We start from the raw sequence: 71,898 nt of genomic DNA on the forward strand, positions 1-71,898 counted from the left end.
GTGTGCTCATGAACACACACACACACACACACACAAATAAAAACAATAAGAATGTCTTGTGTTGGTGACGAAATCATTGACTGACTATGGAGCTGTTCAGCACTTCCCACCATCGTTCTACAACTTCAGGAACGTCTAGCACATGCATGCATGTCCAGTGCGATTTTCAAAAAGGCAAAGCACCCAGGTCAGCTCAAAGCAGGGACATCCCACAGGAGGTGGGCCATAAACGTAGAGTTGGATCATAGCATCTGAAGAAACGATGAGACAGGCACGCAAGATGGGCTTAGCACGGTGCTTGTTAACAAACTTGACAACCTGAATGCAATCCCAGTCTACATGGTTGAAGGAGAGAACTGAATCTTGAAAATTGTCCTCTGAACTTCATATGCATGCTATAGCCTGCACATGTGCATGGGGGGGAGGACCCAATAGATACATTAATTTACATATTTATATATTTATAAGGAAAGGAGAAAGAAATCAGAGACTCCAAGGCAAGTAAGGTTCGGCAGAAATCCTCATGGGGATGGAAGAGAGCAACTTGTCATGTATGTATCCAGTGGTTATGTATCAATTTCAACATGGTGATCCAGCTGCCAAGTGCTATCATTTTCTGTCTGCCTTTTTAGACCATGAGCATAAGAATTAAGAATGTTTCCCTATTGACCGGTGCCACAATGATTGAATCTTAGGAACTAGAGGTTTTTTTAAAAACATTTTTTAAAATTATGTGTGTGTGTTTGCACACATATGCTGGTATCCCCAGAGGCCTAAAGGTGCCTTTGGTTCCCCTGGAGCTGGAGTTATAGTCGGGTGTAAGTCACCCAACGTGAGTTCCAGAGTGGAAGCCAAGCCTTCTGTAAGAGCAACAAGTGTTCTTAGCTCTCGAGCTATCTCTCCATTCCTAAGAGCAAAGTTTCTAAAGAAGGGCTATGAGATTGAAACTACCTTTCCTGGTAATGAGAACATCTGTCAAAAGTGATGCTTCAAAGAGGACGTTAGAGCAGAGCACAGAGATGAACTTGGCAGGCAGAGTTTCCTTCTGGAGGTCCACAAACCACACCACTTAGCAGACGGTCTCTCTCACTGGTGTTGAGACCCCGTCAGAGTGAAGAGTGAATGACCTTGCCAATGCAAGGGGAAGCTTGTCCTAAAGACATGAAAAAGCTGCCCACACAGCCACATAACCACCCACTCAATCTTGCAACCATATTGCCCTTTGGTTGGAAAACGCAAAGCCGGATAAAGCCATGAACTCCAAGCACTCCATGTGTTTACTATGGTTGTCATTCAGTGTTTATTTTATGCTTAACCCTGAATTTCTAAGGTGACAGTGAAGGTCATTTTGGAGGCCCTCAATGTAGGTCAGGCATCTTGGTTTATGTTCGTGGAAGGAGCACTCTACCAACCCCGACTTCCTTCCCCTGAGGTTACCGTAAGAAGTTGCCTATTTCAGGCAGATCTTGAGAGGCCAACTTTGGGTCCCAGAATGCTCTTCATCGTCTCCCACACAGAGCAAGCAGCACTCAAACTGAAACAGCATCCTTACTGTTTTCTTTCAGAACCCACCACATGGGTGAGTCAGAGACATTTCCCAGCCTGCTGCTATCAATGTTACTCAACTGAACTGACCACTGGATAAGGGAAATCACCTGAGAGAAACTACGTGAGTTGAATGCCTGCCTGAACACATGACCCCAAGTTGGTGTTCTGCACAAGGAACCAAGCAGAGAGGTTACAAATAGATGAATAATGATTATTATTTCCAGAAGGATGGTCTTCCAGCCTGGAAACTGGGTGTTTAAGATGATCATAAATTCAAATTGAGGAAGAATTACTCCAGTAAGAAAAATTTTCAGGGAAGATGGCTGGAGATATGGCTCAGTTAGGGGAGTGTCTCCCTTTCATGCACAAAACCCTGGAATGCACTCTCTGACACCTCAGAAGCCCAAAGTGGTGTTGACCACCTGAGATCCCAGCACTTAGGAGGTAGACACAGAAGATCAGAAGTTCAAGGTCATTTTTATTACACAGCAAGTTCTAGAGTACCAGGAAGAGGTAACAGTGGCACTTGGGTACACATAGAACTATATTGGCTTCTTATCAGTGCTGTTACAAATTCCACAGCATTCATTCATTCCCCAATAGTTCACTGGACCAAAATCCTCAGCAGTGGCGCCACACTTCCTCTAGTCTTCGAGGAACAGTCCTTTGTGTTAGCATCTGAAGCTGGAGTCAAGCTAGGGACTTCCTTAAGAGTTGCAAGGCCCTGAGTTCAATCCCCAGCACTGAAAAACAAATAAAAACAATAATAAAATAAAATTAATTACAGAGTGTCAGCCCTCTGGTTCCTTGCTTGTGGGGACTTCCTCCATCTTCAAAGCCACACTGTGCTGCATCCTGTGTTGTTCTCCAATTCACTTCTCTCTGTCAGTCATCCTGCCTCTCTCAAGGACATTGATGGTCATATTTAGGAGCCACACAGATAACTCGAGATAATCTCTCAATATCAGAATCCCTCACTTGACCATCTCTGCAAGTTCCTTTTTTCATACATAGTAATATTCTCAGGTACACATTTTACGATGTAGCTATCTTTGGGGATGAATGAGTGGTAACCCATCATGCACAGTCCCTCATGCACAAATACTTTTCAAGAAAGAAACTCGTGCATACAGTGCTCTAACAAACTGAACAGAGTAGTCAAATTCCCACCATGCTCTAGGGGCACTGCAATGCTGGCTAACAGAGTGCTAGTACGTGAAGCCCGAGGCTTGGTTGCGTTGACTTCAGAATTTCTGAAAGGAAAGCGTTTTCTGCCTCACATAAAAGTATCCTGAAACCTTTTTTCCGTAATAAGAAATACACATATTTGATTTTTTTATTCATGCAAATGCAAAATAGAGCAGCTTGGGTGGCAGGGGTCTCTGGGAATTCAACTGCTTTTTGCCTTGGGTGTTCCCCAAGGTCATTTATGCTGTGGGCAGAACTGCATCCTGGCGAATCGTGCATTGTGTGAGGATACCTTTTCACCTGTCAGTCTTTTGTTCTGTTGTACATTGTTACTTCTCACAGGACCACGTGTGCTTCTAACTGTGTCTGTAGTGACCAAAACCACAAAGATGTAACTGCACTGTGATCAATTCCTGGTGGCTGATAAAAGGCACAATATCCCTGGAGGGCTGGGGTTATAGCTCAGTGGTACAGAATCTGCTCAGAATGTCTAAGGCTCCACATTTGATCCCCAGAAACACACATACAGACCACACACACACACACACACACACAAATGGACCAGTTTCAATCTAATTCATATTCATCTAAACTCACAACTTTTAGGCTGAATGAACATTTAGAAAATAACAGGTAAGAATGGTGGACTAGAGGCTGGAAAGTTGGATCAGTGATTAAGGGCGCCTACTGCTCTTGCAGAGCACAAGAACTTAGTTGCCAGCACCCATTTCAGGGGAATCACGACCGCCTGGAACTCTAGCTCCAGAAGATCCAATGTCCCTGGCCTCCACAGGCACCTGCACTCATGTGCACATACCCATAATCAAAACGCAGACACGTGATTAGCAATAATAAAAATAAATCTTTTTTAAAAAGTACTGGGATGTGACACTCTAAAATTAGTCTTCTATTAGTGTGATTGATATCATCGTATGTTGAGCTAACTAGAAACTTTCTGATGCAAAAATCACTGTCACTTTTTGATGTCAAAAATCAGAAAATGCTCATGGGACGGTTGCTCTTGGGATCCCGTGAACTGGATGGTTCTGTGATCACAAGCTCACACTATTGCTAACCACTCAAAAAAGAGGAACAGGGAGATCCTGTATTATACTAAGAACCTCTGTGGTCTCCCTGACCAACAGCTCATAGAGAGAGATACCATATCTGCCACTGCGATTTTGTTTAATAACTCATGGCTGTTAGGTGCAGCATTGATTCAGCCATAAAGCCCCCACCTTCCTGAATCTTTGTAAGTTGACTTACAAAGTAGGAGGTCTCCATATGGCTTTTTCATGCTCCCTTCATTTTGACTAACCCTCCCCCCCATAACTTCCTGTCCCTCTGTTCGCATCCCTGCTTAAACTCTCCACCCTAGGGTTTCCCATCTCTGTATTCATATCATATGGTGTGCTGCTCCCCCTCCCTTGGGTCATCCCCCATCCCAAACCACTCTGTTCTAGTTTCCATCTTCCATAGGTATTCCTAGTTAAACATACAAATCTAAAGATTAGAAGCTAAGACCGAGCATTCAGTGTTCGTCTTTCTGAGTCTGAGTTACCTTGCTCAGTATAATTTTTCCAAATTCATTCATTTGCCTGTAAATTTAAGAATTTTGTTTGTTTTTACAGGCGAATAAAACTCCATTGTGAGTGTGTGCCATGTTTTCATTATCCATTCGTCAATTGATAAACATATAGACTGAGTGACTTCCCTGGCTGTTGTGGATAAAGCAGCATTGACTACTATCAAGCAAAATCTCTGTAGTTTGATCCAGAGTCCTGAGGGCGTATGCCCTGGAGAGCTACCTGTAGCAGCTCTATTTCTAGTTGGTTTATTGTTGTTGTTGTTAATGATGATGATGAACTCCTCCCTCCCCCCGTTATGATTTCTGCAGTGGCTACTACACCAATTTATATTCTCACAAACAGGGGGCTGCTTTCCCCACATCCTCTCCAACATTTGTTGCCACTTGATATTTTTATGATAGCCATCCTGACTGGGATGAGATAGAGTTTCAAAGGAGTTTGAATGATATTTTCCCAATGGCCAAGGATATTGAACACATTTGAAAATGTTTATTAGCCATCTGTATGAATGCCACTGAGAATTCTCTGTTCAGACCCACGGCCCATTTTCTTTTCAAGTTGAGTTGTTTGTTTTCTTAATGTTTAATTTGGTTTATGCTATTGTTGGTTTGGTTTTGGGTTTTTGTTTTATTTTTAGGGATCTATTTTGCTGGTTTGTTTGTTTCTTAGTTCTTTCTGTATTCCACATATTAATCTTCCATCAGAGATATAACTGGCAAAGATTTTTTTGCCCATATGGTGTCTCTACACTTGGTTGACAGTTTCAATTTCTCTTTATTGTCCACTACTGTTGATCTTATTCCTGAAGACGCCGTACTAAAACTGAAAGGGCGGCTTTCTCCCTACTAACCAGCTTTCATAGTACTGGACAATGTAATGCAGGCTGCCAGGCAATAAAAAACATAAGCTGCCTGACCTAACTGAGAACACAACTACAATACCAATATTCCAATATTCCAGACAAGATGTGCCCACTGGTCCAACAGTGGCAAAACCACTATGTGTGCAACCAAGCACCCTCTAGTTTTAAGATCCACTCCACAAGAAAGAATGCATGCCTGATACTATCAACTTGGTTAACATAAGGAGAGTTTAAAGATTATTTCTACTGTGAAAACCAAGCAAGTGTCAGTTTACATTACAAAGCATTCTGCGACTTCTGAAAACAAATGGCAACCCAACAGCACAGTGGGAATGATTGCATCATTGTTCCACTCAATAAAATTCATTCCCGTTTGATAATTGCAGCTCGCTGGTAATTCAACCCAGCCCTTGAACACAAATAATAGCACTGAACAGATGTTAATAAGATAAACAACAGGGACCCAAAAGAAAGGATTGGTTTTCTTTTATACTTAATTCTATTGGGGGTTTATTTTCACCATATGATCCTGAAGGCCAGCGTCTCTGTGCAGACATATTCAGCAACAAGAGGCAGAAGCGAGCATTGGTTTCCTTAAGAGTTTCTCACTTGGGGTTTCAGGTGACCACAGAAGGCAATCAGGCGTTTGACAAGTGGTCTGCGTGACATCTGGGGTTTGTGTCTTCTTAGTTGGTGAGAAACCAAGAGTGTGGCGTCAGCAGAACCTAGACTCTAGGAGAACTCTTGAACTTAAAGACGCTAAGCATTTTGTGCGAGCACGGAACCCCCTCCTAGGGGACAGCCACACTGAGGATGAACTCTAGCCTTCAGCATACACAAGTGTCCAGGGAAGCCCTCCCTCAGGGCTGCTTTCTCCATAGCACTGAAAGCAGCGAGTGCAGTAACCCACTGAGCCATCTCACCAACCGCACAGCCATGAGAATGCGGTTGTGAGGCACGGTTATGGGACTTCTGGTGTTGCCACCACTACAAACAAGGTCTGGTCCTCACCCTCGGGACATACAAAGGGCTGTGGTATGTCAACTACAAACAGCCCAGAGGGAAACCACAGAAGTAAGCCAGCACACTCACAAGCCTATGGATTTTCGATAACTCATAAACACCCCTTTCTTTCATGCATTGATTCACTTATACTTGGAAATAAGAATTACGATCCACACATCTTGCTGCACTAGAAACAGCCTGTTGTAGCTGGGACCTACTCTGAATGTTTTACGTTTAATTCTTCTTTCAATGGGTCTCCCAAACTTTGGAGGGAGAGATTGTTCTCACTCATTTTATAGTTAAGAAAACTGAGACAAAAAAAAATTTGTTCAAGGTAAGCTATTGATGTGGAAACACGTGTACCCAGAATTTTAACATGGAAGAAGATAGATAGATAGATAGATAGATAGATAGATAGATAGATAGATAGATGATAGATAGATAGATAGATAGATAGATAGATAGATAGATAGATAGATAGATAGGGAGAGAGAGAGGGAGAGAGAGAGGAGTCTTTTCTGTCTATATTATATAGTTCATAAATGTTACACAGAATTTTAACATGCATGATAGTAAGAGAGGAGAGAGAGCAACTTGTCTATATTACATAGTTCATAATTTGTGTTTAAGTAACTACAATAGTTACAAGCATTATATAATTTTTTGAGAATTTCATGCATAGGTATTATAGTTACATCATTTCCACCCCCTCTCTAAACCTACTGAGGGGGGGGGGCAGGGCTGGGGAGCAGCTCTTGCTGCTCTTGCACAAAACTGAGTTCAATCCCTAGCACCCACATGGGTGCAGCTCACAGCTACCCATAACTCAAGTACCAGGGGATCTGGCACCTACTTCTGGAACTCATGGACACTGCATTGATATGCACAAACCCACACACATACATTATTTTAAAACCTCAAATAGAATCTTTTTAGACCTTCTGTGAAAATCACCTTAGCGCACAATCACAGTCACTCCCTGTCTTAGTCTTAGTTTTAGTTTTTTAAAATATAGTTTTAGTTTTTTAAAATAGAGTTTTAGTTTTTTAGTCTTAGTCTTAGTCTTAGTTTTGAAATATAGTCTTCTTCACGACTAGGCAACATACAAAACTGGTCCGCACTAATGAGTAAGCAAATTGTAACTTGTAAAATGTACATCTATCCAATGGATCACATATCACTCCTGAAATGTATCGCTTTTTTTCCAAATTACACTCATGGAGCAGATTACAATGGACTTCAGTGCTGGGTATAAGGGTTACATTTGCTTTGGTTATTTATTGTTTTTAGGACAGGGGCATGGTTGGGGGAAGAAAGCATGTCATTTTTCCTCTCAGCTGAGACCTTCATACTGAACTAAAAGTAAGTAACTATATGTGGAGTAGGGGTACAGCTCAGTTGCTGCCTAGCAGGTTGGAAGCCCTATAAAACTGGGCATGGTGGCATATACCTGTAATCCCAGCACTCGGGGGCTAGACGCAGGAGGATCAGAAGGTCAAGCCCTAGGACAGCTTGGTCTATGTGAGACATTGGAGAGGGCATGCAATCAAGCAAAGCTTGAGGGAAGGGAAAAATAGAAACGGAAAGAAACAGCTATGTGCTGTTTCTGCGTGGAAATCTCTCCACACACTGTGATGGAAAGTCTCTATGCAAAAAACTAATCCTTTCAATTTAGTCTGTGTCTTCAGGCAGAATGGGGGACTTCCGCACCTCAGACTGCTTGGCAAAGCTGATGACCATAGCACGTTCATTCTGCTCCATGGTGTCTCAGTCACCTGAGCAGACAGATGCACCCACAAAGCAGCCATTCCTGTTTCGTCTAGCTTTGCTAAAGAACCCAAGAACACATGGAAGCAGTGTGCCACCTCGTGAGTAGAGGAAGGTGTGCAGTTTCAGCTTTAACCACAAGCCAAGGAGGCAAGCTTGCTCAGCCTCTGGGACTCAGTGAGCAACATGTTTGGAGATGTAGGATGTGATACTTTTATATCCTCTCCCACGGCCAGTGCAAGTCCATATGAGGAAATGACTGGCATGGATCTTTATCAGACACACTCTGGCCGTGCTGGAAAAGCAAAATGCAAAGGATTTGAACTTGGAGGCTGTGAACCTATTCCTGCTGGTAACTGTTTGAGTGACCTGAAACAAGTCAACTAATTTCTGAAGGCTACATTCATAAATGAGGGAAGTAAGCCAGGGGCTTTTATGGTCTATTTGACCTTTACAGTGTGAGACCACCATCAAGAGGAATATCTCTCTAATCTTAACTGACCCTCAGAATTCAGAGCTTTTTTTTTTACATCACCCTAACCATGCCCTTATCTTAAAAACATTAAATAAAAAAAGCAAATGTAGCCCTTGTACCCAACATCAAAGTTCACTATAATCTACTCCATGTGTGTAATTTGGAAAAGAAGAAATGCATTTCAGGAGTAATATGTGATCCACGGGATCAATGTACGTTTTATGATCTGTGATACATTGCATCGCGAGAGTTATCTTGGGAAATGTCGCCAGGCTTCTGTCGTTCCTCCAATCCGGCACACAGAACCAGCCACAGGTGGCTCACTAGGCAAGGAACCCTACTGTTGTCTGCAGCAGGGTTCATTACTGAATACTTGAAGAGAGCATGCCGGACCATCCTTCCTGTTGTTAGATCATGTCTATTTTAGAAATGGAAGCACCAAATTCCTACAGTCTGTCCGACCCCAAACCAAATCCCAGCTAAGGAGAACAGCCGTACAATCCACTCCCTCTCTGGAACCTGGGACGCAGCAGCAATGTGGATGCTCTTAAGGCAGGTGGCACGGTAGCTGTGAAAGAGAGATGTGGTGTGCTGTATCCAGAAAGGGGAGACACAAGCTCCCCAGAGACTGAGTCTTGCATTCTGTGTGTCCCCAAGTTACACAGGAGTCTGACAAAAGACTCCTGGTGACCCCATATGATTGAGAAGTCATTGGGAGAAAGAGGCAAAGGAACCACATGATGACGCTAATGACAGGGGTTGGGGATGGCTGCTATCAATACGGGGGCCCTACTATGCACATCTTCCTGCACTCTGTACTGCTAGTGGCAAACACAATGGTCAGTAAATGTTTCGTAACATAGTGTGGCAGGAAAAGCAGAGAAGTAACATGTTGACCCCACACTTGCATTCTGTTTGCATCATCTCCCTTAACGCTCCATGCAAGTGTAACCGAACCTCAACTGATTAATAACAATAACTCTAATACCAGTGGTCAGAGGAGGAAACATGATAAACAAATGACATTCATAGAGAATTTCAAAATCTTTAGGCCTATAAAGTCTTGGGAGTGTGAGCTGGAAGTAGAAACAATTACTTTGCCTTAATTCCTTTCTGTGTTGCCACGCTAATCACCATGAGCAAAAGAAACTTGGAGGGGAATGGATTTGTTTGGCTTATAATGTATAGACCATAATGGATGGAAGTCATGGCAGGAACTCAGGGTAGGAACTGGAGCCAAGATGATGAAGGAATGTTGCCCACTGGGTTACTCTCCAAGGCCTGCCCAGCTAGTTTTTTTATACAACTCAGGACTACCTGCTTAGAGGTAGCACTACCCAAAATGGGCTGGATTCTCCCACAACAATCATTAATCAAGAAAATACCCGCCAGACATGCCCAGACACTAATCTGATAGGGGCCATTTCTCAACTGAGGGTCCCTCTTGCCAGGTGGTTCAAGTTTGTATCAAGTTGACAAAAATTAAGCAGCACATACTTCAAATATTTTTAATTAATAATATTTTATTTCATAATTAATGAATATATTAATTTTCTACTAAACTTTATATAATCAATAGGTCATAAATATATGTGTAGTTTGTCAAATATAAATACATAATAGTTTATGGCACCCTAATTTATATTTAGCAAATTTTTCTATGGACACACATACCAGATGCTTGCCCCATCCTTGCTAACCCAGCCCACACTACACAGCTCCCTCCATACATTCTGAATGGGTTTTCTTCATTTCCCTCAGAAATACAAGCATTTCCTCTTCAAGAATGATATTGCATCAAAGTGACAGTATTGACAAAATATATGTGTATGTATATATGTGTGTGTACATATATATGTGTATATATATATATATATTCATCATGTAATATAAAGAGGCTGGGCCAAGGGTGCCTTAGTTCTCCTTCATTTTCAGAAGTTCAAGGCATTGGAACGCATCAGGACTGGTAGCAATTCTAAAACATGGCAGAAAGTTAACACTATATCTAAGAGCTAACACTATATTTAACAGTTAACACTATATCTAATAATAAAGTTAACACTATACCTAACAGAGCTTCAAGAATGCCATGCACATCTTACTAAGGGTCCTAGGAAGCAGAGAGACTTGAATATAAGGCTTTATGCAGAGCGCTGGATAAAGACAGGCATTTCCTCAGCTTCTTCAGCCGAGTTTAACGCGAAGCTTTGTCAGGCTGCGCGGCGGACGATGGGCGTGACGCAGGTGCAGCCCACCTTCACCCGCATCTTCTCCAGCCGGAAGGAATTAGGACAGCCCTGGGGTTCCCTCCGGAGGACCAGGATCTCTTGCTGGATGGCGACGGAGTTCATGGAGCTGTCTTCCTGCCCCTGCGCATTGATGCAGCCTGAATATCTGCACTGGGCCTCAGCAATCTCCGAGGGGAACCGGTGGGGGTCTCGGGTGATGCTGAAGAAGACAAAATAAAGGCAAAACAGGATGTTGAGGCCAGGAGAGGAAGAGAGAAGGTCTCGGTAGCACTGGGTGTTCCCCGCCAGGGGAGGTTCTGAGTTACACAAGCGAGCCGCATAGGCTCTAGATTCTTGGACCAAGATCTAGCTATTAAGTAACTTCCTATGCCCCAGATGCCTCCACCATAAACAGGGCTTATCGCCACTTTATCTTCTCAATCTCAGGGAAGTGTTGAGGGTTCTGCATAGTATGAATGCGTGTAAAGCAACCCCATAAATAACGTTAGGGTTTAGTTCATCTTAGACCTACATTTTGTTTGTATTGTTATTATCACAATTATTACGTGTCCTTTAAAGAGAAATTGAACATCACTAGTAGGGTCTTCTGATGTACAATCCATAAAACTCGCTGCTTGGAAAGGACGATCTCTGTCTCCAAAGACTCCCTCAGTTTCTCTCTTGATTCGCACCTCTGTCTGGAGCAGGCAGCCCAGCCGGCTCGCTGCAGTGCACAAACCCCTCATGAAGGAAGGGAGCTATGCAGCAGCCCCAAAGCACTGCTTTGTGCCTGGGGATTCGGTTTTTATGATGTCTTTGAAGAGTATAAGGGTGTGCTAAGTGTTCCCAGGACCTATATCTCAAGACAAAGTCACAAGATTCTACCCCACAAGGCTGCCATCTATGTTCCAAGCTGAGTTTTCTTCCACACACATACATCCCTTACCCTGACTACTCAAAGAGTGACATCTACTCGGAGCAAATTCTTAAGCTGACCTCTGGTTTCCACTTAGCCTCGCACAGTGGTAATATCGCAGGCTGAAAACTACTAAGACTTTCAACCACACAAGTGAACTGGGGCAAGAAATCAAGAAAAAGCTGAGTTACCAGAAAAGTGGAATTTCTATTGGAAAGGATAAATGTGAGGCCAGGCATAGTGTCACATGCCTGGAATCCCAGAACTCAGAAGGCTGAGACAGAAGGATAACCATAGATCTGAAGTTAGCCTGAGCTACCTAGGAAGTTCTAGGGCAACCTGGGCTACAGAGTGAGACCTCCATCTCAGAAAAAGAGCAAATGTGAGCGTTGAGTACTCAGGAGAATGAGGTTTCACACTCAAGATAATTTAGAACACATTTCTTTTTCTTTCCTTTCTTTTTTTATTGTTTGGTTTGGTTTTTTCAAGACAGGGCTTCACTATGTAGTTCTGGCTGTCGTGGAACTCACTGTGTAGATCCAGCTGGCCTTGAACCCAGAGATCTACCTGCCTCTGCCTCCTGAGTGCTGGGATTAAAGTCATGCACCTCCACATCTGGTTTAGCATGTTTTCCAATGGAGTGTGTGTGTGTGTGTGTGTGTGTGTTTGTGTGTGTGTGGTGTGGTGTGTGTGTGTGTGTGTGTGTGTGTGTGTTTGTGTGTGTGTGTATACATGTCTTCCCTGACTTACTTGTAATCCCATGGGGAGCTGGAGCGGTTCTGGAAGTCATGCGAGACAGAAACACCCTGGTTTTGATTGAAGATGTGGAGGTCAACTCTCACACTGTTATCCTCCAGAGGAGGGCAATTCCCAGCCCTCTGGGGGACAAGAGCCTCTGGTATGGGTATCCTCCGAGCTGTTACCTCCCCCAGGATGGCAAGCCCCAGTATCAACAGCAGCAAGGACTTGACCTGGAAAACAGAGAAGATTGCCGAGGGTGAGAGCCTGGCACAGCGTGGCTGAACTCCAGCTCTATATGTGGGGTCTCTTTATGGGATCAAGGTTTCTTCTTTCTGCAGTACAGGTAATCACTGGCAATGAGAACAGTCATACCTAATGTTATCAAGGTGCAAAACAGAAAGACTGGTGATTAAAACCCTCTTGAATTTATCTCCAGCTTTATATTCCGCAAAGCCTTCCTTCAGGACATCCCTCCAAGGTCCAACCTGCCACCAAGGCCCGATTCATAATATGTAGTTCAATGAGAAGTACATTTATCAACATGAAATAATAAAGGTGTTATCAGTTATCACTCAAGAAGCATTTTTTATGTTCTCTAGAAAGGTATTGTCTGTGTTCATATCAGACCTGTTAGAGAATGTGCACAGCAAAGAAGTTCCATAAAACCTTTCTGAATGGATGAGAGAATAGATAAGGGAATGAATGAACAGGGCGACACAGTGAAATTCAACAATATGGTTGCGCTCAGCTCACTGAGTAAAAGATTCTGCAAAAGCAACCAAAGCAAACTTCCAATTATCAGTGCTAATTGAAAGCAGCAGATGCACTAACGGCGCACAACAACAGAGGATAGAAGCCATTTCTTTTTTTTTCTTTTTTTGGATTTTCAAGACAGGGTTTCTCTGCGGCATTAGAGCCTGACCTGGAGCTAGCTCTTGTTGACCAGGCTGGTCTCAAACTCACAGAGATCCGCCTGCCTCCGCCTCCCGAGTGCTGGGATTAAAGGCGTGCGCCACCACCGCCCGGCTCGAAGCCATTTCTTTAAGCTCTGGCATTTGTATTTTCCATACAAACATTGAAATATCGGTTTATCTGGTGTTACAAGAACACACAAAGAAAGTACCCCATGAAGACCTACCCACAAGAGGAGCCAAGCACTCCCGCTTCCCTTTGTTGTGACTATCCTCAGCCCACACCGCCATCCCTGCTTGACCATCCCTGGGGATGGACAGAAAAGCTGAAGCTGAGTTTTCAATTTCTGGGCCAGGCATTGTTCAGGTTCATACTGTGTAGGTAGCGAAAGTGATGGTGTGCATGTTGATTTAAAAGACCTGAATGTCATTCATGCTGGATGCAAGAAATGCATAGAACAAGCAGAAAGGTCATGGAAGCTGCTATCCCAAGATCACTGATAAGAAATAGAAATCAAATGCAGGATGGGGCAGATTTGCCTCCAGATAATCAGCAGTCATATGTTTTCACCTCCACAATCATTCTTTCACTCCATAACTGGTCCTTAGGGCCATAGTGTTGTGGTTTGGGGCATTATCTCTGGAGTCAACTGTGTGGAGTTCAGAACTCAAGTCTCGAACTCACACCACAGTGACTTGGTTTCCTGTATCCACATAAATCCCAAAGATACCCGTTAGGGTTTGATTCAGGTAATCACTGTTGGCTTTGGACTGATGTTACACACACTGTGTGTGAGACGGGTGTGGAATGTAGTCTTCACAAGTGCTTGGAAGTTTAGAAAACATAGTCACACACCTACCAACCACCTAGTTAGGTTTCTTAAGTAAATTTCTTCTCTGAGCTTCCTCTTGTGTATCATGAGTCACTTCCACTTTTCATTATCAAGACTGAAAGTCCCTATAACTTGGGTTAGGTGATGCCCTCCAGAGGCTGATATGTGGTCTCATTGGAGGAAGTGTGTCCCTGGAGTGCGCTTTGATTTTTTCAAGTCTTACATCATCCTCAGTTAGCTCTTTCAGCCTTGTGGTTGTGTCTCAAGATATATATGCTCTCAGCTACTGGTTCGGGACCATGCTTACCTGCCTACAGCCAGGATGATCGTGGGGTTAACCCTCAGAAACTGTAAGCCCCAAAGTAAGCACTTTCTCTCAAATGTTGCCTTGCTCCTGGTGTTGCTTTATCGCAGCAATGGGAAAAAGGGACAACTGCTGTGCCCCTAACAAGTCATTACTATTTCACTCAATGTTCTTGGAGTATTTTAGAAAACCCTCTGTAAACACTGGGTTCTACCCACTGTCTCATGAAGCAGACAAAACTCATCCTACTTATCTAACCAGCATTTCCCAGCCTCTTGATGTCTACAGGCTCCACCTTCCTTGGCAATGCTTGGTCACAGCCACTGAAGGTCATTACTACTACAATTCAATCAATTTTAGCTGTGTGTCATTACAGGAGTGAAGAATTCTAAATATCTAACCTCCGCATCTGAAAGAGAGAGAGGCCCTGAAAGCCCCATGGCCTTTATCAGCAAATCACATAATATCAGAAATCACTTGCTTCTTGACAGTATCGTTTTCAGGTTTTTTTGAACTCTGATAAGGCTGGTGCCGAGTCAAAGACCGAGACAAACAATACTTCCCGGGGAAGTTGAGAGTGTTTTATAGCCTCGGATTTTTATATCCCACCTGTAAAGCAGATTAATAGATAGGGTTTTTATCCTGTAGAAGAGGAAACAGGCAGGAGGATACTGAAGCTGTGGGTGAACAGTCATAGACTCTGAACCTTTCCAGTAGAGCTTTGTGCCTTACTCCAGTGTGAGCCCAGCTGCGAGAACATCTGCACACTGCCCCTACACTCACCTGTCATCTGTATCCTCCCCAGGCAGGGATGGGCTACAGGACCTGGTCAGCTCTAACCTCCAGCCAGACTGACCTCAATTACCATCAAGTGTGTCCTCTCTGCTTGCCCCTTCTAACTCAGTCCCATTTCTATGCTACTCCCACTGCCATGCTTCTTGCTGAACTGACTCCCCTCCACCAAAGAAATAGACATGGTTTGAAGCATTGAACTATGCGAATGATTAGCTCTGACACAATGGTGTTAGGTTAAGAATCTTGCCTCTCAGGGCTGGAGAGATGGTTCAGGGGTTAAGAGCATTTACTGCTCTTTCAGAGGTCCTGAGTTCAATTCCCAGCACCCACATGGTAGCTAATAACTGTCTGTAACTCCAAGATCTGACACCTTCACAGAAAAACATGCAGGAAAAACACCAATGCACATAAAATAAAAGTAAATAAATTATTTAAAGAAAAAAAGAATCTTGCCTTTCTGTCATCCACAAAGAAGCACACTATTGCTAGACCCGGTCTCAGTTCGGCATTACAGGGTTAAATGACAGCAAACAAAAAGCAGATGATTGAGCTCCTTTTACTGTGTTATGGGGAAAATGTTAATTGTCTGTTTCTGTCGTTTGATGAGGGTCTCTGAGTCAGGATTCATGGCACACTCCTGTAGTTCCAGCACTCCAGAGAGTGAGGCAGAAGGAACGGCAATTGCAGACCAGCCCGAATTATATACCAAACTCAAGACTAGCCTGAGCCACACAGGAAGATCTTGTCTCAAAAAGCAAAACATACAACAAAAACAATAATATTAAGAATTAACATTTACATGGCTTTTTCTACCTTTTATCTCTTATAGCCAATTAGAGTGCTCAAATTAACTAAAAACTAAGCATCCATGATCTACCTCACAAATAGAGATCCATCACAATATATCAGTTATCCCTTCCCAAACCACTGTAAGGGAGACACTGTCGTTATGTTGCTGCATGACTGCGCAAAGTCAATTCACAAAAGTCAATGACTGACACCAAATCCCACACCTAGCAGGTAACAGAGCCAAACGTGTGACTTCAAAGCCTCTGTCCCTAAATACTGTGCTTTGGTGGCTTGTTGTAATCTCTAAAATAAAAAAAAAAAAAAACTGACAATGAAGTAAAAACCACCATTGTCAGAGAGCAGGCGCCCTTTATAAAAGCCAAGGTCTTTGAAGTTGCAAGACTCATACAAGGAAAATCAGAAGACCATCGGAACCAATAACACAGCGTGGGATTTCTTAAACTTGGTCCATGCGCCTCTATAGCAAACCCTTCCCAGGTTTATCCAATTAATGGCAGGCACGATTCTAGTTGTGAGCGGTGAGGAGTAGACTTCCAGTCCTCAATAACATTCCACTAGCTTCTAGTAGGAGTAAAACCAGGCAAATTAATTAATTAATTAATCCAGTATCAAGGACATGAGAAACTTCTCCAAGAGGTATCTGAAAGTTTAACTGGATGGTTCTACTTCCTCCACTCAAAGTACTACCATAGTTAACCTTGTTGCTTTTAAAAGAACTAGTTCACAAACGACTCTGAGAAAACCTAAAGCCTTGGAAATCTACCTTTCATAAAGTGCAGACACAGTTACCCTCACCCCAGATTCCAGCACCACTCACCACGGCTGTCTCGTGTGTGTTCTTCATGCTTGTTTCCAGCTGGCTGCCTCTTTGCTCAGGAAACACTTTCTTCTGAGTACGCCTCCCTGGGTATGTCAACGACAGGACCTGTCGGTTTTATAGTAATCACTGTCCCTGTTTCCATTGACCTCCTTACTGTTTGTAAGTTGTGGTTGACCCACAGTTACTGACGAATGCCGGTTTTTTTTCTACTCCACTTCCTGAAGGGGAACCTAAGGGGGACCCTAAAGGGGATGACGGAAAATGGACCCATCTTCCTTTCCTTCTACTCCCCCCTTTCCTCTCTCATTATCTTCATGACAGAGGTGAACCGAGTCACAGATTACTGTCACAATCTTTAATTCTTCCACAAATCGTCAACGTTCTTGTCACGCACTGTGGCTTTCAGGTCGGGCAAGAGAATCCCTGGTTGACATGAGGGTAAAGTCATCCTTACCAAGGCTTGGTTTTAAACTCTACGGATGGGAAAATAAAACGAAAGAAATGACTGGTGCCTGAGATATGCAGAAATTACATCCACAGGTAGTTTTGGGGTTTCCCTAAACTCATTGCTTTAACCCTCTGACTAGACCCCAACTGTGCTTAACAAGTAATCATTCACATAATAGATGTGACCATTATCTTAGCTAACTCTGATTGAGGACCATTAATGCTTTGGGGCATAGTTTGTGGACTTGCGTGAAATTTATTTGCCTCCTTTCAGATCAAGGCAATCAGCGTTTGTCAAGCACAGGCATTTATGCTAGGGAAACACAATCATTTCCCTCTCTTCCCTTCTTAAAAACCTTTATTCCTGGAGTCTGGAGAGGTGGCTCAGAGGTTAAGAGCACTGGCTGTTCTTCCAGAGGACCCAAGTTTAATTCCAGCACCCACATGGCAGTTTACAACTGTCTGTAATTCTAGTTCCAGGGGGTCCGACACCCTCACACGGGCATACCTGCAGACAAAACACCAATGAATATGAAATAAAAATAAGTAAATTTAAAAGATTTCTACACTTTGACCAGTTATGAGCCTGTGTCAATTACCATCAACTACAAAATAAAGCTTCCTCAAATGCAGGGAGTGGGGGGTGGATTTGATCAAAACTATGTATTTGTGTATAAAATTCTACAACCAAAATTCTTAACAATCAGGTAAATGTGCACATTTTCCTTCCCAAGTCCAGAGTATGGTCTAGAACACAAAACTGCTGTTGTTCGTTGTCAACATGTTTGACCGCATCTCCGTTAACTGGAGAGCATCCAGCACTGACCACAGTTCTGCCATGGCATGCCGTACAACCACATGGCTCCTGTTTTTGTCTGTGGAGGCTTGTGTCCTTCTCTGCGGCCATCAGAAGTTCACCTCCCACCAGATGACTCTCCAGTGTCCTCTCCGACTTTGCTCTCTCCTCATTCTTGGTAAGATCAAATCCCATCTGTCTTTTGCCTGCTTCTGGTCAGGACGGTTCTCTAGGATATTAATAAATATGTGGTCTCTTCAGCACCTCCCAAAATGTACATCCTCAAATATGCAATCTACATCACACAGTATAGTTTTTGTGCACACACGGGGTCCATACAAGTGCTTTAGCCAGACTGAAATCCCCATGCTTCTCTCATGGAGAAGTGTGAGGCCTCATCACATATGACAGCTCATGAACACAGTGAAACTGGCTTCATGAAGGCTAGAAGCATGCTTTTAGATTTCAACTTTGCTTGTATCCTTCATGCTATCAAACCAACATATGAGCGAGGCTCTTAATTCTGGGATAAATTGGGTAAACTGAGGCATTCACTACTCCTTCTGGATATGCACTGTCTGCCAAAGGGTTGTGTGTTGATGGCTTGCTGACCATTGCAGCACAGTTCAGAAGGAGGAGCTCGGGAAGTGGGTTTGACAACTTTTTATTTATAGGTTTATAGACTTTTTTAATTTTCACTTATTAGCTTTAAGGTGAATTATTTAGCACTCTGATTATTGGATATATTATATACAGAGAGATACATTTTTGACTAGCATATAAAATAATAGACTTCATTATGACTTTTTTTGTTTGTTTGGAGTTTTTTGTTTTGGGTTTTTCAAGACAGGAATCCTCTGTGCAGTCCTGGCTGTCCTGGAACTCTCTCTCATTTAAAAAAAAAAAGATTTATTTAGTCGTTTATTATGTATACAGTGTTCTGTCTGCATGTGCATCTACAGGCCAGAAGAGGGCACCAGATCTCATTACAGATGGTTATGAGCCACAAATGTGGTTGCTGGTAATTGAACTCAGGACCTCTGGAAGAACAGCCAGCGCTCTTAACTGCTGAGCCATCTCTCCAGCCCCTGGAACTCTCTTAGTAGATCAGGCTGGCCTCGATCTCAGAGATCCACATGCTTCTGCCTCCTGCATGCTAGAATTAAAGGTGTGTGCCACCACAGCCTGGATTCACTGTGATATTCTTATGGATGTATTAAATTTATAACTTAATGAACTATGAGAAAATGACAGAAATTCTGATAGATAGGGACTAATAAGAGGAAGTGGGTGAGTCGAAGAATAGATTTGAGGACTATATTTTTATTCCAGGTCCTTCCTTCTCTCTTTCTGTCCCTCCCTCCATTCACATTTTCCTTTGGAGACAGTATGAAGTGAACAGCTTTCCCCTCAAGAAAACCACACAATGTTCTTGCCTCATCCTGGCCGAAAAGCATGTCACATGATCATACACTGAAACCGCTGAAACCGTGAGCCAAAATAAGTCTCTATGCCTTTAGGTTGATTGCTTGGTGTGTTGCCACAGCAACAGAAGACTTGTTACCATGCCCACTTTCCTCAGGAGTCTCTTCCTTCGTGGCTGTGCTTTAGTGCACAGACGAGTATAAGAGCCACCCTGAAAGGAAGAGCTTAAAACACCAGACTGAGTATGGGAGGATGTGCTGAATTGCCGCCGCAGAGGAAGAGTAAAACACACCTTCCAGGTGAAGGAAGCAGCACTGACTTTCACATCTGTGCTCAAAATGCTGTCTGCTGCAGAGGGAAAACAGCTTATCAGGTTGCCAAACCGATAACCGCGTAGAACCAGCACGTCTAGATCATTAATCTAAAGCCTGTATCGATTCAGCATTTCTTCCCAGGTAAAGTGTTTATACCATCTGATAAGCAGACAGCCAACACCGGTGTGTGCACTTCTCTGACCTTGTGTCGTCACCACCAGCCTTGAGAGCCTCAGAAATGCCCAAGGGCTGTTGTTCAGCACCCAGTCCACACTGAGCCCCAGAGTGCACAGGGAGCCAGCAGCAGACAACTGCAATCCCAGGAGTGGCTTACACACAGCTCACCTGTGAAAAACAGTGCAGCTGGCAAAACGTCCAGATCAGCCAGTGTTCTAGCCAATATGCCCTACTGTATGCGTGGAGTCATACTCCACGAATGCTCTCTGTGGGCTATTGTTGCAGGTAAGAGTCTGTACTAGTATAAGTTTGTATTAAGAAGTTTAAAATGTTGTTACACAGTGAAAACCATCATGCATATATTAAATAAAATAGCAGCATGAAATTGTTGGTCATCTTGGCGGCATAAATTTAAGCATTTAATTTTACAAACCCAACTCCAAAAGACTTTATCCTCGTTCCATACAGCTGAATCTAGGCTGCTAGAGGAAGATGGCTCGGTGGGTAAGAGAACTTGATGTGAAAGCATGGAGACCTAAGTTCGAATCCTCAGCACCCACATAAAGCTGGGTATACGTGTAACCCCAGAATTGAGGGACAAAGTCAGATTGGTTCTGGGAACTTGTTGGCCAGCCAGCCTGGCCAACACACAAGCTGTAGGCTCAGGGAGAGACTTACCTCAAAATAATAATAATAGCAACACAGAAAATGATAGAGGAAGACTCCAAAAGCTATTCTCTGACCTCTGTGTGTGTGTGTCCCAGCACACAAGTGCACATACACTACAATACACACAGACAGAGAGAGAGACAGAGAGACTGCTACAGCAGAGCAGTATATCTGAAAACACAGAAATTAATGTCTGAAAGTGAGGCACTAACATAACAAAAGCTTAAACAATTTAATTGTACTTAAGGCAGTTAAGTTATAGGCCAGATAAATGATAATCTATGTTCTATAACACAGTGCATTTGGCAAAAAATGCAATACTTGAAAGGCAGATATTGTATCTAATTATTTTCTATCCTCAGAGAAAGAGATTAGAAACCAGAACCTTATTTGTCTATGTGAGACTTTTCTGAATTGACAAAAGTTACACAACCAAGAAATTGAGTTCGGAGCAGGCGTGAAAGGCTTGAAAAAGCAGAGAATTGAGTCCAGAAGTCCAGAGTCCTGCAAGATGGGAAAGAAACATCTGCTCCTACCCACCAAAAGTAAAAGACAATCACAAAAAGGCTTCTGAAGAAAGGCACAGACACACCCCTCAGCCAAACAAATTTCCCAAGGATGAAAATCAGAAAGAAGCATAAAATAACTGGATGCAGGAACTCAAATAAAATGTGTGTGAATGCCTTTCTAGTAATCTTCCACTAAGTCAAAAGAGGAAGGGAGAGATGTGGGAATGCAGAAAGAAACATAGGTGCTGTGGGACAATGGTCTTGTACCCTGTAAAGATTTGTTACTTGCATCGGTTTAATAAAATGTTGATTGATCAGTAGCCAAGCAGGAAATATGGGGAGGGGGGTGACCAAAATAGGAGAATTCTGGGAAGAGGAAAGGCTCAGTCTATAGTCATCACCCAGACACAGAGGAAGCAAGATGAAAAGGCCTCACTGATAAAAGCTACCAAGCCACGTGGCTGACACAGACAGGAATTATGGGTTAATGTAAGTTATAAGAGTTAAGAATAAGCCTGAGCTAATAGGCCAACTAGTTTATAATTAATGTAAGCCTCTGTGAGTTTCTTTGAGACTGAATGGCTGCAAGACCATGCAGGACAGAAACCTCTGTCAACACATAGGTGTTCTGAGAACTGTGCTTCGAAAGAGAATTCTAACGTATGTAAGAAATTTCTCAACTTTTGCGAGCATTCTCAAAATTACCCAGGAACTGATTCCCATACCTTAACCGTCAAGCGGCAAGTATGAAAGCCCTAGCAAAGATTCTTCATCAACACTATTTTATATGCATCAAAGAGATTACTAGGAGGGGAAAAATTAATTTTCAGGTACCACCAGGAACCCCACAGAGTAAAACTAAAGTGAGCTCCTTCCAAATCCAGAACCAAGTTCCAATCCTCTAATATGTATGTCAAGCTTAAGGGGTGCCTGTGACCCAGGCAAGCAAAATGTCAAAGCTACAAACCCAAACCCAAATAAATACATGATCGTCTCCCATTCTTGTTTCCAAATTGAAATATGTATTGTTGTTCTCCTGCTTCTCTTCTATCTGTACAATTATCTATCTAATGACCTACCGTATATCAGCCAGGCAGTCAGATGTTATGTAATAAACGCTAGGTTTGCACTAGATACTCTAATTGAGTGATTGGCATCTTAGGGTGCTTTTGCTTAGGGAAGAAGTCAAAACACTGTGAAAACGGAGAAAGTGTTTGATGCAAAGAGAGGTAGACACTGGAAGGCGCTGATACATTCATCAAAAAGCTGTTCTCTGCTTCCAGGAATATGGTGTAGCTTTTTTTTTTCCCCTCCTTACTCTTCGTCTTGCTCTGGCCCATGAAATGCGTGTGAGTCACTTCCAGGCAAGGGTGTAAAACCCATGTGTCACTCACCATGACTTTCCTCTTCTGCCCCAGGGATTGTGGGACTGTGTGGGGAAATGATAACGTGGCGAGAGGGTGGCCCCTCCATCAGTCTGCATCTTCTGAGCTGGGTCAGAGAGCTGTCTCCCAGCTGACCCACATTGGGCACGGCAGTAGGGTATCTGGTCTTACAAACTACTGGGACCTAGGCATTATTTATGTGTCTCATATCCTAATCCAAGTACACTGGTGGGGACATTCAAGGAATTTAGTCTTTTCTGTTTCCTTTTGCTTTTTATCTGAGCTCTGATTTCTCTTAAAACAAGACAAGCAATTTTGTCATATACTACATTTAAAGGGTATTATAAATTAAAATTAAATCCAAACCTTAGACTGAGGTCTTTTACTATCTTATTCACAAACAAAAGTTGTTAGTATATGACTTATTTTAACCCTGTGTTTATCCCCTAGTGATTTATTTTCCTGGACATTATATATTTATGTCAAAGTCAGACTAGAATGATATCCGAATATCCTGAATTTTATTCTCTAACCCCATGCTTCTTGCATTTTGTTGCTCCCTCAAGCAAAAGATTCTTCTTTCCCTTGGGTTGTTTGAGCTAATTAAATATATAGCTTGTCTTCTTAGTCCCTAGCACAAGAAATCCAGACTCCATTTTCTCTAGACACCTTAGCCCTGGGTCTCCTATTGAATATAAAAATGTAGAGATGTGATTGATAGCCCCTGTAGACACCACTACGTCCACATAATCCTTTCTTCCAAATATAATGTAGTGGAATAATTCCAGTTTCAGGGTGCTTTGTTAATTTTTCTTATCTGGTTGAAATAAATAATGAACCCCATCATGTGTTTTTGTTTAAATATTTATTTATTTATTTATTTATTTATTTATTTATTTATTTATTTATTATGTATACAATATTCTGTCTCGGTGTGTCTGCAGACCAGAAGAGGGCAGCAGACCTCATTACAGATGGTTGTGTGCCACCATGTGGTTGCCAGGAATTGAACTCATGACCTTGGGAAGAGCAGGCAATGCTCTTAACCACTGAGCCATTTCTCCAGCCCTTTTTTTCCCTCGCCACAAGAGGGTGTGGGAAGGCAGACACACTCGGGACACAGACGCACTGTGACAGAATCAAACAACTAGGGACCAGACCTGGGATTGAACTGGGGCCCTCGGAAATCGCAAGCACTGCGCTTCAGCTCGCTCCCATCATGTGTTTTTTAGAAGCAACACCAGGTCACAGTTCACTGTGGCTGACTAACCTGTCTCTGTCTCTGTCTCTCCCTCTTTGTAGAAACAAGATTTCCCTATTGCTTTGAACTCAGATTACTATGGAGACCAGGCCTCCCTCAAAAGCACGCTGCCGGCCTCTGTGTGTGCCCCTATGCCCAGCCAGCCCTTCCTTTCAAACCTATTGATTATTTGTCACATAAAGAAGCTGTGCATGAGTCTCCATGTGCTGATGTTTATGAGACTAGGAATTACTGAGTGTGAGCTAATGGAATGAAACTACAGAAGCCTGCTTTCCCTTCCGCCTTTGTGGCTCTGGTTTTTTCTTTCCGCCTTTCTTCTTTAGTCGTTCTCTCTCCCCTTCTCTCTGGAAAAAGGTTGGTGGGCCGGCGATGTATTCACAGGGTAGAGTGGTGGCCTCGCATGCACAAAGCTCTGGAACATCCCTAGCACGGCACAAACGAGGTGTGGTGCTTCTTGCCTGCAATCACAGCACTGAAGAGGCGAAGACTCAACGCTCAAAAGTTCTAGGTCATGCTAGGCTGCATAGGGAGCTAGAGATCCTGCCAGAGACCAGGTCAGGAGTGAAAAAGAAGGTGGGGGAGAGAGAAGGGCAAACAAAGGAACTGGGGAAGGGAGGAAAGGAAAAGGGAGGGAGAAAGAAAGGGAAGGGCAGAGGCAGAGAGGAGGAAAGAAAAAATTGATGTAAGGGAGGAGACAAAAGCTCTGGGAGAAAAATAAGAAAGAAAAGCAAGAACAGAGTTTCGGCAGAATGCAGAGAGAGAACCCTGGGTGGAAGAAGTTATAGGTCACTGGAGAAAGGTCCAGTGTGGGCGAGGGCGGGCTCTCTCAGATCTCTGTGGAGACCACAGCATTGCACTTCCGTTTCCTTGTTAGCAGCAGTTTATTAAGCATCCACTCTAAACAGTGTAAGAAGAAGAAAGATACAAAGCACTATCTAAAAAGCAAGAAAGCACTGGCAAGATGGCTCTGTGATTAAGAGAGCTGGCTGCTCTTTTTCAGAGGACCCAGGTTCAAGTCCCAGTACCACAAGATGACTCACAACCATCCATAGCTTCAGTTCCAAGAAATATTATACCCTCTTCTGGCGTGAGGCACACACACACAGTGCACATACCCACATGTGCAGGCAAAACACTCGTGCACATAAAATAAAGTGAATGTGTCATTTAAATGGTCGTGTGCCATTTAAATCAAGAAAGCCACCATAATGGTGCTCTATCATCAACTACACTAAGTCAAGCTTGGCTTTAAGGAAAGGTTGATAAAATTGGGACATAGTAAAGAGGAACATCTAGATACTATACTGGAGAAATACAGATGTCTTCTAAATCCTGGGGAGCTGTGCACTTTGTGGTAGATCAGACAGCATTGCTGCTTCAGATAGAATTTGCCTGTGGTCCTTTAGGGACTTTATTTTTTATTTATTTACTTATTTCAGTTTTTCAAGACAGGGTTTCACTGTAGCTCTGGAGCCTGTCTTGGAACTAGCTCTTGTAGACGAGGTTAGCCTCGAATTCACAGAGATCTGCTTGCCTCTGCCTCTCAAGTGCTGAAATTAAAGGCGTGCACCACCATCGCCTGGCTCCTTTAGGAATTTTAAAGACAGAGCCTCTTCCAGGATAGATGGCACAGCATAGGGTCCTTGTGCATAAAGACAACAGAAATTTGAGTTTGCCCTAGAAGGAAATGAGATCTCAGATGATGCACCCCTAGTGTCTGAGTTGACAAGGGGCTTTCGAGGCACAAGTTTAGGATTCAGACCATTCCCAAACAAACCTACATTGTGCTTTCATAGCTTTGGGGGTTCTGCAAATAAGGTTATATATTGAAACACAAAACAGTCTTATGATGTCTATGCAGAGCAAAGCGATACGGAGAAGATAAGATCACCTCAGGGGGAAGTCAGCCAGCACCAAGATTTGGTATGAGAAGCTCAGACTGCTACCCCAAGCCTGCCATCTAGAAAGACCTTTTTTACCCAGTGTTGGGTCTCAAAACCATCTAACTTATTAGTCCCAGTGAGCCTATTTGAAAGTGAAGGCTCCATTTTCTTTCTCTTTCTCTTTTCTTATTTATTTATTTGTTGGGAGCAGTGAGACCCCAGATCCTGAATTTCTTGTAATCCCCTGATCTGAGTGCCTACAGCTGCTCTGGGCACGAGACCTTCAGGAGTTCCTGATGGCAGGAGAGTGGTTTCTGGTGGGTTTGGCTGGGGCGTGGCTATCTCTATATAATCTGCCCCGAACACAATAAAGGAGGCATTCTTGGGGAATTGAAGAGGACGACCCGTGTCGCTGTCTCTCTGTCTGTGTGTGTCTGTGTATTTTAACCTCCAGCCCCTTGCCCGAAGCTCGGTAACTGGGTAAAAGCGCACCGAACGGAGACGGGGGCACGGTGCCCGGCATTTATTGATTTAGGTTTTTTGAGACAGGGTCTATGTAGTCCTGACCGTCTTGGAACTAACTCGCTGTGTAGACCTCGAACTCACAGACATCCACCTGTCCCTGCCACCCAAGTTCCGAGATTAAAAGTGTGAATCACCACGTCCAGTAGAGACTTCATTTTCATCAGCTGCCTGGGTAGCCACATCACAGACTTCCTGTAGGAAGTCCGAGGTGCCCCCCCCAACTCAAGAATGTTAGAGAAACTGCTGCGTGTCCCATAAAGCCACATCGGGATGTGGTGTGGTTTCCAACACTGCTAAACCCAGCCCTTGTAAATTGAGGCCAGGGAACCATGACGATGCTAGCCTGGTCTACACAGTGAAACCGACACACAGAGCAGGGCAGTGGGTTCGCGGAATGTGTGACGTTTTCTGAAACTGGGAAACTGACAGGCAAACGCCCTTGTAAGTCCGTTGGATAAGAAAAATCTTAAACCCCCTGTACATCCCAATATCTACGAAGCATCTTGGCTCTCCTTCTATACTCTATGTGGTTCTTTAAGTATGGGATAAATCTCATGGGAAGGCGAGGCTGATTCAGAATCGGGGGTGGGGGGGGTGGGGAGGGTCTATCCTGGTACCACTGCCTGCAGTTGCACGCTTCAGGTTCCGTGCAGACTTTCACTTGCCCAGCTGCAGGCAGACTTCCTGCCCTGAGCTGGATGCAATTAGTCAGCGCACTGCCCAAGCGCAGGGCCTGGGGAAAGCCCAGTTCACCGTCTGTCAATTTAAGGTCGAACACCCTCTAAATGTTCCTGCCTTCCTCCCACCAAATCGCTCCTCAGCACGTTTCCACCAGGGTTATTGAGGAACCAGGAATCAGCAATTTTTGTCCCTGTACTTTCCCCCAATCATCAATATTGACAAGAAACGAAGTTTCTGTATGATAAATCGGGGTGCAAAAAAATCTGACCTGTGACCCCATTCTTACCTCTGAATCGCTAATTTCTCGTGTATTGGCTCAAATTCTCATGGATGTGTCCAATTCTCAAGACGTTCACACAAGCAAACTCAATCGAGTTTTGTGTTATGTGCCCTCCTTCACTCCAATGTGTTCTTCTTTCCTGTAGTGGCCACTTCAGCTCCCTGAGTTCCTCCCAGACTCACAGGATCTCCCACATCCAGCTCCTCCTCCTGCTCCAAACTGCTCAGTTTTCCTCTACAAACTCTCTTAACTCTCACCCCAGCCCATTCAGCCGTTAACTAAAGACAGCCAGAGGTGATTTTCATATTGGCCACTTGAATGGTCATTTGTATGGGCTTTGGAATTTCTAAGGCTCTCAAGTCATTCATCATTTGCTCTCTGAATCTTCAATGCTCTGAAGGGGATTGCTTGGAATCCCGCCTTTTAGACTTCCACCGTGCCTAGGCTCCTAGCCTAGCCGGCGTCCTGCCTATGGCTAGTGCTCAGCCGGTACTCACCCGACTTCCCTTTCTGTTGGTGCCATTTCTCCTTCACCCAGTTTAAATTACTAAAATGGGGGCATTTGGGGGACGAGAAGGTTTGAAGACACAGAATATTATTTTTAAATATTTGTATGTGTTTTTAAGATGGAGAAATATTGGTCTCTATCCGAGTCTTCCCCCCCCCCTTTTTTTTTCTTTCAGATAAGTGTCTCAATAAGTAACGCTGCTGTCCTGAGTCTCCGTGTGCAGACCAGGCTGGCTTGAAACTTGGATCTCACTGCCTCCCAAGTACTGGGATTTGAAATGTGCAACACTGCAGCTGGCTCCCCACAAGTCTTGATGAGCATTTGGTAGTGACACTCTGGGGAAGGCATGAATTGGGAAGCTCTTGGAGCGAATCTCCTCCAAAGCTGCTTAGTGGGGAAAAGATGCTTGTTGCCAAGCCTGATGAACGGACTTTGATCCCTGGGTCCCACACAATGGAAGGAGAGAAAGGACGCTTCTGACCTCCATACAAGCACCTTAGCATGTGACACACATGCTAAATATGTGGACAAGTAAATGTGGCAAGATGCTAAGGAATATTATGACTAATTATACTCCCAGGCACAGTCTGGGAACGGGGAGTGTATGTGAGGACACGGGCACATACATTTATGTAGGGAATGGGGTTCCTGGTCTCTTCTTCAGGTCATTCTTCCTATCTTCTTGTGGAAAACAACAGCATCAACTCCAAATGCTAGGAATTCTAAATGTCCTAACTCTGTTTCCATGAAAATACACCTAAATGAGAAAGGAAGAGAGGAAGGGGTTAAATGGCCACTTTGGGGCATGTGTCACTTTCACCCTGCATGGCCATGACTCAGGACAGTCGTCCTGGGGTCTCCTGATTTGGGTTTGTTGTGAAACAGTTCATCCTCGCAAAGAAGAGAACGTGAAAGGCGGAGAAAGGAGAAAGGGAGGGAGGAGGCACCTGGAGAGGAAACACGGCAGTCCTTGCCCTCTCTGCCTTCCAGGCAGAGAGCTGGAACTCATCCCACTCTGCCTAGGACACGGGGAGAGATGAAAGAGAATGAGCAAGAAAAACCAAATAAATATGCTGGTATCAGCTATGAAGGGTCTATTTTAACTAAGCGACCCAAGAATGTTTCCACTGTGGCACCTGGCACCATACTGAGCAACCCTAGACCTGGCTTCTGAGTTAAGTGAGCCCTTACTGTCTGCTCCATCGGAGACATCAGGAGCTGCCCAGAACTTCAAAACATTCTGCTCCAGCTCTCATAGACACTCACAGAGGCTGCACGGCTTTCCTACAGCTAAGCACCCTTGAAGGATTGTGCTCCCTGGCCTCTTAACTCCCTCTAAGCTGTCTACTCTTTCTCTGTCTCCCGTTCTTCCCATCTCTCTCTCTACCTCCTTTTCCTCCATCCTTTTTTATGTAGGGAGAAAGGTGTTTTGTTTTGGGGGACAGGATATCATGTAGCACTAGCTAGACTACAACTTCATGTGTAGGCAGTGCTAGCACTGAACTCCTGATCCATCTGCCTCAACCACCTAAGTGTTGGGATTGTAGGTTTGTTAATATTAATCCACAGACAAAAGGATCTCTTTCTAAAACTCTTCCAGGGCCCCTCTTCTCTGTGCCAGCACAACCAGTTCTTTGACAAGAAGGCTATATTCATGGTATGGGACAGTATGGTATAGTATTTAGATGACTACTCAGATGTCTAAGACTGAGGTTGGAGATGTTGGAGACATCCGACCAACTCTGGCTGCTCTCTGAAGATAATGAGCGATGAATTCAATCCTGCTTTTTGATTGGGGTCTACTCCATGCTTTCTTAGGATCCCTACTTAGCTGTTACACATAGTTTCTGGGCATTTTTCCTTTGAATTAACAAGATAAATGCAGCATCAGGCTAGGTCACTTCAGGAAGTGCTCTACTCTGCTGAGGGTCACATCTAGTCCTCAGAAGTAAACAGTGGGAGAGGCTTGTTCTTTCTCTACTTCCTGTCCTTTCTCTACTTCCTATATGTTTAAGGTAGGAAACAGTCTCCAGCCACTTCCACAAATCTGAATGTCATGTACTGCTGAAAGTACAGCATGAGAAATACGGGACGTTACAAATCAAGTCTCAACCAAACCAAGCGCCAAAATTGATCATTCGAAAAAGAGCGGGCAGTGGGGATGGTGTTTAGTATCAGCAAGGGTACAAGACAAAACACAGTCCTCAAACATACATGTGGCAACATATGCTGGAAATGCAGTAAAGCATTCGTATTTCGTGTAAAATAACTGTGCTTCTAGGAAATTGTCATAAGGAATAAGTGTGTGTACCAGCTTACAGCAAGGCTGTTCTTCATAGCTTTGTTTACAATCATGAAAACTGACAACGTCCAGTTATGCAGACCCAGGACAGCATATCAAACACATATCTGGGTTGATAACTATGGGTGTTTTCTAGTAGTCCACTAATGAAAAGATTCTAGGTAAGAAATAAAAAGAAAAATATTTGAGTTTCTCATGATTAAAAAATTTTTAGCCAGGTCCCAAAAGCAAGTTTCCTAGTAACCCTACTGCCCACCACAGCCATCAGCTTCATGATATGAAATAGCACATGCCAATCACTGCCACACAGGCTTGGGGAAAGTTCTTGAGATTTCTCAAAGAGCATCACCTAGGGGGAGGAGGAGGGGAGGGAGGGGGGAGGAGGAGGGAAGGAGATGGAAATTTTTAAATATATATAAAAAAAAATAAACCATGAGAAAAAAAAAAAAAAGAGCATCACCTAGTTATGGAAGGTATGGTTTCAACTCTGGACACTGGTACCCAGTCACCCATCACAATAGAACTCTGTGGTCTTGTCCACAAGATTTGTCAATGATAAAGCTCTGACCCCTCCTGCTCACAGAGCCCTCCAAACCCTTGCAAGGGAACATCACAGTACACCACATAGAGAACTGTAGTTAATAACCAAGACAGCCCTGAATATGGATTGATTCCGCCACTGACTAGCTATAAACCCAGAGCAAACTATCTTGCTGCCAAGTCTGATGACTCGGTTCTGCTGCTGGAGTATGCATGTGAAGGTCAGAAAACCCAAGTCTGTGGAGTTGGCCCTCTCCATCCTCCTTAGGTCCCAGGGACAGACCTGGCAACAAGCGCCTTAATTTAATGGCCCATCTTGCCAGCCTCCAAACTGGTTCACCAAAATAAATTATAGCAGGTGCATTAGGATGCTCTTTCTGCTATTGTTGTTGCCCACCTTTCTAAATAATTGTTTAACGCAAAGCTATGCACAGCAATCTAAACTTTGCTTGGGGGTACTTTATCAAGTTGATCATGGCTTTGATTTCAGACACACCACGCAAGAGGGCATAGGTTGACCTTCCTACTGCAAGGTTAAATGGTGGCATTTAAAGCAGGAAGGCTTGGTTTGCTTACTACAAAAGATACCTGCTGGGACAGCTATTATCAGGATGGCAAATCTCAGCAGACGCTAATATCCTCCTACAGGCTGTGCGAGAATACTCAGGACTTAATAGTAAAAATGTCCAGAAAAGGAATTTAGAATCTTAATTCCCTCCCCTGAGGAGACTGAAGAGAATGAGCTAGGATTCCATGCTGCTTAATAATGAATGAGCTAGAATCCAAGACTCTTCACTGAGGCGTAAACTAGGTTTATATTTCAGCAAGTTAAAGTGGAATTTAAGTTAGTTTTGTGATACAATCTTCCTAGGAATTAAATAAAAGCACTTGAGGTTGTTGTTGTCCTGGATACTGCTCACTGAATATGGAGGCATAGAAGCCTCTGCTATCAGAAGGCACAGGATTACATGTCTGCTGGTTGTGTCTACAGCCAACCAATCCAACTGAAAATACTCCCCAAATGGGCACCAAAATTTTTGACTTATTATTTCCTAAGCAATACACTATAACAACTATTTATACAACATTTATATGGAATTGGGTATCATTTAGAGATGACTTAAAGTATGCAACAGGATATATGTAGAGAATCTGCAAGTAAGACTCTATTTTACTTTAAGGGACTTGGACTTCCTCAGACTTTGGTATCATTCACGGCTTTGGAATGATTGTACATAACCAGGTATTGAAATCCTGTTGTATAGCAGTTTCGAGAGTGAAACCTTCCCTTTGGTAAGGAAGCTCCTCAAAAAGGAAAGTCAACAGCTCAGAATGGCTTCAGGAAGTCCCTGAAACTGACCAGATTCATGAGGCCTCTTCTCCAGAGCAGACAACTCAAGCTCCAAAGGCTGTCAGGGCAGTCAGGGGGCCTGGAAGAAGCAGTGACTGGCTGAGCTGCCTGCAAGAGGTTTAGATTAACGAGGTCAGTTAGAAACAACACTCTCAACCTGCTGTGCTGGCTACAGGCTATGCCATGTGCTCCGGATCCCCAGCTTTTGTGAGCTGTCATCCATGCTGGGGTGGGCTTTGGTGATGAGCTGTCATTGAGTCATTTCTGCTCCTGTAAGGAAGCCCTCACCCATGTTCCCGCAAGTCCCCAACAAAACTGGTTCATTGGTTCATGAAGCTCTTCAGAAGTTGACCCGCCTTTGATCTGCTGTGGGCTCCCAATCTAGGATGGGGAGGCAATGTGTGTGTGGCACCTCCCCAGGAAGTCTTGTCACACAACAAATACTTTTGTTAAGAAACCATGCACTCTCCTCTAAGGATGTGGCTGGCCTCACTCGAAACAGAGGCAGTGTCAGAGAAAAACAGCTGAACACCTTAATGAAGACTTTCTTCCCTTGGTGCCCTGTAGCTCTCTAGTGACATTTCCTGTGTGATCAGTCCCACTCCCATCTCTACACCCAGAAAACAGTTACAGTGTCCCCGAGGAGAGCAAGGGAGAGCAACCACACAGAACTGTCCCAAAGACTGAGTGGCTGCGGCAGCCAGAGCACAGGCGACTCCCACCTACCCACCTTAGTCCATTGACCAAGCACTCTGAGTAGATCTAACCTCGGAAAGTCTGGCATCATGGGGCTGGTATTGTAGAACGCAGTCTTCCAAGCACACAAGCTAGGCCTCTCCTCCCCCTGCACTGTAAGGAAGTCCAGAAAACCCACTGATTTCCCAGGGTGAACTCTCATCTAAGGACCTTAGTAGGTTTCCTGGAAAAAACTCTCCCAGCAGTTGTGGAGATGGATCAGTGGGTAAAATGCTTGCTGTTCAATATGAGGACCTGAGTTCAGATCCACAGAACCTATGTCAAAGCGGGGTGTAACCACAGTCTGGTGAGGCAGACACAGACATATTCTCGGGGATACATTGGTCAGCCAGTCAAGTCGGGAATATCCAGCTCCAGGGTCAGTGAGGGAGCTTGTCTCAATAATAATAATGACAAGAATAATAGAAATTATGATGACGGTGGCATGAGAAGCAGTAAGACACTTGATGTCAACCTCTGAATTTCCACATGCACACACATATGCGCAAGTGTGCCCCATACACACATGGATACATCTACAGGCACCATAAACACAGACTTTAAAAAAAATCTAAACGTCCAAATCCATTATGACAGCTAGAGTAGACTGAATAGTCATCAAGGAAAAAAAGACGTGCAGGAACGAGGCTGCCAAACCTCTTGATTTTTCTTCTTCAGGTTTCCCTGACCTACTTCACAGGGTTGCTAACACTGCCTGTCACTACAGAAAATAGCAGGAGAAGAGCTAAAGACTCTATCACAAGGAAGGTGCTTTCGCCAGCATGTAGAATAGGAACTAGCAAGGGACAGAAAAAAGGGGCATGAATTCAAAGAGGATGCTGGCAATTGAACCCAAGGCCTTGTGGACGCTAAGTAAGCACTACCAGAGTTGTCTCTAGCCCCTAGTAACTGTTTTGTGGAAAGAGGCCCATATGGCTCATAAGTAACCTGCAAAGATGTAGCCCCATTTTACAGATTACCAAGCAGCACAAGCTTTTTCTCTACTTAGCTGTGCTCAGTGACAGACTCAATCCCAGCACCTTTCCCAAGCTACTCTGAGAATCACTTTTTTAATCAACATTTCATCCATCCAGGGCCCTAACTATGATGCCCCAATTTCTCAAGACAGGGAAACCTTACTCCTCTAAGCCCCAGAACCTGCTTAGATACTTCATATAGCACACCTAAATGTAAGCAGGCTTCTTTAGAATGAGGAATGCAGACAGCTTAGTAGTCTTTTGAAAGCAATGCGTTTTCAACGTTTACTATTTTTAATTGTGTGTCGGTGCATTGCTGGAATGCTGGAGTCAGATGAGGTTGTGAGCAGCTCAACATGGGTGCTAGGAACAAAACTCACATCCTGGGCAAGAACACTGTGCACTCTTAACATGAGTGATCTCTGCAGTCAGAACAGCTTAAGCATGGTTTTTCTAATGAGTCCAAGTCAGTATATCCCAATAGCTATGTCAAGAGCATCTGGTCACAGGCTGAGCACTGTGTGTGTACACGCACATGCATGCACACACACGTCATAGTACGTGCATAGGTCAGACGACAGCCTTCTGGTTGATTCTTCAACTTTGACGCAGGGTCTCTCACGTGGGCCACACTTGTGCCCATGCTATGTACTCCAAACTAGGTAACAACAAGCTTCCGATCTCCTTTCTCCACCTCCCATCTCACCACGGGAGCGCCCAGGTTACAGGGAGGCGTCAGATCTGGCCTTGTATAAAGCTTTTGGCAATCAGCTTAGGTTATCAGCGTTGCATGACCAGCTTTTAACCAGAGCCATCTTCCTGGTCCTCTACATGCATTTACTTTTAGGTGTCTGCCGTGGGTTCTGCACAAGGCCTCTAGACAATGACATGATGGTGTCCTTGGTACTTAAATCACTCACCCTGTCTTCTACCTTTTAGCTAAGCAGGAGGCAGCCAGAGTGGCCCGTAGTCAATGCTCATTGCCCTCCCACATTGTGCCTATTTCCCCAGAGGTGGAAACAGTCTCGCTGAAGGAACCTTTGAGATTTCTGGAACAGACCACTTGAGACCCCTAAAAACTTGAAACTTTCTTACAGAACTATCCATCAGCTGCCCCCACCTTCCTCCTCTAGCCCAATCTCTTTATCCCCACAGCTTTTCCTGCACCATCTGCAATCCACAGTGCAATCCCTGCCTCACTGCCAGCGCTCGGTGTTGTCGTCGGTGCCTCCTGCAGGACACACCCTTTTTTGACCTGTGCTCTAATTACTCTTAGGAAGTTCAGATCTGCGTATATGCTGTGTGTGTGTGTAGGGGGGATCTTTTAAAATGAAACTCAGCAATAATTTTGTCCTCACCCTCACACCAGAATAAAACCCTGTCATGATCAGCTACAGAAGCTTCTGCTTTGCAGCTTCAGGAGAAAGAATAACCCCCAACCAACATGACGTACCCCTGGGGCTCATCTGACACCAGGACACAGCTGAGGTCTGTGACACCCCAAACACATGTTTTGTGCTTTTAAGAAAATTTAAAAATTCTTTGAAAGGTGGCCGGGTGGTAGTGGTGCACGCCTTTAATCCCAGCACTTGGGAGGCAGAGACAGGCAGATCTCTGGGAGTTCAAGGCCAGCCTGGTCTACAGAGTGAGTTCCAAGACAGGCTCCAAAGCTACATGGAGAAACCCTGGCAAAAAAAAGAAAAAGAAAAAAAAGTTCTTAGAAAGCTACTCTACAGAGAAATTTGTGCTGGCCCAACTTCCGTACACACTTAAAAACAAACAAATGTCTCAATGCCAAATTGCGCAAGTACCCTGCAAGGCTACAGATAAGAACCATTTTAAGTTTCTGACATAAATCATCAGTCCTCTAAAAAGGAACCTTTGTTGAGCCAGTTTCCCTGGACTTCTGGTGGCCGATGTGTTTATTTAGCTTTTCCAAATCAGCAGGGACTGGTGTGCACAATCTGTTTTAGCTGACAAATAGTTTGCTGAGAAAAAAAACTACAGGACAGAAATAAAATCCCCAAAAGAGATCACAGCAGGCTGCTGCCACCTTGTGGCGACCCTTTGTAAATGCAGAAGCTAATCCTGCAAATGAAATTAAATATGCATTAAAAAAAATTGGGGAGTTCTCAAGACATTAAAAGTAAAACTACCATATGACCCAAACTTTTGCATCCTGGGCACACACTCCAGAGAACTTCATACCCATACAAGTGGGGTAGATACTTGTACCCCACGTTGATTCCATACCCTACCAGAGGTAAACCCCTTGTTTATTGCTGCTTTATTCATGGTGGCAAAGAACTGGAATCCATTCAGTTGTCCATCAACAGATGAACAGATAAAATCTGAGATATATAAAAAATAAAGTAGCACTCAACTCTAAGGAAAAGTAATCATAAAATTTGTAGGAACACATAGAATACATATTAAGTGACATCACAACCTTGGAAAAACAAGCACATGTCCCTCACATAGGGAACCCCGTCAGTGCACACGTGGGTACAGTGTAACATGTGGACAGGAGAACAAGACTGGATGCTGAGGCATGGGGAGGACTAACGCATATGAGTTCTTTCTACTTTAACTCTGCCATGACGTTTTCTTTGTTGGTGGTGGATTAAGTGCATGAAAATAAATTCAGTAGTGACAGCATAGAATTTGGGTGACCTCCACAGCCTCCAAGCCCAATGGCTACTCTGACAGCAGAGAGGTTCATTGAGCTGGATAGTCTTTGGGTCTAGCTAATTTAATTTCTGTGTCTGATTTTTATTTATTTATTTTGCTGTATTTTTCAAGACAGGGTCTCTCTTTGTAGCCCTGGCTGTCCTAGAACTCACTCTATTGACCAGGTTGGTCAGCATATGATTTCATTTGGAATGTTTTTATAATGGAGTTAAAAAGAAAAAAAAAATCTTCAAGGAGGCCGGGGCCTAAGAGACAGCTCAGAGGGTAAAGGTGCCTGCTGCCAAGACTGGTACCCGACTTGGATCCCTAGGATCAAAAGGTAGATGAGAACCAACACACAGGAGATGCCCACTGACCCCCCCCCCCCACATCCCAGCTCCAACACACACACATTATTTTTAAAGCACAGAATACAAAGTCCACATGTATAAAATAGTTATATTTACTCGGTGTCAATATCTCGGATACTTAGGTCAACAATATATCTTACGTTTTAGTCTAATTTGACTGCAAAGAAAGCTTTCTCCAATCCACCTTTGTGATCTGCTCGAGCCGCTCTGGCACACAGACCTCAAGGCTTGTCCTAGACTAAAGTGCTTGCGGGTGGCGGAGGAATTAAAAACACAAGCAATAAACACAGAAAACAGTTGTGCCCCCAAACCCAACAAGTCCTGAAATAACTTTCCATTGTTTAAGGCTGGAAGGTGTGTGACCAGGCCTTTCCTGGCCTGGCCACCCTCTCCCAGCTCTAGCCCACAGCAGCGGCCATTCTCAGAGCATCCACCTGACAGCCTCATCATGCACGTTCCGCAGCTTCCTTCCATCACTAAACAGTTACTGGAGAATGGAGACAAAGGCGGGGACAGGGCAGTCCTTGGCATGAGCGACTTCAGACATGCCCTGCTCAGATAAGGAAGATGATGCCCTCAGACACCATGACCTGGTTGTCATCCTGCATTCTGCTCAGTGATGCCTGGATCTCCTCTGAGGAGAAGGGCTCTTCTCTATCCCGATTGATGGATTCTGTGAGGTGGCTCATGCCTACAGACTGCGCGTGAGCTTCTCGGAACACATCCAAGAGGGCCGCCTTGAAAGCCTTCAACCTGCCCAAGAGAGGAAAACCATAAGCAGAGAAGCCGGGCAAACTGCAGCACCTATGCAACAGCAGCACTAAGGAAGCTGAGGCTGGAGGAACCCTAAATTCACAAGCAGTCTGTACCACATGGTGAGACCAAGTCTTAAACAAAATGGTCGTACACAAACCTGAAGCCTAAGGCAAGCTTAGATATGAAGCATTAACGTTAGTGTTCTCCCAACAGTCTAAGCATCTCTCTTTAAAGCTAACCTACACCGCTCACAGAGCTTCCTGCAAGTCGAGCATGAGGGGGCCGGTGAAGCCTGGAGGTTGTTAAAGAGACCAAATCCTGAACACAGCACAGTAGATCGGCTGGCACAGTATCTGAGGGACAGTTTATTTATGGTAGTTAAAGAGGCCCACACCTCTCCGCCAGTCTAGGAACCTTACCAAGCCTCACGAGTGTGCCGTGCAACAAACCTAAGTATGTTTCACCGTAAATGGCAGTGACAAGGAGCCACCTCAATGCTATATATTACCAGACAGTGGTGGCGCACACTTGGGGGGCAAAGCCAGACTGATCTATGTGAGTTCGAGACCAGCCTGGTCTACAAAGTGAATTCCAGGACAGCCAGGGCTGTGAAATCCTGTCTTAAAACAAACAAAAATATCTATGTATCAAACTAGGTGAGGGGGCACATGCCTTTTAAGCACTCAGGATGCAGGGGAAGGGAGATCTTTGAGTTTATAACAGTCTGCTTTGTATAGTGAAGTGTTTTTAAAAAACCAAAGACTCTACACACAGCACCCCCTGGAAATCTGAGTTGACCCACAAAGCACAGGGTTCAGTTTCTGGAGCATGGAATTACAACTGGTTTTAGTGTTCCTCTCTAAATATTTTTCTACATTAGACTGCATGGTGCTCTGTATCTTCTAAAAAAAATAGCCTTAGCTATGGAGTTTCTTTGGTGTCCAATAAACATTAAATTTCAAGGGGAAAATATTTTTCGAAGACCTAGTGAAAATCTGTGTCAAATCAAATAGATACAATTAAAAAAAATAGAAGCCGCCAAAGCTAAGATACAAATCAAAATTTGTCCTTGGTGAATTAAGCTACTTCTTGATTTAAAAGTAACAACTCAATTTCCACAATGAAAGGACAGAAAACCAGCCGAGAACTGCAACTGTCGCAGGCGTTCAGACACTGGCCTGACTTTGTGAGCCTGGCCTCAGTGGAGCAGTGGAGTGTTGTAAAGCCCTTGGGGTTCTAGCTCAGCTCTACAGAGGCGGCTGGCACTCTGCCTGGAAGCTGGTCCCCCATCAGCAGGAATTCCCAAGCACGAGCAGATGACTCACCTGGACTCGCTCAGCTCCACTTTCTGGGATTCCGTGGTCTCCTGAGAATCATCTGTCTTCGGAGTGTACACTTCAGGGGAGCAATGCAGGGGTAGGGCAGACAGCAAGGTGAAGCCATTTCCACCAACACTGAGAAGCTATACCCTCCCTGTCTTTCTGCCTCCCATGGTTCTTACAGGGCCGGGCAGGATAATAAATACAGGGAAATCCCCCATGGGTAGAGGAACAGAGTGAAGCAGGAGACCCTCAATGCATTATCCGGGATGCTTAAACCAGCCACGGCAAACGGTCATATAAAATAAAGGAAGCCAACAGCTAAGTCAAGCTTCTTAAGTTTGCACTGGGTTTCCCAAGGCTCTCTTGAGACAAATGTGCTGGTCACAGGGTCTATGGAAAGTCAATGAGAGCTCACAAGAAAAGGCAGCACAAACCGCAGCTGGCATGGTCACGAGGCATGCTCACTACTCACCTTGAGGCATTTCCTTCTCGGCTTCACTGAAGTCGTAAGGGTCCGTGGCATCGGTCTTCCTCCTGAAATAACCGTAGCAGTCAAGAAACTGACACGGCTTCAGGGGGCTCCATTTTGGGGCTCTGACCACACGCACGCCAGAACAATGCACAATCAACAAGAAACATCTGAATCACTCAGGCCTGACCAAACCACTGCATTTCCTGAAAGACATTCTCTAGGCCCTGCTACCCAGTGCTCTGGGTCCCTGATACCAGCCTAATAAATGATTGTGCAGGAGGGAAAAATTGCCTTAAGAACACCTGATGACCTAATGATGGCATCACTTCTGCTACTCAGCATCCCTTATAGGAAGCCATCCAAAACAACACAGAGGCTCTCCTCCCACTCCTATGCCCAACCACCGTCCTCTGCAAACCCTGCAGGGCCGTGAGGAACCGCCGCCAAGCAGACTCTCTCCACCCTGACAGCTTCTCGTCTCACTTCTCATGGCCCCACCGTACCTCTTCTGCTTCTGTTCGGCGTCTTCCTGACTCTTCTCCTCTCCATCTTCCGGGTCTGACTCATCCTCACTTGGCTTCTTACGTTTCTTCTCCTTCTCCAGAACCTAAAACCAAACCAATGGACGTCACTGGTGCAAAACTCAGTAAGGAACCTTGAGTCTCTTCTGTATCCCTAGTAGAATTGACTTCCAAGTTTCTAAAACTTCTCTCTCTGTCCTCCCCGTGCACATCCCCGGACCAGAGGCAGGGAAGCTTCTCAGCCACCTTTCACCAACACCGGGAAGCCTGTCACAGCAGGTACCAGGTTCACCGAGTAAAAAGGCATGTCTGGGGGGTGTCCAAATCATTACGGTCTTTATAGACCAGGTATCTAGTTGAAATTCAACACAGCTCCCGACTTTGTAAGGAGAGAGAAACAAGAAAAGCATGGCAGAACCACAGCTGCTATAAACCTCCGAGGTCTACAGCTCTTCAGATGAGCAGTAGCAACGGTGACAAGGCTCACCTTCTTTACCTTACTTCCTCCCCCTTTATTAAAAATAAATTTTTTTCCACAAAATATATCCTAATTATAGTTTCCCTTCCCTCTGCTCCTCCCAGTTTCTCCCCACCTCCCTCCCTCCCAACCAGATCCACTCTGTCTCTCACAAGAACAGGCTTCTAAGAGATAAACAAAATAAAATATAACAAGCCATCATACTGAAGTTGGACAGGGCAAAGCAACAGAAGGAAGAGTTTCCTAGAAAAGGTCCGTGAATCCGAGACTCGGGAGTCCTATAAAAACACTACACTGAGAGCTGTGACACACACAGACCCTGGTGCAGACCCTTGCAGGCCCTGTGCTTGCTGCTTCAGTCTCTGGGAGCTCGCATGCCCTTTGCAGGGCTGGTTTAGAGGCCCCGTTCTCCAGCTGTCCTCCATCCCCTCGGGCTTACACTTCCTCCTCCTCCGAGGGCTCCCTGAAGGCTCACCTTCTTGAAGTAAGCATACTGAACCAGCTCCACAGCTTCCTCTGCGTCCTGCAGCTCCACGGTCTTGCTCATACGGGCCTTCGCATGGGCTGTGGCCAGCCGGATCAGCGTTTCCAGTGTTCGTGCCGTAACTGGAGATGTCTAGGGAAGGAAACAGGAGGGACTTGGAGTTACTTCTGAGGGAACGCGTCATTCTCACTGCACAAAAGAAAGAAGGCTCTACCAGAATGCTCAGAAAGTCCCAGGTCTGTCTTCTCTACAGGTGGGCACAACTTAAAGTTCGGAAAGTCGCCGGAACCCCACTAACGCCCTCAGTCCCATCAGTTTCTCCCTCCAGTGAGCAGAGAAGGCAGAGTCACGGCTGCCCAACATGCTGAGAACAAGAGGCCGCTGAGTGCTCCGCCCCAGATGACATTTCCACCACCCCGTCAGGTGCAGGGAACAGTAGAACAGAGTAAGAAAAATAAAAGGATCGGAAGACCAGCAGCAGAGCTGTGAATGCCATCTTCTGGATATGACAACAGACACTACGACCACAAGCTCCCAGTGCGGATGCCTGCACTGCGTCTACCAGCCTGGGCCACCGACAGCAAGGCACAGATGCGGGTTCTCAAGAGGCCCTCCTCACTACTGAACTGCTTGTCACCAGTAGATTCAAGGATGGAAAGTTACTGTTTTCGTGTGTCTGTTCACTGGCGACCCCTCAGGTATCAAAGGATAGTTGCAATCACACAGATAATCCTGGTTAAACTAGGTGGGAAGCATCAACAAGACACCGCTAGGGCAGAGGGAGAGCGTGGCAAGGGTGTGAGATAAGAAAAGAAGTAAGCAGAGCACATTATACACGTGCATGAGATTGTCAAGAACTAAATTAATTTAAAAAAATTCAGAAAGGTAAGAAAAAATAGTAGTTGGACGATGAAGGTCATGCCTTTTATCCCAGCACTCGTGTGGCAGAGGCAGGTGGATCTCTGTGAGCTCGAGGCCAGCCTGGTCTCCAAGAGCTAGTTCCAGGACAGCTAGGCCAGAGAAACTCTGTCTCTGGAAAAAAAGAAAAAAGAAAAATGGCCAAGTAGTAATATTTTATTTGTATTTATTTTTTATTTATTTTTTATTTATTTTTTATTTATTTTTTTTTTTTGGTTTTTCAAGACAGAGTTTCTCTGTGGCTTTGGAGCCTGTCCTGGAACTAGCTCTTGTAGACCAGGCTGGCCTCGAACTCAGAGATCCGCCTGCCTCTGCCTCACGAGTGCTGGGATTAAAGGCGTGCGCCACCACCGCCCGGCTCTATTTGTATTTTAATAAATAAAGCTTGCCTGAAGTTAAAAGAGTAAATATCCCCACAGATCAGCCTTGCAGATTAGGCAGTGGTGACACACATCTTCAATCCCAGTAGTCATGCAAGTTTGCCACAGAAACCAGGCGGTAGTGGTGCACACCTTTAATTTCAGCACTAGAGAGTAATATAAAATGAGGGGTCTCACAGTCTCCTTCTGAGAGCCCTGGAGGCAGGATCGCCATTTTGAACTGAGGTAGAGGTAAGAGCCTGTGGCTAGCTGTTTTGCTTTTGTGACCTCCAAGCTGAACTCCAGTATCTGTCCGTGGGTTTTTATTAATCATGCTACAGAAACCAAGTTAGAGTATTCAGGGAGGGAGGAAAGGTGAAAGAAAGGAAGGAACTAGCCATCCTGCAACTGACAAAAAAAACAGAGAGCACAAAAGCAAAGCAAAGTGAGGAAAAAGAAAGTGCAGGCCCACAATGCACGGGGGGACACGACCGCTGAGTACATTCTGTAAGCCGCTCCTCTTAACTCTACAGAGGAGGATATGGGAATCAAAGACCTGAATCTGTCAAAGGCCGCACGGAGGTGGCCACCTGTGTGAAAGCAGAGCTCCGAGGACAGGCTACTGTGAGTCGTTAGTCTCACTTTCAGAAAGAGCCCGATGCATTCCTGCCACACGGCTCATGGGGAGGCTGCAAACCAAAGTGGGTGCTGGTGTCCTCTCTAGCTGCTATTCCTTGAATAGGATCGTTGGCCTGATGAATCACACTGTGCTTACTTTAAGTTTCAGGGCATTCAAATGAGTCCTGATATTAGCCAGCCTTCTTGTTACGGACAAGGGGACTGGCCTGAGCAGTGAAGGATACGTGCCAAGGCTGCAGACCAGCTGCAGAGCTCTGACAGGCACAGGGTCACACTCTAGCACACGGCCTTGTTTCCCATTACGCACACGTTCAGTGCAATCTGCTATGCAGCTCACTTCTACTTTTGGATCATCTTCTGTCCAATTCCCACCCACGCCAATCTTCCTAAGCAAATCTACAAGTGCCTGAATGCATTCAAGTGGAACACCATGAGCTCGGAGATTAGACACTCCAAGATCCAATTTTGTGACCTAAGAGTCTGGTGAAATCTTCATGTGCACTAACAGAGCTAGACAATCCCACCCGAGGGATAAACCAGGACAACATACTGACAATAGCACTCAATTCTTGCTCCAGTGAGCAGGTCCTCGACACAGACGCACTGAAACTGTTCCTACACGGGGAAGAGTGGGGCTAAAGAAACGGAGCTATTTAGTATGGAAACAAGTGACCTGTGATCCCTAGGGAACCCACGGGGAGAGCCGTGGGAGAGCAGGTTTAAGCTAAGTGAGAACTTGTTCTAAGACACAGTGATGTCCTGAGCATCTATCGCAGGCAGAGGGGGGAGGGAAGTACCAACAGAACCCAGAGACAGAACACGTATTAGGGGACAGTTAGGCAATCTCAAAGTCTGTCATAGAAGCGGGGTTTTGAACTGTGGACTCTCTCCTTTTAGTCCTGTATGAACTATATTGTCCATGGAAGATGCAGATATAGTCAAGGGCCGCTCTACTGCTCTGAATCACGGCGCTCAACGTCTAGCTATTCGGAGCATCGCTGACATTCATACCCCTCTAGAGACTTTCATTAGCAAACCCACTTCTCTTCACATCTGGACTCAAAATAGCCCTTCACGCCCATGCTTTTCTAACTACCACACCAGGTACATGATAAACATATGATCTTCCTCTCTACCTTTCTGCCTCCTCCTCAAGCCTGAACCCTCAGTTCCCTTCCCCCTGCATGTGAGAATGGAGAGAGGTCACTCCCTGGAATCTAGCTACGGCTCACTGGGGGAGATTCTTACATCTGCGATGAAGGGGAAGCCCAGCCAATCACCTTGTTTGTAAGGCATGTCCCCCTTAGGCTAATATTTACTTATAAAATCTTTCGGGAGGCCCGCCTGATCCAAGGTTCCAGCGAGGAGCACAGAAAAACAAAGAGCAGGCAGGCGGCTGGCACGCAGGATTTTATAAGTAAGTATTAGCCTAAGGGGGACACGCCTTACAAACAAGGTGATTGGCTGGGCTTCCCCTTCACTGCGGTCTTGGTTTTCACCTTCTCCAGAAAACAGATAATTAAATGTGTGTTAACAAAGCTCTTCAGACTAGGAAGGACAGTCAAGTTAAAAATCCCAGGTTCTGAAAAGGAATGTGGCTGGGTAGTGGTGGTGGCAGCACACACCTCTAATCCCAGCACTTGGGAGGCAGAGGTGGGTGGATCTCTGTGAGTTAGAGGCCTGCCTGATCTACAGAGAAAGTTCCAGGACAGCCAGGGATACAAAGAGAAACCTTGTCTTGAAACACAAACATATTTTGGAGGCTAGAGAGATGGCTCAGTGGTTAAGAATGCTGGACACTCTTTCAGAGGGCCCAGGTTCAATTCCCAGCATCCACGTGGCTCACAACTGTCTCTAACTCCAGTTTCCACACCCAGACATACATGCAGATTAAAGGAAAAACACCAATGTACATAAAATGAAAATAAATTATTAAAAAAAAAGAACTCCCCACGTTCCCAGAGAGCAGGATCTCCTGACCTCACATTCTAGGAGGCCCTCGGGACCACAACTCCCTGTGCACTCACCCGGGCAGTGTCTGAGCTCATGCTGTCCTGACTGCGCAGGCGCGAGTATTCTTCTGCAATGTAGGCTGCAGACTCTGGTGTCAGGACGGGCTTGATGATTTTGGCCACGTGGATGTATTTCTTCATGAAAGCTGCACTCACCATCTTCTCCCTGGATCCAAGAGAATGCATGTCATTTTCCTAAGCCATCTTGGGCAATGGTTTCAGCTCTCAGAGAAGGCAAGGACCAATGGCAGTGCAGAGATGAAGCCCAGAGCCCACCACCATAGCAGGGGACACACACAAAGCATTTCAAGCATCGTCTGTTCAACCTCCGGTGTTATTTGTAACTCGGGTAATCTAGGGAAGAAGACATTCTGGTATTACAAGTCTTATTTATTTCTTTATTTATTTCTTTATTTATTTCTTTATTGAGATTGATTTTAATGGTATGTGCATGGAGTTTCGCCTGCATGTATGTCTGTGCACCCTGTGTGTGCCTGTGTCCATGGAGGCCAGAAGAGAATCCCCTGAAACTGGAGTTACAGACCATCGTAACTCCTGGGTGCCAGGAAGTGAACATAGGTCCTCTGGAACTGCCTTTGTCCACTGTATCACCTCTCCAGACCCTTGACCCCCCATTTTTGGAAACAGTATCACTATCTAGCAATAGCTGGCCTGAAACTCAATTGTGGAATTGGGCTGGCCTCGAACTCACAGAAATCCACCTATCTATCTCCTGAGTGCTGAGATTAAAAGTATGTACCACCACACCTGACACCAGCCACATTTTGTAGGTGGGAATACTTGCTCAAGAGGAAAAAAAAAGGCCACTCAAATTCAGCACAATTATGCTTCTTTCTTTCTACAGCATGGCCAAAGAGAGCTACCGGAGTTCACATTTACTCTGAGGCCCAATCAAATCTCTTCTACTCAAATTCACTCTCCATGACTGATTGCTACCTACTAACAGTCACCAAAAACTACCACAAAAACAAGAGGGCACCTAAGAGAACACCATTAGCACTTGGGCATATTGTCAAAAACAATTTTGAGTCAGGTTATCTGTAGTCCAGGCTAGTTCCAAATTGAATGCTGAGACTGTAAGTGTGAACCATGTCTGGCTCTGTCAAAACTTGCTATCTCAGGAAAGATCTGACCCTGAGCTAAATCACCCCAGACAGATGCAAGGCAACTGGCTAAGACAGTTTACCTGCAGACCCAGAAAAGAAAACCTAGTATGTCAACAGCTCAGGTTCTCTTAAGAGAAGTTAAGAGGGGTGCTCACTTTTTCTTCTTGCTCCCATGTAGAAGCTTGTCATGCTTCTCGTAAATCTGGGTATCTTGCTGGTCATCCTGGACAAAGTCAGGATCATCTGTGGCCAGGATATCCACTGAACTACCCAATGGCAAAGCTAGGAAACACAATTTGAGAAAAAGGAGATCAAGGAGTTTCAGCCAAGTGAACTCGCCAAAGACCCCGGAGGAAACAAGACATGTGGTCCTCACAAATCAGAAGACACCCAGAAGATGCTAAGAAATACAGCGAATCCAAAATGAACAGACACTTAACCACAGTGAGCGGGAAAGTTAAGGGGAGACGGACAGAGACGTTAACCCAGCACAGAACGGCCAAAGCCCTGGGGCTGGGCCAAAGGTATGGGGAGGGGGGGAATCTGTCAGGCCCTCTTCCACCAGCCACTCATGCTATTCCACATTCTCACCATCACCATCCTGCTCCCCTGGGGCTCTGTACTGGTGCATCCTAAGGACATGGTCTGAGATTTCCCGATCCTGCTCAGGATCCATCTGATCCAGCATGATGAAGAGCAGGTCAAATCGTGACAGCAGCGAATCCTGCAGCCCAATGTTCTCCATAGGAGTCTTATACTGATCATACTGGAGTACACAAGAAGAGAATCAGGAAGAGGTGACATCAGTAGGAAGGACATCAAGGGCAAATCAATCTGGGGGTGGGAATGTAAGGCTAGGCCACATAAAATACAAACTGGAATATAAGCTCAGTGGTAGAGTCCTTCTCTAGCATGTGTGAGGTCCTGGGTTTGATCCTCAGGATCAGTGTATCAATACAGCTGGAGGGAAATGACTCCTCCTAGCTGTCCTCTGCTCTTCACATGCATGCTGCACACAAAACTAAATTTCTGTTCTGTTTTCGGACAGGTTTCTGTGTAGCCTGGCCATCCTGAAACTTACGATGCAGACAAGGACGACCTTGAATGCAGAGATCTGCCTGCCTCTGCCTCCTGAGTTCGAGGCCAGCCTGGTCTACACAGTTAAGTTCCAGGACAGCTAGGGCTACACAGAGACCCCATCCCGATAAACAAAATAAATAAATAAACATACACATACATCACAGCTTCCTTAACTATGGACTGAAAACCCAACATCAGGGGATTCACAAAACCTCTCCTCAGGAGCAGGTTTCTGGATGCAGGATGAGCAGGAGTTGATTGGAAACCAAGCATATGGGACTGTGAGCAGTCTCTTGACAGTGCTGGCTTCAGCGGCTCCATAACTTCAACACTCTTCTTCCCAGCACAAGTGTGCATCTCACTGCGTGTGCTGTCACGACTCCACACCAACACTGCCCCAAAGAGCACAGCTCAGATCGGAGAGCATTTAGGAGGTGGACTGCTATCACTGCACATGCAAAGTCTCTCTCCTAACATTAGAGAAGCATAACGACCTAATGACAGAAAATACTCTTGATGGTTTCCCAGTGTCAGCTGAATGGCGAGCCAGCAGCCAAAAAGCAAAATCCAGGTTCACCCCCAGACCCTATGTCAAAAACTCAGGTGGAGAATGATAGAGGAAGACACCCAACATTGACCTCTGGCCTATGACCATGTATGCACAGACATGCATACACAAGTTATTCTGTTATACAGAACTGGGAAGAATGACTGCTATAATCCAAGGACCGTTAACAAGACGAGTTGTTTTTGATTTACTATTCCCCTATAATAAACTTCTCAGCCCAGGTATTAGGCAAAACCAAATTAATCCAAGAATAGAAATATAGGCCAGATTCCACTTACCCTGCCATAGACTGGATTGGCAGCTGCCAAAACACTGCAGCGGGCATTCAGCCGAGCATGAATGCCAGCCTTTGCAATAGTCACTCGACCCTGCTCCATCACCTCGTGGATGGCCGTACGATCCATATCAGACATTTTGTCAAACTCATCGATGCAAACAACTCCTCGGTCAGCCAGGACCATGGCACCAGCTTCCAGGCGACGCTCTCCTGGGAACAGAAGAGGTAAATGTACATGGCACGGTCTAAGTCAGAGGACAGAGAAAGATCCGGGTCTTTTTCCGAGGCACCTGTCACCACAGTGCGCGAGAACACAGTAAAGAGCCTCAGCTGTGGGACTTCACAGGAAACAGGCAGTGCTACTTCTGAGCCCCACCCTGAGTCTTGCTGAGCCCTCCCTCCCTCACAGGAGCCTCTCAGCTGCACTCGCTTTGCTCATCGCCCTCAGAGACAGCCAACCAAAGCTCCTTTACTGCTCTTCAAGTCTTTCCCCCAATTTCATTTTTACCTTCCTCCTAAATTGTTTTCCCCTTTGCCATCATTCAAGCCATCTTCTAGAAGACATGTTCAGCAACAGAGCTCTAAAGCCTTCAATAATTGACCCACTTTGCCAGAGCATTTGGTCTTACAACACACCTCACTAAGCTTTCAAATAGTCTCAACACAAGCCAGCGCCCACAGCCAGCATGGAGAGTCTGCTCGCACTCATGCTGGGCGTCAGCCAGGAAGCCTCATGCCCTTACCTGTTTCCTGGTCTGTAGTGACAGCAGCCGTGAGACCCACTCCAGACGAGCCCCGGCCAGTGGTGGGAATGGCCCTGGGAGCGGTGCAAAGCACATACCGCAAAAGCTGGGACTTAGCAACAGAGGGGTCACCTACAGAACAAGGCAGTGGTGAATCTCGAGGGAAGTTCCCCACATACCCCAGCAAATTCTGCTTCTGCAGGACACTTCCTGGTCAAGTCCCACGGTAACCTGATGTTACTTCTTTTCCTTTTTCCCATTCTCAGAATGCAGTCTAGGTATAATACATCAAGAATTTCAGGGATCATTTTTAAAAACATCCATTTTAGCCTTCTGCACTTTGATGGAACTAAATATGATCAGCTGTAGAAGGTACAATCTTATATGCACATGTCTTTACAGCCTACTCCTCAAGGTAAAAAAGCCTCCTTATATATAAAACACATCCCCAGCACCATACCTATGAGGAGAATATTGATGTCTCCACGGATGTGGCTGCCATTTTCGAGCTCTCGTTCCACCCCTCCCAGAAGCAAACAGAGGATTGCCTTCTTGACATAGTCATGCCCATGAATGCTAGGAGCCAATGAGCGGGCCAATTGGTCAAATACATCCTACAGGAGGAAGAACCAGAATAAACAGCCTAGTGAGACCCATCGGGGTTTCTGGAGCCCACAGAAAATACAAACTTTTTATTTCAAAATAAAAAGTAAAAGCACAGATGATAGTGCACACAAGACAATCAGGAGTTCAGGGACACCCTGGGCTGCATGAGACTGTCTCCACAGGAGAACCAAACCAGGTATATGAAAGGCTCAATGGTACACTGATATTTTAACTCCTATACTCTTATTTGCATTAGGTTTAACTGGAGAGCCGAGCAGACAGAACAAGCATTACCAATCAAATGGCAAAAACACCCTTAACTTGCCAGTCGCAACAAAACTGGATGCTAGTAACAAATACTTCAGTAGAATATAAAATCCCACCTTCTTCCAGATGTAGCACAAAGATGGCCACACAGGACACAACACTTTTTTTTTTTTTTTTTTTTTTTTTTTTTTTGGTTTTTCGAGACAGGGTTTCTCTGTAGTTTTTTTAGAGCCTGTCCTGGAACTAGCTCTTGTAGACCAGGCTGGCCTCGAACTCACAGAGATCCGCCTGCCTCTGCCTCCCGAGTGCTGGGACTAAAGGCGTGCGCCACCACCGCCCGGCAGACACAACACTTTCAAACCAAACCCACACCACTCTTTACTGACCTTGGACCGGGTTTTACTGAACTTCTTGATCTTGGCTATGTCGTCGGCAGAGAATGCAGGCTGCACGTCCTTGCTCATCTGCTTCACATTGCAGGCAATCAGGACAGTCCTGCAGCACAGCAAGAGGAAGCCCACTGGACCCCAGCACCACTAAGAGCTCTTGGTCTACTAAACTAAACCAGAATGGGGGGGGGGGGTCCTAAACCTAGATGAGCTCTTTGTCCATGGGCCACAGTGAGGGTGGAATGCCCAACAAACAAGTGTGGATGGAAAGTAGGGGGGGTGGGACTCCTAGGCTAGGCTGGTCACAAGGCTCTTTTTGTGTCACCGGTGACCCCCATGTTTGGCCTAGGACGGCCAACATTCCCAGTGCTGTAATGAGAAGGAAGAGGTACTATAATCAGGCCATCTTACTAGCAGGCGGTGCACACTATCCACCAGTTAAGTACTGCTGGGACAGAAACTGCCAACGGTGCGGCGAACAGTCCACAGCAGATCCTACCTGAAGGTCCCTGAGGTGTAGCCGCCCTTCTTCCCTGGGAGGCAGCGGTAGGTCCCCACCACCTGAATCCTGTCACCAGGTTTCACTTTATCCACCAGGTCGTCGTCTAGAATGACATCCACGGAGCGAGGAAGCTGACCGGCGGGCGCCTTCTCCGGCATCTCCTGGATGGTGACGATCTGGTGGTCCTTGTAGACAGACAGGCCATACTCTGTCTCCAGGGGGTTGTTCTCCTCATCCTGAAGAAAAAAAAAGGCCACAGAAAAAGTCATTTCAGTCTTGTCTCAAAAATGTAGCATTCATCTAATGTGGAAAACATCTTTCGGAGAATCTGAAACTTTACCAGCTAGAATCATGATGAAAGTGTATGCATCTTACAGCTTTCCTAGCCTGATCCCTGAATTAGTAACAAACCAAGCAATGAAAGGGTCAGTTTTCACCAATGGGACCATGGCTGTACTAACACCTAAATCAAAATCCTGACTCCCCGTACTGATGCTGAATCTGTGATTACAATTTGATGCAGTTTTTCTTCTTTCTTCCTTTTTCTTTTTTCAAGACAAGGTTTCCCTGTGTAGACCTCACTGTCCTGGAACTCACTCTGGCCTTGAACTCAGAGATTCATCTGCCTCTGGCTCCTGAGTGCTGTGTGCACCACCATGTCCAACTCTGATGTAGTTTTTCCACTTCTAAGAAATACCCAAGAGAAATATGCACCAGAGCTATTGATTGCTTACAGCAGCACCATTTCTAGCAAGCAAAATGAAAGACTACCCATAGGTAAATACATGTGGCATAGTCACACAAAAGAAAACTGTGTTGACACACACTTGTGATCGATCATACACAATGTTACACCAAGGCTGCTCAACACAAGAGCACGTACACAGCAAAACAGGCAAAAGCAGCTGTTCGCAACCCGTGGCTTGTGAGCCCTTTGGGAGTAACAACCCTTTCACAGGGGTCACCTAAAACCAGGGGTCATCAGGAAAACACAGATTTTATATTGCAATTCATAACAGTAGCAAAATTACAGTTATGAAGCAGCAATGAAATAATTTTATATTTGGGGGTCACCACAATATGAGGAATTGTATTAAAGGGTTGTATCATCAGGAAGGATGAGAACCACTGGGCAAGAACACCTACTGTTAAGATACCAGGGTTACCAGGCATGGTGGTCTACATGCCTTTAATCCCAGCACTTCAAAGGCACAGGCAGGTGGCTCTCTCTGTGTTCAAGGCCAGCGTGGTCTACACAGTAAATTCCAGGACAGCCATGATTATGTAGACACCAGGATAGCACAGCCTTCAATAGGGACTTCTACTTGCTGGAAGGTTTGTTACTCACTTTACATGTTGGTTATATGAGCATATATAAAATAAAATATATTTTATATTTTTTATAAATATTTATATATTTATATCTGCTTATAAAATCTCAATGCACTTAAGAGTTTTTACATATATATGAAAACTATATATAATAGTTTATTAATACATGTATTATAATCATATAGCATAGCTATAATACATAATTATATATTATATCAATAAATGATTATTAATATATGATATGCAGTAATATTAATATTGCTGCATATTAATACAATTAATGTGTGGCAATATCAACCTGCTATAATTATACATTAATATATAATTATATTCGTTATGTATTGATTATAGTATATTAAGCTTTATTGTATATTATTATATTTTATGGTAGATTACATATTCGTGTTATAATTATATGCTATATAATATGCAGGTTATATATAATTATTACGATATATTAATATATACTAATCTTCCATAAAACACATTAAGGTGTGCTTCCATTATATGTGAAGTTCTGAAAACCACAAAAACCAAGGTGTGCTTACTGAGTGCTCACTATATGCCAGGGACTGTGCTACAACTTCATGTACTTATTATCAGCTTCTAAGAGCGAGTACTTTCTACTTCCCAGACAAAACTATTTCCTAAGAAGTATCCTGTGATTAAATGAGTATAGATATCAAGTAATCAATATTAATGATCTCTTGTCTCCCTAAGAAAGTTATCTTCAATTTTTCTCACCCTGAATACTCTCAAGAAAGCTTTTTACTGTCTTTTTCCTAAATCCACTGAAATATCAAAAGATTATACAATAGCATCAAATAATAGAAGCATTTTCCATTTTACTTTTAGAAAGCACATTATATAATTCTGTTACAACTCTGTTAAAATACCTGTCACCCAATGTTTCTCCTTTTCAGCCTTCTATAGTTCAACTTTTCTAAATTTTATTCTGTATGTGTGGAGATTAGGTTTGGCATCAGGTATCCTGTTTCAGCTAGGCTAGCCAGCTAACAAGGAAGCCTTTAGGAATATCTATCTCTTCTCTCCAAAGGCAGCTGGGTTAGCTGGCATTCATAGGTATGCCTGGCCTTTTACTTGGGTGCTGGAGATTTGAACCCAGGTCCTCATGCTCGCAGAACAAGTACCAACTAAGCCAACTCTCTAATCCCTAACTTTGGTGGGATTTCTATATTCAACTTTATCTTGTATCCCATCTGTCTTCAGAATTAATCCTATCTCACATTATCTACTTTTAGAACAAAGACCCCAGACATTCTACAACTACTGGAATCAAAACAGTCTTTTTTAGATTCCGAGCTCCCAAGGAAACCCAACTGGTGCATGTCCTCACCTTTGTGGGATAAACAGAACTGGACGGAAAAGCCACCAGAGTAGTGAGATCAGAGTAGCGTCGCTCTATGGTCTTTTTAGTAGCAGGACAGTAGTGAACACTGCGGACCACTTTGGGACGAACTAGAGAGCCTGGGAATGCAAAGGTATGTATAAAGTCACACAGTGGCAGACAAAGGAGGGATCTCAACCCATGCAACAACTTTACTGTGTTCTTCCAATTACGTTAACCTATTTCAATAACACTTGTCACTTATTCGTCTTCACATTTACACATAGGGTATCAGTGTAACCATGTAAAATTTAGTACCACTGATGTCAATTAAGGGACAGTTCGGGGCTGCACTAAGTTTGGAAGAGCCAGACTCTTCCAGCTTCGGAAACACACGGTTCTGCTACCACTGGTGGTCACTTCCAGTCCTGCCCCTCTCCCCCAATTGCTGTGGATCCTGAACTCCTCCACGTTCTACCATTTAATGCCAATGCTTCACTTTTCTGAATCTATAAGTTCCCCAGCCCCGCTACAACTCTTCCGGTTCCAGGACCTCCTAAATCTCTATCCTACCATTTCCTTAGGATCCTGGCACAGCCTTCAACCCACTCACATTTGGTAACAATGCCTTCCACACAGACCACACAGCTGAGGAAGCAGGAAGTGAGCGTCCGGGGAGAGACGTGCTTTGAGCCAAAGCTGCCTTCTAATCCTATGTAGAACTCCTCATACTGTTTGGCATAGGTAGCATCGATGGAGGCCACGAAGTCCTTCAAGGCCCTCTGGAAGGCAACCAGCTCCTCAAAGGCATTGTTCAGGAGGCTGCATAAAACCAAGACAAAAAGAACCATTAATTAGGCAGAGTTCAGGAAACTGACCCTCGAAACAAGAAGAAACAGTCTTAGGTCGTCGTGAGCAGTGAAAGAACACCCCATTTCTACTTTGTCCTGCTATTGTATAAGACTCAGGAAATACATCCGAACTGATGTTCACTTCAGTTCATCAAAAACATAAAAATAGTACTCAGCAAAACGTTGGAAGATGGGAGCACTAAAGAGCAAAATGTCTACCATCTCTCTGTGAGCCAAGGACAGCCATGCATTCCAGGTCCTTCCCAGGGAAAGCTGTTCCAGTCTAAACAAGACGATGCCTTTCTCAGCCAAAAGCAGGCTATTCCTCTGCAAACCCTGTTGCCACTCACCGGTTAGCCCTCTTTTCATTTTTCCTGCGCAGATCGTTCACACTGACAATCAGCCGGTACTGGTTGTCACTGATCAGCTCCCGAACCTTGTTCTGGTAAATTCCCTGGTCTTCCTGTGGAGCAATCATGACATATCAAAAACAGCTAGGCAAGTCAAAGTGTTTCAGAACAGCTGAAATTCAAAACCGGTGACTACCAATTTCTCTCTTTCATTCACTAGCCTCGATTTCACCAAAACCTATTAGGAGACTGGAAGAATCATAAAGTCAGTATGAGCCTAGGATACCCAGGGTCCCTTTCTGTAGGCTCTTGGTTTTCTTGGTAGCAAGCTTGGATTTCCAAAGTTTCCAGGAGGAGATACAAAGAGAAAAAGTTTTGTTTAGAACTCAGGTAGGGCACTGGAGGTAAACTGCAATTCCAACACTCAGGTATCTGAGGCAGGAGGATCACCACTGAGTTCAAGCGAGGTTACAGAGTAAGACTATTTCAAGAGCAACAACTAAAGGAACAAGCAAGCAAGGGTTTACAGCGAGAACCTGCAAAAACTGGTAGGGGCGACGGGGGGGGAGGTAGAGCCTTCAGTGAGAGTGAGGCTGGCCTGATTCTAAGAGCCAGCCAGCTCGGGATTCAGGGAAGTGTTAGAAGGTTCCTGGAAAGCGGTGGAAGTCAGAATGCAAGCGGGCTCAGCAATGGGGTCTACATTTGTGCCTAGAACTTGGGGTACTTAAGGACATATCTCACAAAGGAAGAGTATTTCTGAGGTTTTTTTTTTTTTTTTTGGTTTTTCGAGACAGGGTTTCTCTGTAGCTTTGGAGCCTGTCCTGGAACTAGCTCTTGGAGACCAGGCTGGCCTCAAACTCACAAAGATCCGCCTGCCCCTGTCTCCCGAGTGCTGGGATTAAAGGCGTGCACCACCAATGCCCGGCTTTCTGAGTTCTTATCCTTTGGTGTAAGTCTTCCCTAGGTTACAAAGGCTTCCCCCATCATGGGACAAGGTCTAGGCCTTTCTGGACAAGAAAAATACACCCACAGTCTACATCAATAGCGCATTAGTGACCATTCCATTTGTAAAGCCGTTACTGACGGGGAGATACTATTTTATGTCAGAAGATATCAACACTAAGCTATTCGAAAGTCCTAGTGGGGGCGTGGAAGCTACTGGAAGTTGACACCAGTGAAGATGATAATGAAAACCAATTATAAGGATGCCAGCATACTGGTACTCATACGTCTCAAACGGTTGCCAGGAAGCAAATGGCTGCATACAGCCCTTTCTTTCTGTCCAGCATCCCCTATCCCATGCTGTCATGATCAATATATGTTGATATTTTAATTGGGATTTAAAATGACTTACCTCTTAAAGAGCAGTAAGTGAAAAAAAAAACCTCGCTAATATGAAAATTTCGTTTTAAATTCTTGATGTTAACATGTCTGATTGCAGACTTATTTCAAAATCATGACGTATACTTCAAGTATACATAAAAATGTAAGTTAAGTACTCTTAAAATTCAACTTGAAATTGCTTTTCATTGATCGAGAAACTTTCAGTGTTCACCAACATCGTGTAGCTTTAACTCTGGGTTGCACAGCAACCTCACTTTACCTGCACATAAAATACTTTTGGTCTGACATCACGAAAGCAGCCAGACTGGTGGAAGTCTTTTTCCCCCAACAGCAACTCAATAACTACAATCTGAGCACTCTGAGCCAGTTGCCACAGCCCTCGGTGCACCCTGTGGGCAGTACCTCCTCCTCTCCATCCAATTGCTAAAATGGGCTTGACCATTTGTTGACACCAAACCTTGAGCAAGCTGGGTACTTGCGTGCAATTAGAGACAAACTCGAGGGTTTTGAAGGAAACTCTATGGACGAACCAAGAGAAGTTTCAAGAAGAATATGCAGCTCAGGGGAAGACTGCAAGCAAAGGGTCTTGGGGACCACCCACATCATCAAATAAAAACTAAAAATCATCTCCCATGGGAAAAATTCATTGACACATTTAGAAAAAAAAAGACATGAAAATAGAAGGAGATCAGCGGGAGCAAGGAAATGAAAGAGAGGAAGGGGGGTGATGAGAAGTGAATACAGTCAAAACGAATTATTTAAGAAATTTCAAAATGAAAGTCATATGTAAAACTAACTTATGCAAATTTAAGGCATGAAAAAATATTGTTTTGGAGGAATAATAGCAATAATTAGAAGAAAAGAAATCAGAAAGTTGCGCAGCAAAAAGAAGCACCAGAGACCATAACCCTCGGCAAAGATACCAGGGACTGAACCCTGTCAGCCAAGTTCAGGCTAGTTTCGGGAACCCCAGCCGCCGGGAGCAGGCTAACTACGGGGACCCCATCAGCTGGGCTGGGTCATCCGCGGTGACCCCAGCCACCGGGCACATGCTAACTACAGAAACCCCATCAGCCGGGCCGGGTCACCAGCAGACACCCGAGATGCCGGGCCGGGTCATGCGCGGCGTCCCCAGCACCAGCCAGGCCGGCCGCCCGAGCCTCACCTCGTCATCCAGGAAGTCCAAGTAGTCTCTCTGCGCCTCCCGCAGCTCCACGTCGTCCAGCACTACGGTGCCCGCCATGCCGCTGCCCCAAAATCACCAGCCGCCAAACAGTGCCGAAAAAACCCGCGTGACTCCGCTCTGGCGCGAAAACTTCCCAGGTTTTCCCGCCAAGGAAGTTTACGGTGGAGGGCGCAGAGAGCCGAAACGCGTGATGATTGGCTGATCTCTCTAATTTCCGGACCGCAACTGTCCAATAGCGAGGTTCTTCTTGTTCCGGCCTTCCCTTCGGTACCTGGATTGGAGAGGACTGGTCTCGCTTTCTCCGCCCTAATAGAAAGGTTGTCCAATGGAGCAGAGAGGAGATCAAGACCCGCCCCCCATCTTTGAGCAACAGGAAGCTTAGAAAGCACTGCATTCTGGGAGTTGTGGTCCCTCCACCATTTTTGACTGTAGGCCTTTTCCTCTTCTGGGAAGTTAGGATTTACTGAGGGTCCCAAGTTGGCACCCCATTGGACTTAGATTGAAAATAAAGTAAACTTTATAGAAAGAGTTTTTAGCCACAGAGTGTTAAAACATAAAAGCAAATATTTTTTTTTTTTCGAGACAGGGTATCTCTGTAGATTTGGAGCCTGCCCTGGAACTAGCTCTTATAGACCAGGCTGGTCTTGAATTCACAGAGATCCACCTGCCTCAGCCTCTTGAGTGCTGGGCGTGCACCACCACCGCCCAGCTTAATTTTTAAAATATATTCAAGTTGCTGGCCTTAACAGCATTTTTCCAGAAAATCGCTGTTGAGATTATTTTGGACAGAAAATGAAATTGAATGTAGGGGGAAAATGTTACTTTATTGAAGACTCATTTCTTACCTGAATACACTCTAAAAATATCAGACCACTGAGGAGCCTGAAGTAAAACTCTTGGTTGGGTGTGTAGCTCTAGGGACCATTCCGTGCTCCTATAAAAAGATTGGCATTCAACACCATGTTCCACACAGGTAAGTTAAAGGCTGTCTCGCCTTGTAAAAAGAACACTGATTACCGCCAAGATATGAATGCCACTATTGCATCTTCAGTGGTATCTTGCCATGTCGGTCATTGTGGTTCAAAGGAGTCACGGATGGGAAGGACTATCGGTCACTTCCCTCCAGAGTCAGCTTGTGTTAACACTTTCTGGTATTATGAAACCTATGCCACAGGAAGGAGGCTTTCAGGTTAGATCCAGCTGGGCTCTTCCAAGTCCTGTTTGAAGGGTGTGCTGTCTTCAGCAATAGGCACTTGCCTTCAACCTCCAAGGGGCAACAAAAGGCAGTAGCAATAGCCTATAATTTTAGGAGTCACTTGGAGTACTCTAAACAACCATCCCAAAGGAGTTTTTTTCATGCCCAGGACTGGCACTTTTGCTCCTGTGTGTAGCATTGTTGGTTCAAGTGGTGTAACTTCATCTAAGGTGTGCGTGCGTGCGTGCGTGCGTGCGTGTGTGTGTGTGTGTGTATGTGTGACACACATTTATGTATACAGTTTGGGATATCTTTTGGCTTTCTCAAACATCCTTGTTACTTGTCCCTCACAGCTCACAGTCCTGTACTGACCTCCCTTCCCCTCCCTAAGGGTACCCCTCCCCTTTTATCCCATTGGTCCTCCATATAACCTATATTCCCCTCTCTAAGCTCCCACCCCCACATGGTCCTTTTATACATCCCTGGTTTCTGTGTTTACTCCAGGATATATATTCACATCTTAAGATAAGGAGCTCAGAACCACAGATGAAAGAGAAAATGCATCATTTGGCTTTCTGGGTCTGGGTTATTGCACTCAATTTAATATTTTCTGGTTCATCTTGTTTATCTGCAACTTTCATGATTTCATTCTTTGTTATAGCTTCATAGTATTCCATGATGTATGTGCTCCACATTTTTATTATCTGTTCAGCTGCTGAAGGATAATTTGATTGTTTCCATTTCCTGGCTATTGTGAAACAGGTGTCAGGGAATATTGACTGCAGAATAGGTATTGGACTCTTTGGACATATGCCGAGGATTGGTGCAGCTGTGTCATATAGTAGATTTATTTTTCCTTTTTTTTTTTAGGAGTATCCATATTGATTTGCAGAGTGGCTGCAACAGTTTATGTTGACTGAGGTTTCTGTCCCAGCCGCTCCTGCAGTCGTTCAGTCCCAAAGAAATCACACAGAGGCCTACATTAATTATAAACCAATTGGCCTAGTATCTCAGGCTTCTTATTAACTCTTATAACTTATATTAGCCCATAATTCTTGTCTGTGTTAGCTATGCGGCTTGGTACCTTTTCCTGCAAGGCAGTCGCATCTTGCTTGCTCTGTGTCTGGTTTCCTCCCTGTCTGGGTGAAGACTGCAAACTGAATCTTTCCTCTTCCCAGAATTATTCTTGCCCCACCTCTACTTCCTGCCTGGCTACTGGCCAACCAGTGTTTTATTAAAATACAGTTGACAGGGTACAGACCATTGTCCCACAGCAAGTTTACATTACCACCAGCAGTAAATGAGGGCTCCCCTCTCCCCACATCTTTGCCAGGGTTTGTTTGTTGTCAATTATTTTGTTGACCTTAGCTACTTTGACTGGAGTAAATTGAAATCTCAAAGTATTTTGAATTTGTATTTCCCCAAATGCTAATAAGGATGATGAGCACTTTTTGAGACATCTCTTAGCTATTTATTTCTTCTATTGAGAACTCTGTTCAGATCCAAAATCCATTTTTAATTGGGTCATTTGTTTTCTTGGGCCTTTTTATTTTTATTTTATTATCCTGTATATCAATCTTCTGTCAGATGTATAGCTGGCACAGATTCTTTTCCACTCTGTGGCTTTCGAACTCACCTGATGGATTGTTTCCTTGTTTGTATGGAAGCTTTTTTGTTTTATGGGGTCCGTTTGTCAATTGTTGGCCTTAATTCCTGGGCAAATGGAGTCCTACTTAGAAAGTCCTTTCTTACACATGTATCATGTAGGACACTGCCTATGTTTTCTCCTAGCAGATTTGTTCTTTCAGGTTTCAAATTGAGGTCTTTGATTCACTTGGAGTTAAATATGTATTGTAGAATATTATTTTAAGATGTTTTAAATTTGTTTATGCTGTGGAATATTTGTCTAATGATGCAAAGGTGTGTTGCACTCTTTTATGTTGTATTTGTTTAACTCTGTAAAGCTGTGTTACTTTGCATGTCTAAAACACTGGATTGGTCTGATAAAGAGCTGAATGGCCAATACCAAGGCAGAAGAAAGGATAGGTAGGGTCGGCAGGCAGCGAGAATAAATAGGAAGAGAAATCTGGAAAAAGAGGATCGGGGAGCAAGCAAAGGAGAAGGCGAGGAGGACATCAGAGACCAGCCATCCAGCTACACAACCAGCAATGGAGTAAGAAAGAAAGGTATGTAGACTAGAGAAAGATAAAATGCCCAGAGGCAAAAAATAAACAGGATAATGTAAGTTCAGGAAACTACTTCTTAGAAACAAGCTAAGACTGGGTATTTATAAGAAAGAATAAGCTTTTGTGTGTATTTATTTGGGAGCTAAGCGGTGGGCCCCGCAAAGAGTAAAGAGTTAGAAACAACCAAAAATACATAAGGCCCAATCAACAACAAGTAAATTGTGTCTGGAACTAGAAGCCTAACTAACTAAAGGGCTGCTGAGGTCATGGATTTTAGAGAAGAACCCACCACCACTTTACTAGAGAAACATCAATCCTAACTACATTCTCAGCACTTAGCCTCACCCCCACAGATATGTGTGCTCTCATCCCTCACTAAAGAAGCTTCTCTTGTAGCAGACGAAGACATTGCAGAAAACTACAACTAGCAAAATGCAAAGAACAACTGATTGAGGAGAACCCAGCCCCAACTGAGATGTGTATATAATCCCTACACCTGAGGCTTAAGGAACATCACAGGTGTAAGGTGGAAAGATTGTAAGAGCCAATGGACCAAGAAGTCTGCTATGAGATTGTATCTCCTGGAAATGGCAGGGAAGCTACTCTCATTGATACCTCAACAACATGGCTGCCTAAACATGAATTATGAAAACACCAGCAGATACCCTAACATGGCGGGGGAAATCTCATGGGGTCTTGTCCCTATGCAAAGACCTACAGGCAACTAATGACTGCTGAAAGAGGGAGAATTAGTCTCTCCCAGGGGTGAGCCTTCTAACTGGTTATCCAGTACAAACTGGTCAGCCTTGAAATCATACACATTAGCAACACTCAATGGACTCAACAACTTTTATTTATATATCTATGGATTTATATGTACATATATATATGATGGAACAGTAGTAATCAAAGGAAAGAAAGCCATTAATATGAGAGGGAGTGGGGGCAGCATGGGAGGAAGTGAAGGGGGAGGACATGGGATGGGTCAAAAAAAAAAAGAAAGGGCCGGGCGGTGGTGGCGCACGCCTTTAATCCCAGCACTCGGGAGGCAGAGGCAGGCGGATCTCTGTGAGTTCGAGACCAGCCTGGTCTACAAGAGCTAGTTCCAGGACAGGCTCTAAAGCTGCAGAGAAACCCTGTCTCGAAAAACCAAAAAAAAAAAAAAAAAAAAAAGAAAGAAAGAAAGGGAAAGAGGGAAGTGATGTGATTAGATATTAAGTTACATTTTTAAAATCTTGAAATCTGAAAAAGAAGAAGTCATTCATATTAGTTACTACTCTATTGCTGTAATAAAACACCATGGCCCAGGCAGCTTATAAAAGTAAGGGTTTATTTTGGTTTATTATGGTGTTTGGTTTGTTATGGTTTGTTTTGGTTTATTGTAAAATAAAAGGCTTGTTTTCATTTGGTTGATTATTTATGTATGGTTCTAGAGGGCTAGGGGCCATGATGGAAGAGTAGAGGCAATAGGGTGCAGGCTGCTGGAGCAGCAGTGGAGCACTCACCTCTGCAGCCACAAAAGGAAGCTGACAGAGCTAACTGGAGGTGGGGAATCTTTTGAAACCTCAGAGTTTGCCCCAAGTGACATACTTTTCCTAACAAGGCCATAACTCCTAACTTCACCACACAGCCACCAACTGTGGAACATGTGTTCAAGTGTCCAAGACTTATGGAAGACGTTTTATTCAATCTACCATACCATTCCCAAATAAAAAGCCTTTCAATGTATCTTTTAAAAAAATTCTTTAAGTAACTCAGTTTTAGTTTATCAAAAGATTACCATGGGAAAGAAATGTTTCCTCCTTCTATTAATATCAACTAGTAGTTAAGATACTATAAAAGTCTGAAATTATTAAAAAGTCAGTTGCACACACAAGGGACTTTTCTTTGTTTTTAGTGAGTCATGCCCATCATTTTTATTAATAATTGTTTTTTTTGTGAGGGATAATTTACATACCGTTCAGATGTACAGAAGTGCAATTCAATGAAAGCTTCCTTATGTAACCACTCAGAACACAACAGAAGATGACTGTTGCCCCAGCATGTATTTCTCCCCTTTTTCTAACTAGCATATATTAAATTGTACAAAATAATGGGTAGATCTGGAGACATAACTCAGCTAGTAGAGTGTTTGCCTGGTGTGCAAAAAGCCCTGCATTCAATCGATCCCCAGCACCACATAGGGCCAGTCCTACGGTGCCTACAGTGCATGTTTTTTATAATAGCACTCAAGAGGCAAAGGCAGAAGGATCACAAGTGAATCCTTGACTATTCTGTATTGTACGGAGTTGGAGGCCAGCCTGGAATACATGAAACTGTGTCTCAAAATTATAATAGTGCTAATGAGAATACTAGTAACAATACCACGTGTTTCATACATTGATCTAGTTTTAATGCTATTGAATAGAAAGCTAAAATGCAAGACTGCCCAGCATGACATTTGGTAGCTTCATGTCTACAATCTCTGTCAATCCATCATTACTTTGTATTAAAGATCTGCAGAACTCATTGTGTGCAGATAAAAACCCTAAGTATAATCTGCCTAAATAGGACATATCTGCCATCTTTGTGTGTGCATATGTCCTTCTAATTATGATCATTCAGTTTATGTTAAGTATGCTTTCTGTCATCCTAGTGGGCAAGCTTTTGTGTACACTAGCAAGTGGGATGGATGAAGAACAGGATTTTATCCTGTTTGAAATTATAAAGTAAGAGATAATTATTAACTTAATGTCTCTCTCGCTTAATTATAAGTCTTTCTGATTATGCTGGATACAATACTGGTAATTGTCTCTGTTCTTGAAACAACTTGAAATTAACACTAAAAAGAGCCAGGAACCTAGGCTCAAATTAGCAAAAACCAACCATCCAACTGATGGAGGATTTTCATTGGTTAATTAATAAAGAAACTGCTCGGCCCAATAGGACAGAAAATTAGGTAAGCGGAGTAAACAGAACAGAATGCTGGTTAGAAGGCAGTGGGGAGACGCTTCAAGCAGTTGCCATAGTGAGTCGCCATGCTTCTCCTCTCCGAGACAGATGCAGGTTAAGATCTCTCCTGGTAAGCCACACCTCGTGATGCTACACGGATTACTAAATATGGGTTAAAGGAAGATGTGAGAATTAACCAATAAGAGGCTACAGAAAATGGGCCAGGCAGTGTTTAAAAGAATACAGTTTCCACCATGTGGTTGCTGGGAATTGAACTCAGGACCTTTGGAAGAGCTGGCAATGCTCTTAACCGCTGAGCCATCTCTCCAGCCAGCCCACATGGTGGCTCACAACCATCTGTAGTGAGATCTGGTGCCCTCTTCTGGCCTGCAGGCGTACACACAGAATGTTGTATACATAATAAATAAATAAATAAATATTAAAAAAAAATAAAAGAATACAGTTTCCATGTAATTATTTCGGATAAAGCTAGTCAGGCGCCACGGGAGCCGGGCAGGAATGCAGCCTGCCGCTCCCATCACTATATCCAACCAAACAAACAATATTTAGAAAAAAAAAATACTCATTTGCAATGGGAATCCCTAAGAAGTGAAACTGGAACTCATGTCTTTGATGCCATATCGTTTAAAACTTGTGTGTACATGTAGCTATAAGTGCAGAGGTTGATTGTGATGTCTTCCTCAGATACTCTCCCTTAGGATTTTGAAAGAGGAACTCATGGAGCTTGTTGGTTCAGCTAGAATCCAGAGGTGTCCATCTCCATCTCCCCACTACAGGGACTAAAAGCCTTTACTACAGGGCCTGGTTTTTTACATGCATACTGAGGGTTGAACTCAGGTCTTCATGTATGTAGAGCAAACACTATCCACTGCCCCATCTCTCTCTTCTCCATAAATAGATTTTATTTTTGGCCTTCAGTTTCCTCGCATATGAAACGAGGAACCTACATTGTAAACTCTCCAGTCAGTTATCTCTAGTAGTCCAAGAGCTGATGGCAAATTAGAAATGGCATAAGGACAAATTTTGTCCAATAAATCAATCATGCTATTGTCTTCAGTACAGACTTGATTTGCTCTGCCGTCAGCTGCAACCATGAAGGCAGAGATAAATGTAATTGGTGTTTCTCCCTGCCTTCCTAAGGACATGAGATCAATAAGTAGAAGAGGTATCTTTCCTTGGTTATCTCCCACTCCTCCAAACTGCCCAGAGAGAGCAATCAGATCACCCATAAGAAACTTTAGAAGTCATGCAGCTTGAACTGGGTGGTGATGGAGCGCGCCTTTAATCCCAGCACTCGGGAGGCAGAGGCAGGCAGATCTCTGAGTTTGTAGGCCAGCCTGATCTACAAGAGGTAGTTCCAGGACAGGCACCAAAGCTACAGAGAAACCTTGTCTCTAAAAAACAAAACAAAAAAAGTCATGCAGAGTTTGGCTGGCATGCACAAGCCTGGGTTTAATCGCCAGCACTGCCAAAAAGAAACGAAAAACAATTGGGTGCATAAGTACATCTGTCTCTCAAAGTCCAGGTGAGCTTTGCCAACCGATCCCCTGTGCTCTGACTCAAAATGAAGACAGGCATACAACCTGGTGAGAAAGTAGATCTGAGGGTCCCACATCTTTTCACTTCCTTGCTGTGCTTTCTATCTGTTGGCTTTCTGCCTTGGGCATTGACGGGCCTGCACTGATTTTCTGGGCTAAGTAATTGTGGAGAGGCTACCTGGAAAGCGGAGGGCAGACATTGGAAAGTATAGAAAGTGCTTCCTTTTTTTCCATATCTCTAGCCCAAAGAAAGTACTTGAGGACAAAATTCAAAACCATACTGAACCAATACTTCCCTCAAACAACATGCGTCTTTTTGTTCATTAAACATCATCATGCATTGAAAGATTTCAAAGAACAACTTCTAATTTGTTTTAGGCACCCAGGAAGTCTCCCATCAGACCTTGACACTCTCACAAAGGCCTGAAAGCTTGGAGATTAGACAGCCTACACTCCAGGTACTAGGGACAACTAAGCAATAATCCACACATGAAGATGTGCCCACCCAAGGAGGTCTGCTCTCTGTGGTGCGGCTTAGTCATCAATATCATACGCTGCAGAACACAAAGACAGTCGATGTCATGATTTTTCACTTCTCGCTGACATATTGTGTAACTCTAGGCAATTTTTTTAACCCTCCTGTACATTAGTTTCCTAGCCTTTCAAAGGAAGAACTAGCCAGCTCACAGAAGAGTTTAAATAGTCAGTGAGGTAACAACAGATGTCAAATATTGAGAAAACACCCTAGAATGTAGCAAATATTAGATAAATGGTAGTGGTGGTGGCACTGTGGTTGAAGAGGTAGCCAAGGAATGACAAAAGCCTAATTGAACACTTCGGTGCATTTCTAAACAGTTCACCAATTCAAGCCCACCCCAAAGTTAAAATAGAGTTGATCCAAACACGTCCTCAATTTAGACCTTGTCCACTAGAAATCTGGTTGGCTAAATAAATAAGGCATGCACAGACAGAACACCATTTGACTGCCATCTGTATGGAAAACTAGAAGACATATTTGCTTCATATTTAAGGCAAGTTACTAAATGTCCAACGGCCCTTCAAAAGTGTCAGTGTGCCTTCTAAAAAGCCTGGCTGCCCTTCTTTGATCTTTTCTAAACTTCCATGATCTATTTCTAGATTTCTGGAGGTTAGTATTGCTAAAAGAAGAGGAAAATCGAGGAGTAGGACAATACTAATAACCCAACTTTTCAAGTCAAGTTTCATCTACCAATATTTCATAATTCATTTTGTTTGGCACGATTAATTTTTTTTTGTTTTTTGAGACAGGGTTTCTCTGTAGCTTTGGAGCCTGTCCCGGAACTAGCTCTTGTAGACCAGGCTGGCCTCGAACTCACAGAGATCCGCCTGCCTCTGCCTCCCAAGTTGGGATGAAAGGTGTGTCCCACCACTGCCCGGCCTGGCACAATTAATTTTAACAATCTTTTCCAGTCTGCAAGAAGTCATCCCCCCCTGTTTTTTTTTAATTTTTTTTATAAAATAGATTGTGTCTGTTCATATTCTTTTCTCTCCTTTACTCCACCCAGAATTTGCCCCCTCTCCACCCACTTAACTACATGTTTTTTCTCTCTCTCTCAAGAGAAAGGGAGAAAGAAAACACCAAAAAACAAAACAAAAAACAGAGAGCACATAAAAAAATGGAGTTCATTTTGCATTGGCTAACTACTCAAAAGCATGAGGACTACTTTAGAGTATGGTTGATAAAGGCAGTATCTTTCTATTGGAAAGAAACTGATATTCCCTTTCCCAAGAGGTGGCAATTACAGAGAGCATCGTGCCTAGAGTGTGCCTTTGTGGCCACTTCCTCTTCTCTGTACTGCAATTTTGGCTTAAACTTGTGTGGATCTAGTGCAAGCTGTCACATTTTCTGTTAATTCATATGTGTATCAGTTCTGTGTGTCTAGAAAAGGTTCCTTGGATTCATCTGCTACCTTTGGCTCTTACTATCTTTCAGCTTTCTTTTCTGAATAGATCCCTGAATCTTGAGAGAAGGGTTCTGATGAAGAGATCCCCTTTAGAACTGAGTGGCCCAAAGTCTCTCACTCTTTGCACACTGTTCAATTATGGGTTTCTGTGTTAATTCCCATCTAGTGCAAGAAGAAGCTTCTCTGATGAAGATTGAGGCCAATCCTCATTATAAGCTCCCAAAGCTTCAGGCCAAATAATCAGGGAATGAAATCATGGGTGAAAATGAACACTTCCTCCTTTTTAAGTTACCATCTTAGTCACTATTCTACTGCTGTGAGGAGATACTGTGACCCAGGCAACTCTTATCAAAGAAAGCATTTGGTCGGGGGCTTGCTTACAGCTTCAAAGGGTTAGTCCATCATTATCATGGTGGGGAACATGGCAACCGCCAGGGAGGCATGGTGCTAGAGAAGTAGATGATACTTTTATATCCTTTCTGATCCACAGGCAGGAAGCAGAGGGGTGGGGGCAGAGAGGGAGGGAGGGAGGGAGGGAGAGAGAGAGAGAGAGAGAGAGAGAGAGAGAGAGAGAGAGAGAGAGAGAGAGAGAGAGAGAGAGAGACTGGGCCTAGAGTAGGTTTTTGAAATCTCAAAGCCTGCCCCCAGTGACATACTTCCTCCAACAAGACCATACTTTCTCCAACAAGGCCATGCCTGCTAATCCTTCTAATCTTTTCAAACTGTTCTACTCACTGGTAACTAAGCATTCAAATATATGAGCCAATGGGGACCATTTTTCTTTAAACCACCACACTTATCCAAGATATTTTGTCATAATAGCTGAAATCTAACAAGAATAAATGAGTATGTTAGGATCCAGATTGTAGCTGAGGATAGTCAGATGACTGTAACCTTAGCACCCCACTTATGAGGCTGATGGAGGAGTGTCTATGTGTTACTTTCATTATTAATAAAGATACTGCCTTGGCCCTTTAAGAGAACAGAAAATCAGGTAGGCGGAATAGACAGAACAGAATTCTGGGAGAGTTGGGGAGACGCTTCAGGCAGTCGCCATAGTGAGTCACCATGATTCTCCTCTCTGAGATGGACGCAGGTTAAGATCTCTCCTGGCAAGCCACACTTCGTGGTGCTACACGTATTACTAAATATGGGTTAAAGGAAGATGTGAGAATTAACCAATAAGAGGCTACAGATAATGGGCCAGGCAGTGTTTAAAAGAATACAGTTTCCGTGTAATTATTTCGGGTGTAAAGCTAGCTGGCGGCCGGGTGGCGGGACGCAGCCCGCCACTCCTTCTACATGAGGCAGAGGCATGAGAACCACAAGTTGGAAGCCTGCTTGGACTACATCGTGAGTTCCAGGTCACCTTGGGCCAGGAGACAGGAGAACAGGGTCACTGAGATGTCTTATGGAATAAAGATGCTTGCAATCAAATATAACAACCCAAGTTTGATTCCCTGGAAACCTCAAAATGTCCTCTGATCTACACACACACACACACACACACACACACACACACACACACACACACACACACACACACACACACAAAATCAATGAATGGAAGCACAAATGTTTTCAAAACCCAGAAAAACATCGACAACAAAAAAAAGCCAAATGCAGGTATTGGTTCATTAGGCTCAGTAGAACTTATTTAAATAATGAATAAACAGGTAAGTTTTTAGATATTTATTTTATTATTTATTTTAATTAAGTATTTAGAATTGAACTTAGGAGCCCTAGAGCATTCTATCACTAAGCTAAACCCCCAACACTTCCTCTTGTTTTGAGACAGATTCTATAGTTTCTTCTAACTAGGTAGTTCATGCTGGCCTCAAACTTGTTTGTTTTGTTGTTTGTTTTTGTTGTTGCTGTTGTTTTGTTTTTGTTTTTTGAGACAGAGTTTTTCCGTGTAGATTTGGAGCCTGTCCTGGAACTCGCTGTGTAGACCACGCTGACCTCTAACTCACAGAGATTCATCTGCCTCTCCCTCCAGTGTTGGGATTAAAAGCATGCATCACCACTGCCCATTCAGCTAGAACTCTTGATTTTTATTCTAGTTTCCAGAGTAGCTAGAATTACAGGCCTGTGCTACTATTTTAAAATATTTTAATTGAGTTCAAAAACTATGTGTTCATGAATGGTATAAAATCATTTGCATTTAAAATTTGTAGGCACAAGTCTGCCCAGATTAGAAAGATTAAAGAGATACTACAGTCAGCCTTCCATGTTTTTGCATCCTGTATGTTTATATTAACCAACTTCAAAAATTATTCTTTAATTGCATATGGGAGCCTGGGGATGTAGTTCAGGGGTAGAGCATTTGCCTAATATGTGAGTCTATGGATTCAATCTCTGTACCATAAAATAAATTGTATCTGTACCAAACAAACTTTTTCCTTGCCATTATTCCCTAAGCAATCTAGTTGAACTATCTGGATGGCTTGACATTGTATTGGATATAATATGAAATCTAGAGAGAATTTAAAATATACAAGAGGATGTTTATGTATTATATGCAAATAGCACCACAGTTTTATATACAGCTAGACATCTGAAGGCTTGGGCATCTGCAACTAGAACCAATTCACCCAAGGATACTGGGCGGCAGTTGTATTTGAGTTGAGTATTACAAGGTGGACAATGTGACAGTCATGGCCAGCTCCATGGGAGATGCCACTGTGGCCAGTGTGGAGGCCTGGAGGGACAGGCCAGTGGTTCACTCGGCTGGAAATGATTGAGTGCATCTGACTGCTGGAGTAAGGGAACTGTCAAAGGCTTTCATGTAAAGCAGACACAGTACCAAAACTGCTTCAGGAAAACCGATGTGGCCAAAGTATTTATAATGGATTTTTTATTTGCTTTTTATTCATTTTATGCATGAACCAGTTTCCCCTCTCTCCCCTCCTCCCCCTCACCCCACTTCCCCCAACCCACCCCCATCAACTCCTCAGAAAGGTAAGGCTTTCCATGGGGAGTCAACAAAACCTGGCACATTCAGTTGAGGCAGGACCAAGTCCCTCCGCTCCCACATCAAGGCTGAGCTAGGTGTCCCACCGTGTGGAATGGGCTTCAAAAAACCAGCTCATGAGCCGGGCGGTGGTGGTGCATGCCTTTAATGCCAGCACTCGGGAGGCAGAGGCAGGCAGGTCTCTGAGTTCAAGGCCAGCCTGGTCTACAAGAGCTAGTTTCAGGACAGGCTCTAGAAACTACAGGGAAACCTTGTCTCGAAAAACCAAAAAAAAAAAAAAAAAAAAAACCAGCTCATGAATTAGGGATAGTGTATAACTATCAGGGATAGATATCCTGGCAGGATAACTGCCAGGGATCCCACAGACAGACCAGGCAACAAAACTGTCACCCCCATGCCGTTGACCTGGTTCAGTCCCATGCAGGATCTCCAGCTGTCAGTCTAGAGTCTCTGAGCTCCCAGAAGTTCGAATCAACTGCCTCTGTAGATTTCCCAGGTATGATCTTGACCTCCCCTTGCTCATATAATCCCTCCTCCTTCTCTTCTACTGGACTTCCATGGCTCGGCCTTGTGCTTGGATGTGGATCTCTGTATCTGTTTCCATCAGTTATAGGGGATCCTTTTAATGAGCAAAAACAAAAGAAGCCAGGAAAGGATATTCAAAAAGAAGTCAGAAATAAAGGACTGAAATAGGCCTGATGGGATACACCTGTAATCAATCCCAGCCCTCTGAAGATGGAGGAAGGAGGCTCCCAAGTTAAAGAGCCTGTGCCACATCACAAGACCCCGTCATAGAGGGAGAGAGGTATGGTGATATTTCGTTTGTGTTTTAACAAATAACTTGCCTGAAGATCAGAGTGCAGAGTTAGCAATACAGAGTTAGCCATGGAGGCCAGGCAGTGGTGGCACACACCTTTAATGCCAGCACTCAGGAGACAGAGACAGACGAATCTCTGTGAGTTAAAGGCCATCCTGGGCTACACAGGATTGAATTAGTCTAAAAGAGAAACAGAGTCAAGAGGTGGCGGCTCACACCTTTATTCCCAGCGTGAGGGAGGTGGAGGTGGGTAGTGGTATGGCTGGGAGGAGAGAGGAAGCTCAGGATTCAGTGTGAGGTTTCGTAGAGAAGGCATTCAGTTTGAGGTCTTGTAGAAATGGGATATCATTCAGTCTAAGAATTTCATAGAGGTCAGACCTAGTGGCTGGCTGCTCTGCTTCTCTGATCTTTCAGCTTTCACCCACTAATATCTGACTCCGGGTTTTTATTATTAAGCCCAATTAGAAACCGAGGGGTGGGGTGGGGGACTGACTTCACAGGAAAAACTGGCAAATATGAAAACTGTGTGTGTGTGTGTTAATGTGTGAAATCTTTCCGTATGTAGGAGGTCCAATGCCGGAATTATTAGTTAGCACTCAATGCTAAACTAAAGCCATGTATCTTTATATATGTAGGAATATGAAAGAGAAAGAGGTAAAACTTATGTGTATGTGGCTTAGATTGGACACAGGGCCCCAACAGCTTACAATGGCAAGTAAATGGAATAATCTTTCTTTCGGCTTTTATTTGGAATAGCGATTACATCCTATGCACAGGAAAAGATAGTTAAGAGACAACCCGTTCTCCAAAACCAACAGTAGTCAAGAGAAACACTAACAATTAGTTTCAAAACTTTATCTGGGACAGTAGGAAGGGAAGGGAAATTATATTTGGTTGAGTTGTAAAAATAGCAAATCGGAAAGCTTTGCGTGTTTAGGAGCTCCAGTACAGAACCTTTGACCAGACAAGAGCAGAATACGAAAAGGGTGCTTTAAGGCTTTGTGAGATACGCTCTGCAGCATGGTCCTATTGATCATTCGCTCTTGCCCTTTAGTGAAAATGCAATAAATAGCTCCCTTCCCCCGCCTCCCCCAGCACTTCCCTTCCAGCCTCTCACCGCATCCTTCCAACCCAACTGTAGAAATCATTACATGAAACCATGAAACAAAACTGGGCCTTTTTTTTTATCCTTTCTGCCTTCCACTGGGTCAATTTTAGAAAGGGCAAAAAGGCAGCTGGCACTCTTCATTTTATATCTCATGTGGTACAATGATCAAAACGGAAGTCTCTGAGAAGGCGAGAAGTCTAACAGGCCCCTCTTTCCCCCAGTTTTTCACTGGATTCTTTGATGAGCCTCCAAAAAGCATCTCTGATGGGAAACCAGACCCGATGAAAGATTTTCCTGGCCCGTGTCCGCCTAGCTAGCCCACCTGCTCTTCCCTGTGCTAATTTAGAACAAAGAGATGAGAAAACTGAACACCATGGCTGGGGGCCTTTAGAGTTCTGGGAAGGCGGCTTTGGAAATAGCCATCCTTCCTTCACCATCATGCCTCGATGCCACCCTCATTGGGTAGAAATCCAAAGTGTCACTGATATTTATTTCTTTAAAATGAGGAAGCTGGACTTGGTAGCACTAGCCTGTAGCCCCCTGCACAGTCTCAGTCACTCAGGAGTTAGGAGTTAGAGACTAGCCTGTACATCATAGTAAGACCCCGTTAGCATTATCAGTATCTTGCTCCGGCTTGCCGTTGTCTACCACATCCG

General features: G+C 44.2%; 2 protein-coding genes across 2 annotated transcripts; both read right to left on the bottom strand.

The window, feature by feature from the left end:
- Nucleotides 1-10,644: 10,644 nt before the first annotated feature.
- On the bottom strand, nt 10,645-16,816 carry Il17f (interleukin 17F). The gene is made up of 3 exons (XM_038341133.1): nt 16,790-16,816; nt 12,329-12,549; nt 10,645-10,882 (listed from the first exon to the last, which is right to left on the bottom strand). The coding sequence occupies exons 1-3, from the start codon at nt 16,814-16,816 to the stop codon at nt 10,645-10,647; spliced, it is 486 nt and encodes a 161-aa protein (XP_038197061.1).
- A 19,886-nt stretch (nt 16,817-36,702) lies between these two features.
- On the bottom strand, nt 36,703-56,685 carry Mcm3 (minichromosome maintenance complex component 3). The gene is made up of 17 exons (XM_038342560.1): nt 56,509-56,685; nt 54,000-54,112; nt 53,412-53,620; nt 52,808-52,938; nt 50,116-50,354; nt 49,614-49,722; nt 48,815-48,968; nt 48,355-48,486; nt 47,613-47,821; nt 46,278-46,452; nt 45,842-45,968; nt 44,575-44,725; nt 40,623-40,763; nt 39,652-39,755; nt 39,149-39,210; nt 38,680-38,749; nt 36,703-37,351 (listed from the first exon to the last, which is right to left on the bottom strand). The coding sequence occupies exons 1-17, from the start codon at nt 56,584-56,586 to the stop codon at nt 37,153-37,155; spliced, it is 2,403 nt and encodes an 800-aa protein (XP_038198488.1). The 5' UTR covers nt 56,587-56,685; the 3' UTR covers nt 36,703-37,152.
- Between the last annotated feature and the right edge of the window lie 15,213 nt (nt 56,686-71,898).

The sequence above is a fragment of the Arvicola amphibius genome, chromosome 9 (assembly GCF_903992535.2).
Source record: "Arvicola amphibius chromosome 9, mArvAmp1.2, whole genome shotgun sequence".
NCBI classification, from domain to species: Eukaryota; Metazoa; Chordata; class Mammalia; order Rodentia; family Cricetidae; genus Arvicola; species Arvicola amphibius.

What these genes read in the sequence shown, in the direction of transcription:
- Il17f (XM_038341133.1), bottom strand. Translation starts at nt 16,816, where the DNA reads ATGAAGAACACACACGAGACAGCCGTG. An exon ending in ACACACACGAGACAGCCGTG is followed by an intron (nt 12,550 to 16,789) that starts GTGAGTGGTGCT and finishes TCTGTTTTCCAG; the next exon opens with GTCAAGTCCTTGCTGCTGTT. An exon ending in AGCTCCCCATGGGATTACAA is followed by an intron (nt 10,883 to 12,328) that starts GTAAGTCAGGGA and finishes TGTCTTCTTCAG; the next exon opens with CATCACCCGAGACCCCCACC.
- Mcm3 (XM_038342560.1), bottom strand. Translation starts at nt 56,586, where the DNA reads ATGGCGGGCACCGTAGTGCTGGACGACGTGGAGCTGCGGGAGGCGCAG. An exon ending in CCAATCCAGTCTATGGCAGG is followed by an intron (nt 46,453 to 47,612) that starts GTAAGTGGAATC and finishes TGTGTACTCCAG; the next exon opens with TATGATCAGTATAAGACTCC. An exon ending in GCCGAACAGAAGCAGAAGAG is followed by an intron (nt 39,211 to 39,651) that starts GTACGGTGGGGC and finishes CGGTTATTTCAG; the next exon opens with GAGGAAGACCGATGCCACGG.